The sequence below is a fragment of the Salvia miltiorrhiza genome, chromosome 7, assembly GCF_028751815.1.
Source record: "Salvia miltiorrhiza cultivar Shanhuang (shh) chromosome 7, IMPLAD_Smil_shh, whole genome shotgun sequence".
NCBI lineage: Eukaryota > Viridiplantae > Streptophyta > Magnoliopsida > Lamiales > Lamiaceae > Salvia > Salvia miltiorrhiza.
This window is the reverse complement of record NC_080393.1, coordinates 52111564-52172511: the sequence shown is the minus strand read 5'-3', so window position 1 is coordinate 52172511 and position 60948 is coordinate 52111564. Positions and strand designations below refer to the sequence as shown.

At 36.6% G+C, this 60948-nt stretch overlaps 3 long non-coding RNA genes and 1 pseudogene across 3 annotated transcripts; 3 read left to right on the top strand and 1 right to left on the bottom strand.

Annotated features, from left to right (window-relative positions):
• Positions 1-293: 293 nt before the first annotated feature.
• Positions 294-2709, bottom strand: LOC130994751 (heat shock cognate 70 kDa protein-like; annotated as a pseudogene).
• A 4430-nt stretch (positions 2710-7139) lies between these two features.
• LOC130994749 (uncharacterized) lies at positions 7140-7769 on the top strand. Its single transcript, XR_009091908.1, has 2 exons — positions 7140-7258; positions 7334-7769. It is a non-coding gene; the product is annotated as an uncharacterized LOC130994749 (long non-coding RNA).
• Positions 7770-16244: 8475 nt separating this feature from the next.
• LOC130994748 (uncharacterized) lies at positions 16245-19443 on the top strand. Its single transcript, XR_009091907.1, has 3 exons — positions 16245-16456; positions 18534-18598; positions 19185-19443. It is a non-coding gene; the product is annotated as an uncharacterized LOC130994748 (long non-coding RNA).
• A 12956-nt stretch (positions 19444-32399) lies between these two features.
• Positions 32400-36864, top strand: LOC130994747 (uncharacterized). Its single transcript, XR_009091906.1, has 2 exons — positions 32400-32512; positions 36590-36864. It is a non-coding gene; the product is annotated as an uncharacterized LOC130994747 (long non-coding RNA).
• The last annotated feature ends 24084 nt before the right edge of the window (positions 36865-60948 follow it).

The window sequence follows — 60948 nt, the reverse complement described above, 5'->3', positions numbered from 1 at the left end:
ACTAACATATAAATAGATGGATTTAGGTATGCTACCACTTATCACTCCATGTCTCAAACCATTCCCTAGTAGTTGGTTTTTGTGTGAAATGTAAGAAAAACAGAGTCAATTAGGTGCATGGAAACGATGGACCCACAAACTAGTCTAGTTTAGATTTAATAAATTCAATTACCCATTCTATCTGCATACGCATAACTCCAGTGAAGAATATAAAAATTCCTAATAGGACAAGATGTAAAGTTAATGCTTAGCTAATTGGGAGATGTATTGAAGAGCAACAGTAAGGGGTCCTTACTTTAAAAAGAAACAAAAACATACTAAAAAAAGTAAAACATTCAAGTTAAGTTAATCCATCTTGGCAATGATGGGATTGAAAATGGTGTGGAGCTCCTTCATCTTATTCTTGAAATCATCCGCTTGTGCAAGTTTGTTTGAGGCCAACCACTGCATAAAACACTGGAAAGCATCTTCCATCTTCTTCTTGTCGTCTTCCGTGAGCTTGGCTGCACTTCTGATTGTGTTCCTGGTGTTGTAGGCATAGTCCTCCACAGCATACATGGCCGCAACATTCTTCTTATGCTCCTCATCTTCCCTCTTGTACTTGTGAGCATCGTGAATCATCTTTTCTATTTGTTCCTTAGACATCCTACCCTTGTTATTGATGGTGATCTTGTTATTCCGTCCGCTCCTACACTCCTCCGCTGACACGTTCAGGATACCATCCGCATCAATATCGAAGCAGAGATTGAAACGAGTTGCACCTCTAGGAGCAGCTGGAATGCCTTTCGAGACATAATCGCCCTAGCCAATTGTTGTGTGTTGCCTTGCTTCTTTCGCCCTCACACACGTCAATTGGCACATCGGTCAGATTGTCCTTGGCTGTGGAGAAATCTTTTATTTCCTTCCTTGTTGGAATAGGTGTATTCCTCGGGATACACACATACATCACATCTCCATTACATTTAACACCAAGGGACAACGGAGTAACATCCAAAACAACCAATTCTCGCACCTTATCATTGCCTTCACCACTCAAACGGGCAGCAAGCGCGGCAGCACCATAAGCTACAGCTTCGTCCGGGTTAATGCTCTTGCACACGTTTTTTCCATCGAACAACTCCTGCAACATCTGCTCAACCTTGGGGATTCTACTCGACCCACCCACCAACACAACATCATGGATGCTGCTCTTCTCCATCTTTGCTTCCTGCAAACACACCTTAACCTGCTCTATACATGTGTTGAATAAATCCATGTTAAGTTCCTCAAATTTTGCACGAGTCATAGTCAAAATGGAATCAATCCCCTCAAGCAATGATTCAATCTCAATATTGGTTTCAAAAGTGGAGGAAAGGATTCTCTTGGCCCTTTCACAAGCACTCTTTAATCTCCTAATAGCTCTTGGATTTCCACTAATATCCTTATTCTTCTTGCGCTTCAACTCTTTTACGAAATGATTCACCATCCTGTTGTCCATATCCTCGCCTCCAAGATGAGTATCTCCAGAAACAGCCCTCACTCTTAAGATGCCCGCATTAATAGTCACCAGAGACACGTCGAACGTGCCACCACCAAAGTCGAAAATGAGTACATTTCTTTCCCCGTAGATAGTAGCTCGTTTATCCACAAGGTATGCAATGGCTGCAGCAGTAGGCTCATTGATGATCCTCATAACATTAAGGCCGGCAATGGCTCCCGCATCCTTGGTTGCACGACGCTGAGAGTCGTTGAAATAAGCAGGCACGGTGATGACAGCATTCTTCACCGTTTCTCCAAGATATGCCTCGGCGACATCCTTCATCTTGGTGAGCACCATTGAGGAGATCTCCTCAGCTGCAAATTGCTTCTCCTCTCCTTTGTAGGTTACTACTATCATAGGCTTGTCGGTGGGGTCAGCAATTACCTTGAATGGCCAATGTATTATGTCACTCTGAACCGTTGGGTCGTTAAAATTGCGACCGATCAGCCTCTTTGCATCTGTGCAACATATCCAACTTGGTTAACATAAAAATCTATATATAGTAACATATATCTGAATTTTTATGACTCCATCACTAATTAAGACAAATACCCCAATGGCCTAATTCGTAGTCATTCTTTACTAAAAAAAAGTCCTACCTCTTCCAATATCTATTATTTTTGCATATAACACAAATACAACATCGAACCATAAAAAGAAATCAAAACCATGAAAAGTAAAAGAAAAAAATAAGTCACCGAAAATAGTGTTGATGGGATTATTGGCGACTTGATTCCTGGCGGCGTCTCCGATGAGACGCTGGGAGTCGGTGAAGGCCACGGATGACGGCGTGGTGCGGTTGCCCTGATCGTTCGCTATAATCTCAATGCGTTGGTGCTGCCACGCTGCCACGCACGAATATGTCGTCCCCAAATCGATCCCAATCGCCCGTCCTTGGCCTTTTCCTGCCATTGATGCCAATAATAAACAGCCCTACAACTTAAACAAAACAAAAAATATCAAACGAATAAGCAGAGACACTTCAAAATGCTTACAAAATTTCAACTAAGATATTGAAAGAGGTACGAGATGTCTTCTGGAAAGAAGAAAATTAAACAACGTACGTTGAAGAAACCCCAATGAAGAGTTGAAACTATGAGTTTAAAAAAACCCTAATCCGATACGTTGAGCCAAACGAATTAAATAGAGCAATAAGTAGGAGTAGTAGCAGGCCTCGTCCCGGAGTCAGGATCGTTTTACATTGGGCTATAAAAAAAAGTAGAGTTATTGGCATATATAAATACACGGATTTTAAGCACAGCTTGATTCTTCTCATGAACTTTGAAAATTGTAAAAAAAAAAAATAATAATAAATAAATATTATCAAAAAAATTCCCACATTTCGACCTTTAAGTTAAATCTAACACGGTGTTGACGTGGCATCATTCTAATCGGAACAACATTATTTTTATTTTAAAATATATTTAAAAAATTAATTTTTGGTTCCTAAAGATACGATTTTTGGGATCGTTTATTTTTTCCTAGAAATTTTTAAAAATTTCAAAATAATACACAAACTTAATTATTATTGTAATTTTTTCATAATTCAAAATTCGATCAATTGACTTTGACATGAATATGACAACAAAAGAAAAAAAGTAGTTTGATTATGAAATATATTAAAAAAAAAAATTATTGATAACTAAATACACAAATACATGAAACTACCTCTGAAATGCTCTGCGGACTCTCCCGGGGATAGAATCAACATGAAACAAGCACATGCAGAGTTGCAGAAAATCAAACATCGATTTTCCCAATGAGATTCAAGTAGGCTATTTCAAAGTTCTAAGATAATATAATTGTTCTATTACCATTTTATTGATGCTCAAGGTTTTTGTATCCCTCTTTACTCCATATTTTATGTTCTTGAGTTTACTTATTTTATGCTCAAAAAAATTCGGCCCCCGTCAAAATTCAGCCCCCCGAACTAAATTCCTGCCCCCGCCACTGGTTATACCTCTCTGTGGGCAATAGTTAGTGATGCTTAGTTGTTTATATTCTGGCCAACAGAACAATATTTGCATTGACCAAAAGCTCACACTTTAATTGAGAAGGTATGCTATATCTGGAATAATTGTCTCTCTGTTTCTTCCTATGCTTTATCCACTAGTATTTTATCATTTCAAGAGCTTTTTTCTTGTGTTTTACTTTCTAGTTATTCCAGAGATGCCATGCAAGTCATATGCTCACATTGTCGCACTGAACAGGAGGTTGGTTTTAGTCATTTTACTCTATACTCCACACTACCTACAAATGAAGCATGGCTGCTAGAAGTCTAGAACTGTTCTGTCTCAGTTAAGCTGAATATAGTTATTAATGTCGAACATGTATATAGAAGTTCAAAACATATATAATACGAGAAAATGGGGAAGGGAAGTTCAAATATGTCTTGGCCTGCTGAACTTGCAAATGAGTTAGGCAAATATGTCTTTCAAATATGTTTTAGCTGTAGTATGATGTGTTTTGGGGATTTTCCTTCTTTTTCTCTATCAATCTCTTATTTTGGTGGTTTGGGTGTGTTACTCAACAAGTTTGCATAAATTGTGGGTGTGTGCATGGAAAGATATTGTGGAACTCGCAAGCTGTATGATGATGATGTGAGTATAAAGTATCTTTCTGTATGCATGCTGATCTTTTGTTGAGTAAGAAGAAAAAGATGGATAGTAGTTGATAATAGTGGGTATTGTTGTTAGTAAAGTTTGGGTCCCACTATAAATGTGTGGAAGAAAATAAAGTGTTATATGAACTCTATTGCTTTAAATGGAGGTGAAAATGATATTGTGAACAACCCAACCCCAAATGGCAAAAGTGGAAATGATATCGTGGAAGAAGGGAGTTTGTGGTTTGTTTTGCGTTCCTTAAACTAACTTCTACAGTAATTTGCGCAAATCCAATCTTAATATTATCTTCTTGTTTTTATGGCCTTAATTAGTTTGCTTAGATCATCTTGTTGCTGAAGCGCATAATGTTTCTGTACATTTCTTCATCACTGTTCTTGCCTAGCGGACTAAATGTGGTTTTTTAGTATCAATTTGGAGTTTTCGATTGTTCGTGAGTTTTTCTTGTTTTTGTTTTGCAAGCTCATTATATTATTGAATGATTTTTTTATTTTTATTTTTATTTCTTGCAATTATGATTTCTATGGTTAGGTGAGACGAAAGGTCTTAAGATAGATGAGACGGAGGGAGTACTATAGTTGATATGACAATAGAGAAGAAGGTGTTTTCTGAAATTGAGATAGAGGATAGAGAGGCAGCGCTGGCTCGATCGAGGGGCAATTTTTCTCATGTTTTGATGCATTTATATTAGAGAATCGTATTTCTGATGCTAATTTTATTAAGTGATACTGCTGTTCTTACTGCATAAAAGCTACTAGTCGAACCTCTGAAGCAGTGTGACTTGTCCATACACCTTGATGCCTACTCACTTCTGTAATTGTAGTGGTTAAGGAAATGGTTATTGCTTATACCACATTTTCTTCAAGACCACAATGTCAAAATTTTGATCGACTACTATATGAAATATTAATAGCAAGTCTAGACACAGAATTAGCAGTGTTGCATCATAAGTTGCATTTTGTGATTCTATTATGGAGGCATATTGCTATTGTGAAGTTTGATTAGGGAATTGTTGCTTCTTGTGTCACCTGTTTCGTTTCAGTAATTTTTTCTCACCTTTGATGAACTAATTTAATTATTTGGCCCTGCTTGCTGCAGTCTTCATCAGATTTGGTGAAAGAAATCACTACACTGGAGGTTGAAATAGTACGTTTGGAACGGCATCTTCTTTCTCGCCATCGTACATACATCTTTCCAGCAAACTATTGTAGTTTTAAGAATCTGGTCTTATTGTGTTTGTGCATAGCTGCATTTAACATCTGGAGCACTGCATATATGTATATATGTATTTTTGAGTTGGCACTGTATATTTAATGTCTGATTAAGAAAGATACATAGATTGGTAAAAGGGTTATTTATATATTAATGAACTAAAACTTATCTTCTGAACAAATTGTTGGTATTAGTCTTAATTTTTTAATGCTAATGTACAAAAATGAAAAATTTAATGTGGTATGTTTCATCAGGGAACAAGTGATATGGAGAAATCATCAAATGCTAGTTTCAAGAAGTTTTATTTTTTAGTTATATATATGGTGAAGTAATTATTGATATGAATAAAAGTAGTGATTATTTTTACTCATTAGAACTTATTTTTTTAGTTATTTAGTCAAGTACAAATTATTTTAAGAAAAAGTAACAATTGGTATGATGAAATGTAATGTTTCTAAATTATTATGTAAGAAAGGTAATGTTTCCAAGACATTACTTTTCTTCATGTTCATTATTACTTTTCGTCATAATAATATTTACTTTGGTTTGAAATAATGTAGAAATAAATAATTTTATTTATTTGGTGAAATAATTATTGTCATAGAAAAAGTAATTATTAATATGAAGAAAAATAATATTATTTTTATTTGCGAGAACTTGTAATTTTAGTTATTTGGTCAAGTAAGCATTGTCGTAAGAAAAAGTAATTATTGATATGTATAATACTTTATATATATATATATATATATATATATATATATATATATATATATATATATATATTGACTTGGGGAAGTTGGGGAGGGGGAGCAGTGAGGTTTGAACCCGAGACCTCACTGTTCACACACAGGAGATCGCACCGTTTGGTGTCCCTTTGGGGACTATAATACTTTAATATTGAATGAAGGTAAATACGTATATTAACATAAGTATATATTTGTGCGAGCAAATGTATATCTTATGGTTATTAAAAGTAAATATTCCTATTAGGATTTAATGCTCAGGGTTTAGGGTTTAGAAAATATAATGTTGAATGAAGGTAGATATCTATATTAGGGTTAAGTATCAATTCCACCCCTAACATAGATGCCCTTATCACGTCTAACACCCTATGGTCGAGGTCTCGCCAACTAAACCCCCGAAGTACTTAATTTCCTCCAATTAATCTCTCTGCCCTAACGTATACTTAATTAGTCCCTATTGCATTAGAATTAGATCTACAATTACTCACTTCCTAGTTTTTCTCCTTATTCCACGGTAGCCCTGTGTCGGTGGCGGAGCTAGGAATTTAGTTGATGGGGGCTGAATTTGGACGTTTTTTTTTGGGGGACATTTTGTATATTTTAGATATTTTTTTTATTAAAATACAAACATAATAGTAATAATATCACACAACATTTTCATAAATTATATAGTTTCAATACACTGCAATTTTTTTGGGGACCATTCCGTACATTTTAGGCATTTTTTATTAAAAGAAAAACATAATAGTAATAATAACGAATAACATTTTCATAGATTATATAATTTTAAATAACAAAATTAACATTAAATTAAATATATATGTGTGCATATAACAAGTAAATCAACTTTTATAAGACAAAATTCTTTTATAATAGGTATAAACATATATATACTAAAAAAAAATTCAAAATTTGGGTGTCTCCATGTGGCTCCGCCAGGCTGTGTGATATTGCCTTAAATCTAGTGGACGGATCCCATGTGTTAATATAGTGGTAATATGTAAGTGAATCAACTTCAAGTAAGTCTGCTACAACCATGAAGGCTAGGTCTTCTCTGCAAACCTTAGCACTAGGGAGTAACAAATTCACGGGGAACCTTTCAAGGGATGTCTGGAATATTACTACGCTCACATATTTACACCTTTCGGAAAACCATTTTACAGGTACGACAGAGTAATTTTCATGTAAATTGGTCTGTTTAGCTACAATATGTGTTATTGAAATCCTATGTTTTGCAGGGCTTATTCCCACTGAATTTGGCCAACTTTACCATTTGGAGACATTAGTACTACAGTTGAACAGCTTGAGTGGTTCGATTCCACATGAGCTCTTTAACATTTCAACTCTTTGGAGTCTTTCACTTGCCGGCAATGCTCTGTCAGGGATTCTTCCAAGCCATTTATGCCATGCCTCTCCCTTTCTTGAACAACTTTATCTTGCCATAAATTCTATCACCGGAGCAATACCCAGCGCTATCTCTAACTGTTCTCGACTCACAATTCTCTCACTTGCTGAAAACAAATTCAATGGTTATATACCTACTCATCTCGGCAACCTAAGACTTCTTCAAGATCTTCTACTGCATAGAAACAATCTTACCCAGCCACCATCTTCTTCCTTCATTACTTCATTGACAAATTGCAAGTCTCTAACTACTTTGTCAATTGCTGATAATCCTCTAAATGGTGTCATTCCAGCTTCTGTCGGGAACTTATCTTCCTGTCTTCGAACATTCGGTGTCGACAACTGCAAATTCAGTGGCAGCATTCCTGTTGAAATAGGCAATTTCAGCAATTTGATGATACTGGGTTTATCTGGGAATGAGTTATCTGGTAATATTCCACTAACTATAAGCCATTTGCATGAACTTCAAGGATTATATCTTCAAGATAACATGTTGGGAGGCTCAATACCACATTCTATATGTGATCTATTCAGCCTCGATACTTTAGTTATGAGCCATAATCAATTTTCAGGCCCAATTCGTAAATGTCTGGGAAATGTCTCTTCTTTAAGAAGTCTTTATCTAGACTCCAACATTTTGAATTCTAGCATACCATCAAGCTTATGGGACCTAAAAGATCTTAACTCTCTAGACTTGTCCTCGAATTCATTAAATGGGTTCTTACTACAAGAGATAAGTAACTTAGGAGCAACAATATATATAAACCTATCGATGTATCAGTTGTCAAAGCCTATTCCTAGCACTATTGGGAAGTTGCAGAATTTGATTAATTTGTCTTTGGCAAATAATAGACTAGAAGGTTCTATTCCTGTGTCTATGGGAAGCATGATCAATTTGGCGAATCTCGACTTGTCGTACAACCACCTCTCTGGTTCAATTCCAAAGTCTTTAGAAACACTTCAACACCTCGACTACTTTAATGTCTCTTTCAATAGTTTAAGTGGAGAAATTCCTAAAGAAGGTTCTTTTAGAAACTTCACTATGGATTGTTTTAAGGGTAATGAGGCATTGTGTGGAATCCCCAACTTCCATTTCCAAATTTGCCCTTCAATTTCTAATCACAAATCAAAGAGAAAGAAGGTGGAACGAGCTTCATTTATTGTTTTTGGGGTTGTGGCTTTCATCTCAGTTGTTTCGTTGGCCTTTATAATTGTCAGAAACAAATGGAAAGATAAGACGACTAGCAGAGAAGTTGATGAGCTGAAATTCATTGTGTCGGAAAGAATCTCTTATTATGAACTGTTGCAAGCAACAGAAAGATTCGACGAAAGCAATTTACTTGGCACCGGGAGTTCTTGCTCTGTTTATAAAGGAATTCTTAACAATGGGAAGGATATCGTTGTCAATGTGTTTAATATGCAGCTAGAAGGTTTTTCAAGAATCTTAATTTGGTGTTGAATGTGAGATACTACGTAGCATTCGACACAGGAATCTGACAAGCATCATAGGTAGTTGCTCCAATGAAGAGTTCAAGGCATTAGTACTTGAATATATGCCAAAGGGAAACCTTGAAAAATGGTTATATTCCCACTAACTATTGCTTGAATATGATGGAAAGAATGAATATAATGATTGATGTTGCATCTGCTTTGGAGTATCTTCACCACGGATATTCAATGCCCATTGTCCACAGCGACTTGAAGCCTAGTAATGTGTTGTTAGATGAAGACATGGTTGCCCATGTAAGCGACTTTGGAATAGCAAAGTTGTTATGCAATGGAGATAGCTTTGTGTTACCCAACACGCTAGCAACATTGGGTTACACCGCTCTAGGTGAAGTGTCTCTAAATATATTGATTGCACTTCACTTTCAATCAATTAATTGTGTCTTCCTTACTGCATACATCATGATTTTTGTTGTTCCAGAGTATGGCTTGGAAGGGCTAGTTTCAACAAGGTGTGATGTGTATAGCTAAGGAATGATGTTGATTGAAACTTTTACGAGAAAAAGGCCTAGTGATGATATGTTTTGCGGAGATATGAGCTTAAAGAGATGGGTAGAACTCTCACTTTCGGAGAACCCAGATGAAGATAGATGCCAACTTAGTCATGAATTTGGAGGAAGAAATGATTGACAAGAATATGCAATGTGTATCATCCATACTTGAATTGGCTCTAAAATGCTCTGCCGACTTTCCCGGGGATAGAATCAACATGAAACAAGCACATGCAAAGTTGCAGAAAATCAAACATCGATTTTTCCAATGAGATTCAAGTAAGCTATTTCAAAGTTCTATGTTGCTTTTGCTAAAAAAAGCAAAAGGGCCGGTGATACGCCGTCGCCCAATGCCCAACTAAACAAGAAAAAAATACATTTATCATGAATCAAAAGTAAAATTCTACATAAAACAATGATGTTAATAGAAAAAATACATTTATCATGCCCAACGCCCAAGGGTAAGGTGAATATTCTACATAAAATAATGATGTTAATAGTTGAATGACGTCATCAATGATATAGGATAGTATGCAAATACATTATTGTTTGTCATCATCATCATCATCATCATCATCATTATTATTATTATTATTATTACAATCTGAAGTTTTATGTAACTTTTATATTTTTCATATAAAAGATTGAAATTGCGAATTAAGTAGATGAATAGTTTTATATGAAATATCCTTTATATTGATGTGTGTGACTTTTATATATGAGTTGGCCTTCCGTGAGTCCGGTTCTCAGAAGGAGCGTATAGATAAAAAAATATTTGCAACTCTACAAATAACATGTGCTAACTTAGTGGTATGCTCATTCATTTATTGGTTCAATTCTCAGGAGCAACAATACTTTTTTGCTTTTTTTAGTATTATGATATCTATTGAAACATTATCTTATATTAATGGTTACTTTTATTATGACAATAATTACTTGACCAAATAAACGAAAAGTATAAGTTCTCGTGAGTAAAAATAAGGGTTAACAAGTGTTCCTTTCTTGCAGATGAGATGGGTCCCATTGTCTAATTAAAAAAAATAATGAAAAAATAAAAGAAAACAGATGCTAAATAGCCGTTAGATGCCTGATTTAATTGCTCCATTTTTTGGACTATGGGTGTATTTGATCCCAAGTCGAGTATGGAGGGGTATACGCTCTAGGGTCTACTTTAGGTGTACATCTGCACTTTAACCCTAAAAATAATAATTGTCACAAAAAAAGTAATATTTGACAAATGGTACATTTCTTCATATCGATTATTACTTTTCACCACAACAATAACTACTTTAAATTATTCGTGTTTTACAACCGGCCTGAAGCCAGGCCCAATTCGCCCCGACCCTCACCCAGTCACGCTCCAACCCTGCTCCGATCCGACCTGTCTAACCCATACACTCTCACCCAAGTTTTTGCCTTTATATATTTATCCAATAATTTTTTTTATGTAATTTAGCTTTACTAATTTTATTTTCATAGAAGGATAATCTCAATCACTTTTTTGCCTTTATATATTATTTATCTTACTAATATATATTTTCTCAATGTGTTTATGTATTTCTCGAATGTTTTTGTATATATTTACGTTCTAGTGAACTAAACAACATAGTTCGTTGAGTTTTTCTTTATATATTTATTGAATTTATATAATAAATTTGTATTAAAAAAAATTAATAAATCGTGAATTTAAATAAATTGATTTATATGTGATAAATAAATAAAATCGAACTTGTTTAGAATTGTGATTGGGGTTGAATTCTTTTATGTTCGTGATTATAATAATAATCAATTAAATAAAAAAGATTATTATAATAATAATAACATAATATTACACTATTGTCCTTAAAATAAATTAAAAAATACGGACATATTAGGCAAATCAAATTTTGTAAAACAAGGCTCTTTTATAATAGGTATAGATTATGCATGTGCTGCTCATTTTAATAAATTCATTTGAGTGTAGATTTTTCATGAAAAGAAAATGAGGTATTATATATATAGGGAAGAGTTCAATGGAGATCACTCCCCTATATAGATAATGAAGACCAAATCAGAGCCATTGATCTCACCAAAATCAATGAGTCAGATTCATCAGAATTATTCAAGTTTAGGAAATCCCGTAAATTCCTCATTTTCTAATTCTGGAAACCAACGAACATTATTATGAACTTACGAACATAAGTATGTTTATTTGTATGTTCATTTGTTTTTATACGAACATATCGACGAACATAAGTATGTTCATTTGTTTTTTATACGAACACATCGACAAACATTAGTATGTTCGTAAGTTTATAATAACGTTCGTTGGTTCCCAGAATTGAAAAATGAGGAATTTACGGGATTTCCTAAACTTGAAGAATTCAGATTAATCTGATTCATTGATTTTGGTGAGATCAATGGCTCTGATTTGATCTTTATTCTCTATATAAGGAAGTGGTCTCCATTGAAGCTGACTATATATATATATATATATATATATATATATATATATATATATATATATATATATATATATATATATATATATAGGGAGAGGTTCAAGAAAGAACCATAAATAAAAAAGAACGGAGAACCATTTTCAGCCATTCGATCATCAAGATCTACGGTGGATGCATCATCTTGTTGGATGAATATAGAACCTGGGTTCGAATCCTGAAGGGAGCATTTTTTTAAAAAAAATTTAGTGCATTAATTTTAACAACGAATGCATTAATTTTTATAGTGAATGCATTAGATTTGATGGTAATTTTAACAACGAATGCATTAATTTTTATAGTGAATGCATTAGATTTGATGGTTCTCCCGTTCTCACAAATAATGTAGTTCTCTCTAGAACCACATCCTATATATATATATATATATATATATATATATATATATATATATATAGATGAAGGCTAAAATAAGAACGCTTCTTAAAATATAAATTAGGAACCATTTTCAGCCCTTAGATCATCAAGATCTACGGTTGATTCATCACCTTGTTGGATAAATTCATGGTCCTGAGTTCGAATCCCAAAGGTAGCAAAAAATTATTTTTCGCAATTCATGCCTTTATACAGTTTATTCATGCGTGTTATACATAAAATTCATGCATTTTTGCTGGTCTGTAATTCTTAAAATAAGAGTGGTTTATTGAATAATCGCCCCCTATATATATATATATATATATATATATATATATATATATATATATATATGGTGAGCTTCCATTGAGAAAACCCCCTAGAGTTAGAAAATAGAATGTATCTCATCCATTGATTAATTGATAACTAACGGATGAGATCTAAGATGATTTTATGATTTTAAAATTAAGCAAAATAGCTTCAAATTCATTTTCCCGTTCATGAGGCCTAATTCTGTCCTATTTTTTTCTGCCAGATTTGGGGGATTAATGATATTGCGGATTATACTCAATTTCCATAATCAATTACTATTTGATTTGATTACAATGTTTTGTATTTACGTGTTTCTCGTTTAGAATCAAGGTCTTCACAGTACGCTTTCATAGACTCTAATTAGACATTGAATTAAATTTGTTTTGAACTTCACACCATCTTTTAATGAACTTGTTTTAATTTTTAACAAATTGTGCGTTATGTTTAACAAATTGTGCATTATGTTCAGTCAAAATTGTGGTGTGATGTTATGCATCTAAAAGATGTAAACATTCATATTATGAGAAATAATTTTTTTTTTGTTGTATATCATAATTATTTAGAGAAAATACTAAAATGTTCATAAAAAATATGTACCATGTTCGTTCATTATTTTATTTGTTATTGTTCCTCGAGAAAATTATAAGATTGTTCTTCAAAATAAACTTTTAGTTCATTATTTTTTTCATATACAATTACACAATTCCTCGATTGTTGGTCATTAATATTTTTCGATTCGTAAATAATACTTGTTCATTCATCGTCTCAAAAAAAATACTTGTTCATTCATTATTTTAGTGATATTTTATTGAGTTCAACATGTTGTACATCATGTTCAACAGAAATAAATAGACGCAAAGGCGATACGAATGTAATGAATTTGGGTGAATAATTAAGTTTTAGAAGATGACTACTAGTAACGTAAATTATGCCAGCCATAATAATTAATCATATAACAAATAAAATCTTTCTAAACCAAAAATGATATTGTTGCTTTTATAGTGGGAGTTACCATATACTGTTGATATTTAAATGACTATACTAACCTCAATTAGCAGATATGCGTGTGGTATTAGATGAAATAAGGACTGTTCGATTAGTATAATCCAAAGGTGGATATTCATTCTCAATTCTAACAACATATGTCATTCTCAATTGAACCTTGTTTTTATTCTAGCCCTCCCCTATATATATATATATATATATATATATATATATATATATATATATATATAGGGGAGGGCTAGAATAAAAACACTCTTAAGTGTATAAAATATAAATGATTTTCAGCCCTTAGATCATCAAGATCTACGGTTGATTCGTAACCCTGTTGGATGAATTCGTGGTCCTGGGTTCGAATCCTAAAGGTAGCAAAAAATTATTTTTCACAATTCGTAACCATGTTTGATGAATTCGTAACCCTGTTGGATAAAATTCGTACATTAAAAAACGTTTATATTTATATTGTAAGAAGTGTTTTTACCGTAGCCCTCCCCTATATATATATATATATATATATATATATATATATATATATATATATATGGGGGCAAGAAGAGAGACAGAAGCCATCGATCCAAAATTTGAAACCATAAAAAAAATATCCAAAATTTGGAGGTCTTCACATGGGGAATGATCACAGCAAAATTGCAGCAGATGGTGAATCCGAACTCCTATTAGAAATCATTTAGCACATACAATCTCTTTTGCTTGAAAGAGATGCTGCTCAGACCTCTCTCCTATCCAAGTCCTGGCACGACGCGTGGTCCACATGTCCCAACCTCAGTCTCGATCAAACCAAGGACTTAGTCATATTTACGAAGAAGACTATGCATATGAAGATCTGAACCGAAATATTAAGAGTTTCAAGCTGACAATGATGGAGGAATATCAAGATCATTATTCTCTGGCTAGTGTATGGATTTTGAAAAAGATATTCACGAAGAAGACTATGCAGAGGTATGCATATTTGATCCGAAGAATTAAGAGTTTCAAGCGTAACGACAATTCTGACGTAGCTAGAGAATTGATTTTGAAAGCGATCAAACCATTGAATTTACAATCTCGAAGGCTCGTAGGCGTTTTGTTATGCCAGATGAGGTGCTTGAATCCGAAAACCTAGCTAGATTATTTCTTGTATTGGGCAAGGTTGATCTCCAAAAGAGATCCTTCCCAATCTCAACTCCCTTCATTTATGTTACACGACTGTATATGGTAATTTAATTAGGGATTTGATTTCGAGATGCCCATCCATTGAGGAATTAAGACTGCTAGATCTCAGGAGTTTCTGTACCTTATCTTTTGATACGATGATCAAACTGTTAAATGAAATAATTTGTCTCTTGGCATTTTGCATTCTAGTGCATATTTAGTGCCTTGTTAGATTAAGAGTATTTCATAAGTGTAGTTTGTTAAAAGTCATGCATCTATTATCCTATTAATACCTAGTGTCTCTAGAGTTATCCATTGCACACTATAAATAGTGTTGCTTTTCATTTGTAAAAGTAAGGCCATCCACTATGGGAGGTTCCTTAATCTACGTGGCATCGAAGGGACCCGCTCCTACCATAGTGGACATCAAACTTGGGGTACCAATGAAGGAAATAGGTACCAGCAGAGGATCCCGGTGCTTGTGTATGCCGTGGGGCCCCAATCAATTTCCTCTCTCCTCCTTTTTTTCTTTTTGTCCTTTTTTTCATTTTCCTATATGTATTTATATATAGTATATAATTGTATATTATGGTAAAAGTAATAATAATAGTGGGTCCATGAATAGTAAAAGTGAGGTAGCTAGTGTTATAGTGGAGAAAATATTAGATACTTGAAAAATGAGATAATTGATGACGTGGCACCACGATGGAGTAGCACTACAGTGGATGCCCTAAGAAAAACACATCAAGTAAAACCAAGTAAAATATACGAGTGTGCTGTAACAACTCAAAGTAAAACTTCATTTCTCCCTAAATTATATTTGCCTATCATAGCTTCCGCTAACCAACACAAACTGCATAAGCTCAAGTATTTGCAATTGGAGGCTTTGGACTTTAATGATAGTGTAATGCCCCTACTTTTTATTAAGGATTATAGACTTTTAATTATTGATTTAAGGATTTCTTATGGTAATTAGGGTTCAGCATCCATTAATAAAATACGGACTTATGTGAATTTGATGATTACATACGTGATAATTTATTTTTATTTTTATTTCAACGGATGATGCACTCAAAATATATTTTGAGTCCATTAAGAGAATGATGGAGCTCAAAGATTTATTTTGAGTTTTCAAATCGAAAAAAAAAAAAATTTATGTATTTATTTATTTTTACCGAGAAATTTAGGAATGATGAGTTATAAAAATTTTCCATCAATATTTTTCTCAAATTATTTTCCTATGATGTATTTATAAATTGAGAGAGTGCACTAATGTTAGTGCTATTTATTCTAATTTTGATCACAAGAGTTTTATGCTCTAGCATTTTATTAATTGATGATTAGTCTTACATATTTTTTTTTTCTTACACATGGGTTATTACTACACCACATTTTTATATTTACTTAATGTAACACCCCATTACCATCACTAATATTTTCTTTTCCCTACCACTAATCTTTTTCCCTACCACTACTCCTACCTCTCCACCACACTACTCCTTTTCCCCCACCACTACATTCTTTCTCCCACTCTCACAACTTTTCTCCCACCATTATCACACTCCATAGAAGCCTTTGAAGCCCCAAGAGAAGTAGCAAAGCAAGGGAGAGTGTGGGAAAACTATAGAGTGAAGGTTGTGCTTCGAGGGTGAGTTTTTCTTTGTTTTTTCTCAACTGAAAATGCTTTATGGCCATGGATTTTTACACATTTGTGTGCTATATTATGTGAGGATATGTTTTATGATTTTGGATGATTATTTTGGTAGAGTTTATTGGGTGAAAAACCGTGCATGAGGTAAGGCAGCGAATCTGCCATAAGCACACTGCTCGGCAGTGTTTTGCAAGGCGATTCCAGCCATCCAAACGGTTCCCAAAAATTCCCAAATTAATTGTGTATCATCTTTCATATGTTTTCTATACTTTGGTAAAATTTCAGAAGGTTTGGAGCTCTTATGATTTATTTATGAATTTTTAAACATCACTGCCCATCTGGAATACATTTTTGGTAAACAATCTTTGGGAGGCCATAAGTAAAGTTTCAATCGGTGAAAACCTTTGAAACTTGAATATGTAACTCTAGACTCCCGTATCTTTCTTTTGACATCGGTCTCACCATTTTTGAGTAAGGGAAACAACCGGTATAAATTCTTGAAATCTAGTTCTTATTCCTTGTACCATCCAGTAGATTTTACAAACCTACGACTTTGAGGTGGCAAAGGCCGACTTAAATCTTTGATTCTCAAGCCTATCTTTCTACTGAATATTCACCGACATGTTTGGAACTTACTTGTTCAGTTTTAGAATTTTTGTTGAATCCTAAAGTGGTTTTTCCGATTTATGTTCTAAATCTGCCAAACTTGAACTCTTTTTGTGCACTGAACTTTAGACAGTCATATCTTCTAAACCATGAATGTTCTTGGAGTAAATCCAACTGTAGAGTGTTATGATCTCTCCCTAGTTTCCAGATTGACCCTTGGGGTTCCCAGTGGAGTTTTGTAAAGGGAGATATGAATTTTTAAAGAAAGCCCACTGACTTGGTTGTAATCTGGAAATCTGAAATTTTCAGATTTTTGCTTGTTAAATACCCATCTTTGAGAGGGCATATCTTGCTCGTTTGAATTTTTTTTCATTCGATTCAAATTGGAGAATGATCCTTGAAATGTCTAGTTTCCAGAATGTCTTTTGGAGCCTCATTTGGAGATCCGAGGCAGATTTGATGTCTGTTGCAAAACAACCTCTTAAGAGCTCAAGTTGTTGAATTATTTTCTATGTATCAAAGTTTATTTTAAAGGATGTTTCATGAAAGATTTAGTATATGTGCGTAACGAGTTTGGGACTATTTATTTTAAATGAGGTCCGTTCTTTTATTTAAATTATGATGGACTTTTAATGAATATTTTTGGGATTAAACTCTTATTTCTTGATTTATATAAATTATTTTTTTAAGGACTTATAAATATGAATTTCGTAGGCCTACTGACCTACTGTGATCGACGGTTTGTCGATGTCTAATAGCTTTGAAAATTTTATAGCAAGTCCCTACATGAGTCTTGAGTACCCTGGTAAAATTTCAAGTCATTCCAACTTCGTTTGATACTTCTTTAAAATGCAAAACCTAAACTGCACATTACTACCGAGAATTTCAGAGAACAGAGGAAAGAGTCATTCATTTCAGTAGCTTCCTGTGTGATCTAGATTTCCAAATTTTTATGGTATTAACCTTATTGTGTTAGCTAGATATCCACCAAAGTTGAGCCCAGTTTGACAACGTTTACTATTTTTCAAAAATCCAAGTTTTCGATTGTTCAAAACTGCCGAACATGGTAGATCGTGGTAAAAACGTCATATCTCTCAAACCACTTGGAGTTTTCGACTCTACTTTTTTTTTTTTTTTTGAAACTAGACTCGAAGATCTTTCTTTCGGTATGAGTCTCGAGTCCAGGAGATGTCGGAGTCAGAACAGATTAAATTTTGAAGTTGAGTCAGTGTAAAAACAGAGCATGTTTTGATGATGTTTGATTGTGATTCTTATGTGCCTTATGTGTTTGTGTTGCCTATGTGTTTGAATGAGATTAGACGAGGTATGATTGATTTTTGACTGTCTTTAATGTAATGAATTATGGATGCTAGAACCCTAAAACATTAAAAGATACCCTAGGCACGTAGAATTAGACTTTGTCTTATGACAATTTCTTCACGAACTTATCGACTCTTCATCAATGAAGGTCCGGGCGACAGAAAGTGAAGCCGAAGAAGAAACGACTCCACGCCAGCTTTAAGAACAATTGAGGTGGGCATTATTTTATTATTACGTATATAGAGATCCCCTGCGTGACGTAGGCCTCATATGCGAATATATATGCATGATATGTTTTGACTATTTATTCAGTTCTTATGAAATGCTTATATGTTTAATGCCCTTTATGAAAATGAAAATGTTATGAAAATGAAATGTTTATGAAATGATTGACTGCCAAAATGTTTATGTTTTTATATGTATCCTATCTGTGTTGGTTCGCCAACTTTAAAGGAAATCCAATTGGGATCCTATGCTAGACAAAGGTCGCTAGCTAGGGTTAACGTGTACACTCATGGAGATCGCGAGTCGCTTGCGACCGGTCTTGGCGTCCGTGGTAAGGAGGCCTCCTTCCCGGCGCGTGACAGAAAGGACAGATATGGATCATATAGACTGAAAATGGGATGCGCATCCACCTTTATGAAAATGAATGAAATGTTTTAGTAAGCGCAGGTCATTCAAGAAAACCCCTGTGTGTTACTGTTGGCAGTTCAATTTATATATGTATGCATGTTGTATTTTCGGCTTATGTCACTGAGTATTTTTATACTCAGCCCTGCATGTATTTCTAAATGTGCAGGTTGAGCAGGCGATGGAATGGATCGGTGTTGAGCGGATTTCCCTTTTGATGTTTATGTAATGAAACCTTGAGTATGCATCTCCATATGCATAACTCACACGTTTTTTTCGCTGCAAACACTCTGACTTATTTATCATTTCTACTTGAACTTATTACTACTTCATTTTAATTAACTTTCAGTTGGGGTCTAGTCGTTATGGCAGACTCATTTGTGAATTACCCAAGTGGTTATATATATATACCACTAGTTTGTTATTAATGTTGGTTACTTAGTAAATCCCCTTTAATTTCCGTTTCTTATTGTTCACCCCAAATCATAACCCCGGTTAACCCGTCAATGGGATAGTGGTCTGTGACAGATAGCTTATCTAAACATGACTTGTGGCCTCAACTTGCTTGCCTCAAAGAATTGGTGATTGAGGATTACAACTCTGACTATGAGTGGGATCTAAGAATTTGCAGCCCATCACTTGAGCGCATAACCATAATCATAGGTAGATTTATAGTCGATACTTTAAGTTCAAGGATCCTAATAAGTTCAAAACAACAACTATTAGGGAATGGGAGTCGGAGATAGACATACGTTTCTCGTCCTACACGGCCAGTGCTGCGTGGTTGTCTTCGTTGAAGCAGCTTGTGAAAATGTTGAGCTCATCCCGAGTTTCTCTCACTATATTCGAATGTGATTCGCATGATGATGGATTTGGATATGTGGGAGATGGTTTAGCTATACCCGTGCTTTACTTTGGAGTTGTCGCCCCAACTTCATAACCACCGAAGAATGTTATGCAGAGATAGTGGATTTGAAAGTATTCGAGTTGAAGAAGAAGACAGTGTTAGATCCTTTTAGTTTTAGGGATTTTATTTTTTACTTCCAACGGAGATGGGCAAATCACTTCATGTTTAATTAAGATGGACATAATGTCCATCATTCAATGATGAATTGTTATGTTAGCTGGTAACCTCATCTGTTTTTTATCTTGATTAATTAAAACATTGAATAATTTAAATACAGTAGCATTTTTTGGTTCATATTCGTCTTCTTCCTCGTTGCTGGACACATCATGAGCATATATGCTTGATGGCTCTCTTGGTCTGTGAATTTACTGACCACCTCGATCACCTCTTGTTTATATGAAGGTATGTTTCTTGATTAAATTAAATCAAGTGAAAAGAATATTTTTCTTAGTTCTATAGGGAATATTAAATTCTTGTTGCTATGCTATACCCTTCTCGTTTTAATTGTCCGATTATTGTACAAAAAATACATTGATTAAGGAAAATAATGTTAGCCTATTCCTAAAAAGTTGTGTGGAGTTTTACACTTAGCCATCAAGGAATTAAACTAAATGATGTTGTTTGGTAAGAAACCGTTTCTGCTAACTTTATTTCTAAAGAAACATATTTTTTTTTTATGAATAATACTTTATAAATAATACAAACCACACACACCCCACCTATGGTGGTTATAGTGGCGGAGAGTACTCGAACCTGTGACCTCTTGGACAACAGGCAACCACCTCATCCACTAGGCCATCCCAAGGGGACAGAAACATATTCTTTTCACTTGATAGGCATTGGTGTAAGTTCCGATGCCTATCATTAATTCGTGCAATTTAATTGAATTCAACCAACATTTAAGTTCTAGAATTTAAGTTTCAGAATTTAATTCCTATCATTAATTCGTGCAATTTAAATTAGTTAAATTAAATAGAAAATGTATAAATGAGATAAGGAAGCAAATATGATTAAGGAAAAATAAGGGAATACTTAAAATCTTAATTGTTGGTGGACCACACCATCTACCTACCATAAAGTGAGTTTCTTAATCTCCGTGCCGAAAAGAACTGGGCCTATTGGTCTGGGACTGAGGGAGTATTAACATAGAAAATAAAATATAATTAATATAAAAAGCTTAAAATAAAAATTGTTGTATATATTCGATATTAAGAAAATAAAAATTGTTGTATAAAAGAGAAATATATCATCTCAATCTTCTTTGAGTTTTACACGAAAATTTACATGAGGTGGTTCAAATAAAGATTCTTATGTATAATTGATTTTGTTTGATTGATCTATACGATTATACGTATATCCAAAGGAGATTCCTATAATATTAGGACTCTCCCTTTCAAAAAAAAGAATTTAAGTCCGAATTAAATTCGTATTAATTAAAATTGGTACTTTAAGTCTGGAAGAGTACTATATATGTGGGGGCAAGAAGAGAGGCAGAAGCCATCGATCCAACACTGATTTTCTTCCAAAATTTGGAGGTCTTCACATGGGGAATGATGACAGTAAAATCAATGGCCTTTTCAAGCTTAATGCTATCCCTGTATTTGTACGTGATAATGAAATAAAGAAAAAGGTTACTTACTTGGTTGAGTCTCCTAATTTATGGCATGATAGATTAGGACATGCAAATCTAAACACACTATGTCGTTTAGTAAATTTAGACTTATTACCAAAGATGTCCTTCAATCAACACCAAAAATGTGAAATTTGTGTTGAAGCAAAAATGGCAAAATCTCTTTTTCATTCAGTGGAAAGATCAACGAAACATCTTGAATTGATTCACATCGATCTATGTGATTTAAAACTTGTGCAAACAAGAGGTGGAAAGAATTACTTTATAACATTTATAGATGATTGCACAAGATTTTGCTATGTGTATCTTTTGAAAAGCAAAGACGAAGCATTCGAAGCTTTCAAAACTGTAACACCCGGGCTTTTGATGACGTGTTTAATTGCTTAAGTTTGAGTAATTAGGGTATAGATCCCTTGTTTGATTTACTTTGTAAAGAGATGAGGAGTTATATGAAGTTCCCTTGTTATTTTTAAGATGTTGAGATGTTCTTTTGATGATGTTTGGATGATGTGAGATTTTATATCCGAAATTGAGTTTGAGTATTCGAATAATTCGAGATAATTATTTGAATGAGAACGGTGAACTCGGAAGTGAGATCTGAGTCCGTTAAGACATTTTTGAAAATTTTGACTTTTTGACGATGAATAGTAAAATACTGCTATTTCGTCTTTTTGTCGACTTTCAAAATCTTACGTGCACGTCATCGAGAAATATTCTTAGTTTTTCGATACGAGTCCAATAATGAAAGTTTTTATTTTTGGATGACGAGTGAATAGTAAACTGTGATTTCTCGATAAACGAACTGAGCTCGTTTATCAGAATTTCGAGAACGAGCTTGCGTTTTCTATATTTATATAGAATTACGAGTATAATAAAAGTGAGTAGGAGTTGAGAGGGCGAGTAACGAAGAGTATGGGTAGTTAGTCGTTAAAACGAGACGAAACGAGATATTTAACGACTAAAGGATTAAATATCCTAAATATCTAACCTACCCTACCCCTAACCACCCCCCAACTGCCCACTATCCCTCTATCTCACCTAACTCACGCTGCACACACAACACACACACTAATTTGTGCTGCACACACACTAAAACACATTAGAAACACACACACACTTCACGTTAACACCATTTCTTTGGTGTTCAAGCTTTTGACTTCCGATTTGAGCACCGAGAGGAACGCCGATCATCTTTTCGATCACGTATCTAAGTAGGTAAGATCTCTACCTACGTTTTGATGGTTTTCTTTTCGATTTTCGTCGACGTCGAAAAACGTCGATTCTCGACTTTATTTTGAAACGACGTCGGATCGTCGTGAAATTTTAGTATGTTGTTCTTGGGTAGATGTTGAGCATGTTTAATGAAGGGAGTAAGAACGGAACGAACCGTAGCTATGAAACCCATGAGGGCAGCCCCGTTTTTCACATATTAGCTTGTCTTTCGATTTTTGTTTGATCGTTTTGACTTGATATTTGTGCTTAGGGGTATGCTAGGATCGATATATATTAAATTCGTATTTTTCCAAGCACGAAAATTGTATAAGTTTTTAGAGCATGATTATTTAAATTCGTGAAGTTTGAGACGTTGCATAATGAATATTATTGCGTATATGTGTTCTACGATATCACATGAGCATGCTAATTGATTTACAATTTATGGATGATAATTGTTGAACGAAATTAAAACTGGAATTCTGTCAAAATTTTACAGCAGTTTCAAGCTTATGTTTCGATGAGTTTTCATTGCTTGATGGCTCTGAAATTTTAGTATGTTTATCTATGATATGTGTATTTCGTTGCTGCAAAATTTCATGTCTTTTGGATGATGTTTGCTATTTTAAAGATATTTTGAAAAATCCTTGACAGAATCTGTCAACTATTGGTAGACTTCACAAAAACGTTTATATCTATTAATCCATGAAGGATTTTGCATCACCGTTTTTTTTAAACGAAACTAGACTTCAATACTTTTCTAAAAACATAAGATTTCGATTTTTATGACCTCTGAAACAGAGCAGTTTATTATTTCAAAAATGCCCTGTTCTGCTGTCATATTTGTCCAACAGTAAAAGTGTATGAGTTTCATTGTTTATTTGGCAGATCATATGAACGTTTTCTCTTGTGAAATTTTAACCAAATCGTCAAGGATACCTTTAGTTTTGGATGATTAAATTTGATGGAATTTTATTAAGGTTTGCCTTGGTTTCTAATGGCCTAAACAAAATTGGCAGAAACTGTCAATCTTTGACAGCCTGCACTAAAAGAGCAATATCTCCAAAAACCTTTAACCTTTTTGGTTAACTACCATTTTTAGAGTGAACTACACTTCATGAAGTTTTTGAGATCAATTGGTATGAGAGTTTATGATGATTGAGTTGGTTGTTATGAATTTTTAAAGATGACACAAAAACAGCAAAACTTTCTAGAAAACAACTTGATTATATTTGTTTTGATGGATGATACGATATGACTAAATGGTGTGAGTTGTGAGAGTTATGATTAACGCACATAAATGTTGGTATCTGACACTCGAACAATTGGTGTCGAGTATAAATGATAGTTTACTGATAAAGAGTTTTGATGATTTTGAATTGTTTGGTTTGCGTTGAAAAGATGTCAAGATGTTAAGTTTTGAGTCGAGAGACGAGTTCACGTAGTGAGATTCACGCGTTGAAATCTCGTGGCTGACATTATATATGAATAGGTCATGCCGAAATTTTTAGTGAAATTAGAATTTGAGCATAGTCAATTCTTGTTGACCCGTGACTCAAATACATGCCTAATGGAAAGTTTAACTTTCTAATCGGTTAATTAGACGAGATGAGAGCGAATAGATCTGCTAAGAAAGTGGACTTTTCGATGTGTTAAATATTTCTTTTAATTGAAGCGCTGCTAATTATAACATAAGGATGTTATAATTAATGAGTAATGACGAGAGATAATAATTGTTATATTGATTAACAATCAAGAGAGATGAACATTAGAGATACTAATGTTTCATAAAAGAGATTAGATTATTAATCGAGGTTTCTTTTATAACTTCTCACCAATTCTTCATAACGATGAAGGTCCTTTTGGGAAGTAACTACTTGAGGGAGAGAGTGACGTTACTCATTGATACAGAGACACAACGAGGTGGGCATTACTTTTACTATACGTATGTAGAGATCCCCTACGTGTCGTAGGCCTCTTATACGAATGAATGCATGAGATGATTTAACTGTTAATTTCAGTTTTATATATCTATCAAACGAGTTTAATGCTACCTTTGAACAAGTTATTTCGTTACAAATTTTTGAACTGGAAAATATTACAACTGTTGTCTTGCCATAAAATGTTTAAATTTTAGTATGATATCTATCTGCTTTGGCTTTGCCAATGATGCAATCGAATTCGAGTCCTGAGCAGTTGATAGCTATCCTGCCAGGGCTAGTGTACACCAGTGATCGTGAGTCATCTAGCGGGTTGGCCGGTCAAGTGACCGTGAGAGGTGGCCACCTCTCCGGCACAAAGTTCCAGATATGATAGATTACAAGAGAACTTAGTCTGCAGACGAACTTTAAGAATCACAAATGAATTTAGTAAGCTTGGGCCTTTTTAGCGAAAAACTCCCTTGCTGTACTGTTTATGATGGCATGACAATTTACAGTTTTGAAGCATGTATTTTTATACCTAGGCATACGTGCCCACTGAGTGCTTTTGTACTCAGCCCTGCATATGTTTTCTAAATGTGTAGGTTGAGCTGATGTGATGATGGTGCTGCAATGAGCGGAGTCTCCAGGGTTGTTAATAAATAGTTAACCTGTCTAGAATATGTCTTCATACATATGTCTAGCTACTTTCCGCTGCAAGATGTTGTTGATGTTATAGTATGTTATGTCATACTTTGAGTCTTAAGAGAATGGTTTCATATGATGTATAACTTAATTAATGATATTAATTAAGTTTTATGTTGTCTTTCATAGACTGTTCAAAAGAGTATTAATGAGTAAATACGATGATTTTTCTTAAGTTAAGTAAGATTTACGGTTTCAAATGATGCCCCTTTCTTTCCCTTATTCTTTAACCCCATCCCTAGTCGTAGATCACTCGGCTTAACTATCCTTAGTTAAGGCGGGCTGTGACAGAGTGGTATCAGAGCGAAGGAAAGCTCTGAATTAGAAGTCTTGAGTTTAGTCTAGAATGAGTCACTAGACTAATAGTTATTAACAACCGTGAGCTCAGCGCACCATCACACCAGGCTCAACGAGGTATGTAAAATTTCAAAGTTTATTTGACGTTAAATTTTGAAGAGCATGATGTTGAGGTTATATGATGAGTTATGATGTTACACTTTAAAGGTGCATAGTTTGAGTTTGAGGATGACAACATGATTAATAATGAGTTATTATGTTGTAAGAGCATATGTTGATGTTACATGATGAATCATGAGAGCGTTTATATCATATGATGTTATATGATTGAGGATGCATAATTATGAGTTATGATGTGATGTATTTGAGATGTTTTGTGATGGGAATTGTTTGAGCAGTTGTGATAAGTCACGATGATTTAGATGAAGGAATCTAATGTCATTGTTAAGAGAGATTTTTTTTACTAAGTAGAAGGATGAAATGAGAACTTAGAGCTAAAGCTTGAGAGAATTAGCAATTGCTTTAAGTACTTGTTGGTTTGAGTTATGAGTTTGAGTTATGAGCTTGAGTATAATAGCATGATTAATGATGAGTTATTAGCATGCTGCAATGAGATATTGTACGATATGTTGAGTTATTTTGTGACGCGAGTTTTGCTCACGCAACCTTAATGGTACTTGAGGAGGTATCATGAGCCATAGTCTTTGGAGATGGCTTTGAGAGAGAATTGTTGAGTTGTCTTACTGAGTCACGATGATTTAGATTAAGGGATCCAATATCATTGTTTAGAGAGATTCCCTACTAAGTAAAGACGGGACGAGATGAGAATTTAGATGTTTTGAACTTGAGTTTTAAGATAACAGTACTACTTAATAGGAGTTTTGCTAAGTTATGTTTTGTTTATTTCTGTTGTTGGAGCCAAGTAGAGTTAGTTCCTAGAGTCACCTTTAAGTTCTCCTTATAGGTTGGCCAGGACTGTTGGCACTGCACGAAAGTGGACTGTTGTGAGATCGAACTCAGGAAAGATCGGATACGAGGACGAGGCGTACAGTATGTGGTACAGAGATACCCTAGCAGATTTTCAAACACATTTTCATAGACTATGAAAGGATGAAAGCCTTATGGTTGTTACTAGACTGGATGGCATCGTGCACCTAGTCCCCGTGCTACCAATCGAGTGGTAGGATTGAGCAAGGGAGAAAGCCACTCAATATGATGGGACATGTCGTCTTGAGCATTGGACCCACAGGAGATGGGATTTGTTACAGATACCCAGATTTTCTATGCGGATCTACTGACCGGATGCTTGTTTTCTACCAGGGACTCTAGAAGAGTGTAGTAGATATCGAGTCGATCCTTGAGTATCAGTTACCAAAGATGATAAAATGATAAACGATAATGAGGATGAGAAGTAGCCGAGGAGGGCTAGAGTTGATGAGGATGAGAAGAGAAGTTGATGTAGGCTAGAGCTAAGGATGATCTTGAGAGTATGCGCGGTACACCCTCGTTTTTGATTAGTTGCAATTACATTGCGATGTATATAACTTACTTAGGAGATACTGGTACTTGAGATTTTGACATGATGATAGATAAGCATGCGAATTTAGTACCCTACTGATGTTAAATAGATGGATGTTCCTAGTGTGCTAAAGTAGCAACTAGATGAGTTAACTGGTAGCAATTACCGTAGGAGGTCCAGACCGAGACATAGTACTATTAATGGTGTCGATTTAGAAGGGACATTACGATAGATACTATGGTTTTTGTAGGGTTTAAATAACCCCTTTATGTAAGCCCTCTAAAAAGAGGCATTCTACTGATGGATATATTAGGTTGACCAGAGTGGTCTTTTTGTTAGCATTTCGTGAGTGCTTATTGCCTTACAGATGAATGTTAAGGTGACCGTGAAGGTTTCCTTAAAGTTGAGTTAGTAAATTGAACTTGAGTTTTGAGGATGCTTAGAGCGTTGGTCGAGTTGAGTTTTCCTTTTGTGATTTCAAAAATGCCTCAAAGATGTCATCAAGAGTGTGATGTGAAGGATAGGCGGGATAATACTCCGCCACCACCACCGCAACATGAGAGGAGAGTCGAAAAATATTGAACTTTCGAAACAAGAGTCTAGAACATAGGACCCTGAGTTTAAGCTTTTAGCTTGCTGGTGCGAACTTAAGTTTTGTTATGTATAGTATGTTGAGGGTTTAGAAGACACAGAATTTCCAAGTTCGGGATAGTATACCCCGTGTGACTGGGGAGTGATTGTGTTGGACCTGGCCAGTCCGCATGATCCAAATCTCAGTAGACGTGTTTTGGGTTTATAAACCCACGTGTTTCAACTTTTGGTTGAAAAGCCAGATGGGTTCTTACTCTAGGTCATTTTTGTTCGACCTGGTAGTTACTTCATTCTACCATCTGGTCATTCATTTGAGTCTCTTGAACAATTTGTTTTGATGTCATTCTAGGGTTGAACCCTTACAACTTTTGAGTTATCCTAGTAGATTCTTTTGATGTATAAGACTAGTGAGAGGCACGTCAGAGGACTTTAACACCTGAGCAACTGGTAAACTATACTTGAGAACAATTTAAGACTACTCTTGAGAAGTATGTACCGAGGAGTACAGTAAGCAGCGAGAGGCTGATTATCGAAGTTTGATGCAAGGAAAGAAATCGGTTGTAGAGTATAATTGAGAATTCTGTGAGCTATCACGTTCGCTCATCAGAAGATGGATATTGATGAAGAGATGTCTGAGTTTTAAATGCCGGTTTAAGACAGGACTTTAAGGTAGTATGGGCAAGTTATTGGATGCACCAGTTAGAATCCTGTTTAATACAGGAGCCTCGCATTCTTTAAGTGTTTGAAGCATGTTACCTTCAAACTCGAACCAAAACAAGCTAGTCCCGAGTTGAGAGTAATCACTCATGTAGGAAGAGCTACTACAGTTTCTCACATGATTTCTAACTTAGAGCTTGAGTTAGGATCACTAAAGATGAAAACAAGAACCTTGCACTTAATGCCTATGTGGAACATAGACATTATTCTAAGGATGGACTGGTTAGCAGAGAACTTTGCCCCGATTGATTGTAAGAAGAGACAGATAACTTTCCAACCACCTGGGAAGGAACAGACATGTTTTCATGACATTGATAGAAAGAAGAGAATTCCAATCATTTCGGCACTTCAGGCGTCGAAATTGGTAAAGAAGAAAGGAGCACAAGCTTACCTAGTTTACTTGAATGATGAAGGAGAATCAAGTAAAAAACTTTGAGGATGTAGCAGTGGTAAGGGAATATAGAGATGCATTTCCCGAGGTCTTACCAGGATTGCCACCAACAAGATAGTTGGAGTTCACTATCGACCTAGAACCTGGATCAGCACTAGTGTCGAAGGCACCCTATAGAATGGCGCCTAAGGAGCTACAAGAGCTGAAGATTCAGCTACAAGAATTGCTCGAGTTAGGTTTTATTAGACGTAGTGTATCCCCGTGGGGAGCACCAGTCTTTTTTGTCAAAAAGAAGGATGACACGTTGAGAATGTGCATAGATTATCGAGAGCTGAATAAATTGACACTCAAGAACAAATATCCTTTGCCGAGGATAGATGACTTGTTTGATCAATTACGAGGAGCGAGTTTTTCTTGAAAGTTGACTTGAGATCATAATACCACTAGTTCAAATTTTGACAGGAGGATACACCTAAGACAGCTTTTCAAATGAGGTATGAGCACTATGAGTTCATAGTTATGCCATTCGGTTTGACGAAGGCACCAGTAGTTTTCATGGATCACATGAATCGAGTGTTCCATCAATAACTGGATAAATTTATCCTAGTTTTCATAGATGATATTCTCATCTATTCGAAGAATGAGCAGGAGCGCCAAAACATTTGAGAACGATGTTGGAAACGCTAAGAGTTGAGAAGCTTTTTGCCAAATTCACCAAGTGCGAGTTTTGGTTGAACGAAGTAACTTTTGTAGGACATATTGTATCATCCGAAAGAATTAAAGTTGACCCCGTCAAGGTACAAGTTGTACATGAGTGGAGATCACCAACTACGCCTAACGAGATTCGCAACTTTTTAGGTTTAGCAGGATACTATCAGAGGTTTATTAAAGGATTTTCCATGATAGCAAGACCGAGAAAAAAAGTTAAGTACAATTGGAAAGAGGAGTGTAAAGAGAGTTTTTAAGAGCTTAAAGGAAATTGACTACAGCACCAGTGCTGCTAGTCCCGGAAATGGATAAAGAGTATACCATCTACACAGATGCGTCAAAGAATGGGCTAGGATGTGTTTTGATGCAAGAAGGAAGAGTTATAGTCTATGCATCACGACAACTTAGATCCCACGAGATAAATTATCCAATGCATGATTTAGAGCTTGCAGCCGTTGTGCATGCCCAAAAAAAAAAATTTGGAGACATCATCTCTACGGAGTTAGATGTGAGATTTTCACGGACCACAAAACTTTGAAATACTTTTTCAAGCATAAGGATATTAACATGAGGCAAATGAGATGGCTCGAATTAGTAAAGGATGTTAACTGCGACATTAACTATCACCCTGGCAAGGCCAATGTAGTAGCCGATGCATTGAGCCGAAAGGTCTCGTCAAAGTTAGGATGTCTTCTCATGAGAGAGGATGAGCTTATAAATGACTTTGACAAGATGAGGATAGAGATGATAAAACCACCAGGGACGATAGCGAGTATTGTTGCGACGATGCATAGTTTGAGGAAAATGGTGATTGAAGCACAAGGAAAGATGAGACAATGAACAAGTTACGAGAAAGGATAAGAGCAGGAGATCTCAAGAATTACAAAAAAAAAAAAAAAAAACATCAGACAATGCTATCTTTTTTAGGGGAGAATAGGCATTCCCGCGATGATGAACTTAAGAATAAGATCATGAGTGAGACTCACGACACGCCTTACACCGCCCACTCAGGAGGCACAAAGATGTATCGGGATTTGAAAAAGAGATTTTTGTGGGACGGAATGAAACAAGACATAGCTTCGTTTGTAGAGCGATGCTTAGCTTGTCAGCAAGTGAAAGCATTACACCAACGACCCTATGGGAAGTTAAAACCGTTGGAGATTCCCGAGTGAAAATGGGATCACATAGCGATGGATTTTGTGATAGCTTTACCCAAAAGTCAAAGAGGAAATACAGCAATTTGGGTGATTGTAGATCGACTAACAAAATCTGCACATTTCATACCGATCCTAATCGCGTATGGACCAGATAAGTTAGCACAATTGTACGTTCGTGAGATTATAAGATTGCATTGAGTACCGGTGTAGATCACACCTCAGAGAGAGATCCGAAAAAAAAATCATCACGTTTTTGGATGAGTTACAGAAAGAGTTGGGTACAAGGATGAATTTTAGCATAGCAGACGATGGAAGATATGATAAGAACTACTATCCTTGATAGAGGAGTACATCAGGAGAATGTGTTGCCACTAATTGAGTTTGCCTATAAGATGTGAGACAAAGTTTCGAGATTGGAGACAAAGTTTTCTTGAAGGTTTCACCCTCAAAAGGGGATGAATAGATTTGGAGTTAAAGGACAGTTTAGACCCAGAGTTATAAGTCCTTACGAGATATTGCAAAAGATAGGTCCAATAGCGTACAGGTTGGCTTTGCCACCTAGCTTTGGAAATGTGCATAACGTGTTTCACGTGTCACAATTGAGAGGATATATATTTTCGACCCAAACCATGTGGTTTACTAAGAAGAAATGATCTTAGAACCAGACTTGAGTTATGAAGAGAGACCTCAGATGATGCTAAATCATAAAATTTGGCAATTGAGTAATAAGTCGATTGCATTGGATAAGGTTCAATGGAGATATGATAGTTAGAAAGAAGTGGAAAGAGAGCTTGAGGATAAGATGTGAGAGAAGTACCCGAAACATTTACAGGAGGTACAAATTTCGGGACGAAATTTATTTTAAGGGGGAGGGTATGTAACACCCGGGCTTTTGATGACGTGTTTAATTGCTTAAGTTTGAGTAATTAGGGTATAGATCCCTTGTTTGATTTACTTTGTAAAGAGATGAGGAGTTATATGAAGTTCCCTTGTTATTTTTAAGATGTTGAGATGTTCTTTTGATGATGTTTGGATGATGTGAGATTTTATATCCGAAATTGAGTTTGAGTATTCGAATAATTCGAGATAATTATTTGAATGAGAACGGTGAACTCGGAAGTGAGATCTGAGTCCGTTAAGACATTTTTGAAAATTTTGACTTTTTGACGATGAATAGTAAAATACTGCTATTTCGTCTTTTTGTCGACTTTCAAAATCTTACGTGCACGTCATCGAGAAATATTCTTAGTTTTTCGATACGAGTCCAATAATGAAAGTTTTTATTTTTGGATGACGAGTGAATAGTAAACTGTGATTTCTCGATAAACGAACTGAGCTCGTTTATCAGAATTTCGAGAACGAGCTTGCGTTTTCTATATTTATATAGAATTACGAGTATAATAAAAGTGAGTAGGAGTTGAGAGGGCGAGTAACGAAGAGTATGGGTAGTTAGTCGTTAAAACGAGACGAAACGAGATATTTAACGACTAAAGGATTAAATATCCTAAATATCTAACCTACCCTACCCCTAACCACCCCCCAACTGCCCACTATCCCTCTATCTCACCTAACTCACGCTGCACACACAACACACACACTAATTTGTGCTGCACACACACTAAAACACATTAGAAACACACACACACTTCACGTTAACACCATTTCTTTGGTGTTCAAGCTTTTGACTTCCGATTTGAGCACCGAGAGGAACGCCGATCATCTTTTCGATCACGTATCTAAGTAGGTAAGATCTCTACCTACGTTTTGATGGTTTTCTTTTCGATTTTCGTCGACGTCGAAAAACGTCGATTCTCGACTTTATTTTGAAACGACGTCGGATCGTCGTGAAATTTTAGTATGTTGTTCTTGGGTAGATGTTGAGCATGTTTAATGAAGGGAGTAAGAACGGAACGAACCGTAGCTATGAAACCCATGAGGGCAGCCCCGTTTTTCACATATTAGCTTGTCTTTCGATTTTTGTTTGATCGTTTTGACTTGATATTTGTGCTTAGGGGTATGCTAGGATCGATATATATTAAATTCGTATTTTTCCAAGCACGAAAATTGTATAAGTTTTTAGAGCATGATTATTTAAATTCGTGAAGTTTGAGACGTTGCATAATGAATATTATTGCGTATATGTGTTCTACGATATCACATGAGCATGCTAATTGATTTACAATTTATGGATGATAATTGTTGAACGAAATTAAAACTGGAATTCTGTCAAAATTTTACAGCAGTTTCAAGCTTATGTTTCGATGAGTTTTCATTGCTTGATGGCTCTGAAATTTTAGTATGTTTATCTATGATATGTGTATTTCGTTGCTGCAAAATTTCATGTCTTTTGGATGATGTTTGCTATTTTAAAGATATTTTGAAAAATCCTTGACAGAATCTGTCAACTATTGGTAGACTTCACAAAAACGTTTATATCTATTAATCCATGAAGGATTTTGCATCACCGTTTTTTTTAAACGAAACTAGACTTCAATACTTTTCTAAAAACATAAGATTTCGATTTTTATGACCTCTGAAACAGAGCAGTTTATTATTTCAAAAATGCCCTGTTCTGCTGTCATATTTGTCCAACAGTAAAAGTGTATGAGTTTCATTGTTTATTTGGCAGATCATATGAACGTTTTCTCTTGTGAAATTTTAACCAAATCGTCAAGGATACCTTTAGTTTTGGATGATTAAATTTGATGGAATTTTATTAAGGTTTGCCTTGGTTTCTAATGGCCTAAACAAAATTGGCAGAAACTGTCAATCTTTGACAGCCTGCACTAAAAGAGCAATATCTCCAAAAACCTTTAACCTTTTTGGTTAACTACCATTTTTAGAGTGAACTACACTTCATGAAGTTTTTGAGATCAATTGGTATGAGAGTTTATGATGATTGAGTTGGTTGTTATGAATTTTTAAAGATGACACAAAAACAGCAAAACTTTCTAGAAAACAACTTGATTATATTTGTTTTGATGGATGATACGATATGACTAAATGGTGTGAGTTGTGAGAGTTATGATTAACGCACATAAATGTTGGTATCTGACACTCGAACAATTGGTGTCGAGTATAAATGATAGTTTACTGATAAAGAGTTTTGATGATTTTGAATTGTTTGGTTTGCGTTGAAAAGATGTCAAGATGTTAAGTTTTGAGTCGAGAGACGAGTTCACGTAGTGAGATTCACGCGTTGAAATCTCGTGGCTGACATTATATATGAATAGGTCATGCCGAAATTTTTAGTGAAATTAGAATTTGAGCATAGTCAATTCTTGTTGACCCGTGACTCAAATACATGCCTAATGGAAAGTTTAACTTTCTAATCGGTTAATTAGACGAGATGAGAGCGAATAGATCTGCTAAGAAAGTGGACTTTTCGATGTGTTAAATATTTCTTTTAATTGAAGCGCTGCTAATTATAACATAAGGATGTTATAATTAATGAGTAATGACGAGAGATAATAATTGTTATATTGATTAACAATCAAGAGAGATGAACATTAGAGATACTAATGTTTCATAAAAGAGATTAGATTATTAATCGAGGTTTCTTTTATAACTTCTCACCAATTCTTCATAACGATGAAGGTCCTTTTGGGAAGTAACGACTTGAGGGAGAGAGTGACGTTACTCATTGATACAGAGACACAACGAGGTGGGCATTACTTTTACTATACGTATGTAGAGATCCCCTACGTGTCGTAGGCCTCTTATACGAATGAATGCATGAGATGATTTAACTGTTAATTTCAGTTTTATATATCTATCAAACGAGTTTAATGCTACCTTTGAACAAGTTATTTCGTTACAAATTTTTGAACTGGAAAATATTACAACTGTTGTCTTGCCACAAAATGTTTAAATTTTAGTATGATATCTATCTGCTTTGGCTTTGTCAATGATGCAATCGAATTTGAGTCCTGAGCAGTTGATAGTTATCCTGCTGACAAACATGGTTTTTGTACCTCAATATCGCATGAATTGTTGTCATTTTCCCCCATGAATTGATTGCTAATATGTGTTTGTATCCCAATTTTGAGTTTTGATTCCTTGGTGTAGTTTTGGAGTGATTTCTGGGAAAATCAAGGACTAATTGGAGGATTTTGAAGACATGAGATCGAAGTACGTCTCGATAGGAATTCGTGAGCGCAAACGGTGACCAAATCCGAGTCCGGACGAGGGAGAACGGAGCCGTACAAGCTGACTGCGCATAAAGCCCAAGCACCCGCGGTCCGGGCCGCGGCCACGGGCCCGACCGCGGGCCTCTGCTCCAAAATTGCCCAGTAACCCGCGGTCCGGGCCGCGGCCACGGGCCCGACCGCGGGCCTCTGCTCCAGAGCAGTCCAGAACGTTTTTTACAGTCACCCGCGGTCCAAGCCGCGGCCGCGGCCCATGACCGCGGCCTCCCCTGCTTCCAGCCGCGTTTTCAACCGCGGTTCATGCCGTGACCGCGGGGAAGAGGCGGGGATCCGCCTTTTGGTGGGCCCAGACGTGATTTTTAGCCCAAAACTCCATTTTTCCCCTCTTTTCTCATATCATTCACCACACACACCCACTTCATCTTCCCCAACACTCCAATTCCAAACCCTAGCCTTCATCTCTACCATTTTTCTCTCTTTCACACACAAAAACAACACCAAAATCAAATAAAGAAGGGGAAGACTTGGAAAGGAGCTCATCAAGACTACATGATTGAAGATCAAGATTATAGGATTTGTCTATGAATCTCTATCTCTCTATATCTTTATTTATGTTTTCTTATGACTTGAGATTTGCTTTTATTATGAATATGCTTGGCTAAAATCTCTTATCTTAGGGATTAGATTAGATGGATTTGTAATGGATTGATTTCTTTGTTCAATATATATCTTGATTGTGCTTATTGTTGTCTTTTCAAGTCCTAGATTTATCTCTTGTATGATTGGTTGGCCACCTTTTGTGCATTTCTAATTTGTGATTTGAATCGGGAGAGGATAATTACAATAGATTAGGAGTTTGATACATATCATCTCAATAAACCGGGAGGTTGAGAGTTGGGTGAGGGCTTGTTGATCCTTTGTGCTCTTGGGAGTTATAGGTTAGAAATTGACCGGGGACGGCAATTATGACCCGTAATCTACTGTTTTAGTCGTCCGGGAGGGGGCTAAAACTAGTGGGGAGATCGCCCTAGATAAGTAGGCCATATCAAGATTTAAATTGATTTAGATTGAAGTTCATTACGATCTATCGAAATCTAGTCCCTAGGATAACTTTCATTCAAGTCATTCCCCAATTTATTCACTAAGTTTATGTTATTGTTATTTACTTTTCTTGCTTTATTTAGTTTTGTTTTAGTTCTCAACACCTCTTCATCTTTGGTTGTCTAAATAGATTGAAAACAACTCATTAATAATATTTAGAAGTTTAAATTCACCAATCCTTGTGGAATACGACCTTGCTTCCCTATATTGCAACTACACCGTATACTTGCGGCGTGGTGAAAATAATAGCGAACACCTGCCAGGGCTAGTGTACACCAGTGATCGTGAGTCATCTAGCGGGTTGGGCGGTCAAGTGACCGTGAGAGGTGGCCACCTCTCCGGCACAAAGTTTCAGATATGATAGATTACAAGAGAACTTAGTCTGCAGACGAACTTTAAGAATCACAAATGAATTTAGTAAGCTTGGGCCTTTTTAGCGAAAAACTCCCTTGCTGTACTGTTTATGATGGCATGACAATTTACAGTTTTGAAGCATGTATTTTTATACCTAGGCATACGTGCCCACTGAGTGCTTTTGTACTCAGCCCTGCATATGTTTTCTAAATGTGTAGGTTGAGCTGATGTGATGATGGTGTTGCAATGAGCGGAGTCTCCAGGGTTGTTAATAAATAGTTAACCTGTCTAGAATATGTCTTCATACATATGTCTAGCTACTTTCCGCTGCAAGATGTTGTTGATGTTATAGTATGTTATGTCATACTTTGAGTCTTAAGAGAATGGTTTCATATGATGTATAACTTAATTAATGATATTAATTAAGTTTTATGTTGTCTTTCATAGACTGTTCAAAAGAGTATTAATGAGTAAATACGATGATTTTTCTTAAGTTAAGTAAGATTTACGGTTTCAAATGATGCCCCTTTCTTTCCCTTATTCTTTAACCCCATCCCTAGTCGTAGATCACTCGGCTTAACTATCCTTAGTTAAGGCGGGCTGTGACAAAAACATACAAGAATGAAGTTGAAAATCAACTAAACACCAAGATTAAAATGATTCAAAGTGATCGAGGAGGTGAGTATGTTGCACCGTTTGAAGAATTTTGTCGTGAAAATGGCATTATTCATCAAACGACTGCACCTTATTCTCCACAATCAAATGGTGTTGCAGAACGTAAGAACAGAACATTGAAAGAAATGATGAATGCTATGTTGATAAGCTCAGGCCTATCACATAACATGTGGGGGGAAGCTATTCTTTCGGCTAATAAAATTTTGAATAAATTACCCCAAAAGAAACAAGAAAAAACTCCATATGAATTATGGAAAGGAAGGAAACCGTCCTATAAATATACAAAAGTGTGGGGGTGCTTAGCAAAAGTTGAAGTACCTAAACCCAAACAAATAAAAATAGGACCAAAAACTATTGATTGCATCTTCATTGGATATGCAAACAATAGTAGTGCGTACCGATTCTTGGTACACAAATCGGAAGTATCAGATATGAATAAGGGAATGATTATAGAATCAAGAAATGCCATATTTTTTGAATCTATATTCCCTAAGAAAGAGAAGAATGATAAAAGTTCAAAAAAGAGAACTTATGATGAAATTTCGCTTAAGGATAACGGACCAACACGTGAACTAACACCGCAACCAAGACGCGGAAAGCGAACAAAAACTGCGAAAACCTTTGGTCCGGATTTTGTAGTTTATACTTTAGAAGGCGAACCAAAGACAATCAAGGAAGCATTGTCTGGTCCTGATGCCGATCTATGGCGTGAAGCTATCAATAGTGAAATCGAGTCAATCTTATCCAATCACACTTGGCATATTGTTGATCTTCCTCCGGGAAATAAACCATTGGGTTGCAAGTGGATTCTTAAGAAGAAATATAAAGCCGATGGATCTATTGATAAGTATAAAGCACGTTTGGTAGTTAAAGGCTACAAACAAAAGGAAGGGTATGATTACTTTGATACATACTCTCCAGTCACTAGAATTACATCTATTATAATGCTACTTGCTATAGCCGCATTATATAATCTTGAGATACACCAAATGGATGTAAAAACAGCATTTCTAAATGGAGATTTAGAAGATGAGATATATATGGAACAACCCGAAGGGTTTGTGATTCCCGGTCAAGAAAAGAAAGTTTGTAAACTTGTAAAGTCTTTGTATGGACTCAAACAAGCTCCCAAACAGTGGCATGAGAAATTTGACCAAGCAATGATGGCAAACGGATTCAAAATCAATGAATGTGATAAATGTGTATACATTAAAGGAACATCCTACAATTTTGTCATTGTTTGTCTCTACGTTGATGATATGCTAATTATGAGCAGCAACAATAAAATAATCATAGAAACCAAGGAGATGTTAAAGAGAAACTTTGACATGAAAGATATGGGATTAGCTGACGTGATTCTAGGAATTAAAATCCTTAGAACACCCGAGGGAATAGTCTTATCACAATCTCACTATGTTGAGAATGTACTTAAGAAATTCAAAGTTTTTGATCTGCCTCCGGCTAAAACACCTGTTGACTTAAGTATACACTTAGCCAAAAATCGAGGAGAACCCGTATCACAATCGGACTATGCTAGAATTATTGGAAGCCTAATGTACTTATCAAATTGTACAAGGCCGGACATAGCATATTCTATTAGCAAATTGAGTCGGTTTACAAGTAATCCTGGAAAGGATCATTGGACCGCATTAATAAGAGTGTTGAGATACTTAAAACACACAATATCTCATAGTATACACTATTCGAGATATCCCGCTGTTTTGGAAGGGTATTGTGATGCCAATTGGATATCTGACACTAAAGACTCTAAATCCACAAGTGGGTTTGTATTTACCATTGGTGGAGGAGCAATATCATGGAAATCTTCTAAGCAAACATGTATAGCCCGATCTACAATGGAATCGGAATTTATTGCTTTAGACAAAGCCGGCGAAGAAGCCGAATGGTTAAGAAACTTCTTAGAAGATATTCCATGTTGGGAAAAACCTTTGCCTCCTGTTATGATACATTGCGATAGCATGGCTGCCATAGGGAGAGCAAAGAATAGTTTGTATAACGGTAAATCTCGACACATTCGTCGAAGACATAATACCGTTAGACAATTGATCACTACAGGAATAATGTGCATTGACTATGTAAAGTCAAAAGACAATATTGCGGATCCGTTTACTAAAGGTATTAATCGTGATCAATTGTATAACGCAGTAAGGGGAATGGGATTAAAATCCACATGTTAAGAACTTTCATAGTGGTAACTCAACCATGATGACTGGAGATCCCAAGAACATGGTTCAATGAGACAACTAAATTATGGAAGTTCAAGTTGAGCACTTGAAACTTTCAAAATCCATTCTCATAGCTGCTCAAGTGCAAAGCCTGCAGCTTGTGGTAAAGGGTAAGCCATCAAAAGCTTTTAATGACTCCTATAGCCTTATTAGGTGGAGTATGGCAGGATACTCTTTATAGGAGATCACCTATACAAGTGAAGAAGTGGGGCCGCTTCAAATTATCAATAACACTTGTGAATCCAAGAAATGGTCCAAGGCCGAAATGGACACAACGTGAGAACGAAATATATTAGATCTATTATTGTGTGTATGTTGTTGACTAGGTTTACACAAAAATTGACCGGTTCAAGACATCATGTTCACCGAGCAACGAGTAAATCCGATGGCATTACACTAAGGAAGGTTCAAAGCTAACAACTACCTATCCTAATGCAATAATGGATCGTCGGGACTTAGTTTTTTGCATTTGCATTAATCATCATTCATGTGGGGGATTATTGGAATAAATGGCTTAATTAGTCCATAATTACTTTGTAATTAATGGAATTAAAGGGCATATTTGGAATCTACATTTTGAGTAGATTAATTTGGTATATTTACTTGTTCAAATCTATTAAGAATTGAATGAGTAATTAAATGCCAAAAGATAGCCATTGAAAATGGAAATGTGGAGTGTCATCCCACATTGGAAAAATAAGGAAGTTGAAAGCTATTTATAAAGTGCTCTCCACCATAAAGGAACAATCAAGTGTGCCTCTCTATGGTGGACCTTATGGTGCACCCAAGTGGGTTTTGACTTAGCCTTTTAAGGTTAAAACTCAAATTCCTACGAGGAAGGTGCTTCCGAGTCCAAGTCCGAGGCCGAGGCCGAGCACGTGCACATCGCACTTGTCGCAATGGTCGCTTTGTAGGCGCACTTTGCACTTCGCGTCGTCGCGAGGAGCTTTGAGGAGCCTTTAGTTTTGACAAACGAAACGGTGGCTCGTGTGAGGTGGCAGTGACGTGGAACATGTGGCTCGGTGACGTGGCACCGCGTGGCGGATAAAGAATCTGGGTGGATGAGGTTGCTGACGTGGCAGCAGTTGGACCAGACTGGTAAGGTGGGGGTGGTTGGCTCGCACCCTTTGACCGAACCAGTGCGATGGTTCGGACCATTGGTTGGTTCGAACAACCACCTCCTGGCAGACACCTCTTCATCGCACCCTTCCTTCTCCTATAAATACAGCCCTGCAGAATGAGATTAAACACACCAAAAATTAATTCAGATAATTAATTCACTCATTCTCTCTTCTAGTTCATACTCAAGTCCCGAGTATTCAGTAGTTCGCTGGAGGTTCGAGTTCCTAGTACAAGGTCTCGTACTCATTAAAACCGTTGTATCTTGGGGACATTTGCCATCGAACCGTGTGTACTGTGCGGGGCAATTTTGTCTTACGGAGAAAGAGTCCAACTCTTGCCTCGGTTCCTACATTCTCGTCGTTATTCTGTCCACATTTCTACACCCGTCAATAATATTTATGCCAATCAACTCATCATCCAACACTTTGATATTCGTGCTTGGGCAACTGTATCTCAGCAATACAATGCTAAACAAATTCTTCAACTTCTTTCCGGTCAAGGAAAATACTCCGATAAAAATGTAGATGAATTAGGAGAACAATTGCATAAAACTTTGTTTGGTAGAAGATACTTGATCATATTAGATGACATATGGAGTGTTGAAGATTGGGATGGAGTGAGGCGTTTCTTTCCGGATAACGGAAATGGAAGCCGGATTCTTCTAACTACTAGGATGCCAGATGTGGCTAACAGTTGTGGCTCTTCTTGTTTTCGAAAGAATCTTCTGGATGAGGGATTTTTGAAAGATCTTGCATATCATCCAACTTTGGGTTGTTGAGGGATTTTTGAAATCAAATGGAGGCCGAATATTGGAAGAGATTGCAGAGGATTGCTTGAAGGAACTTGTTGATAGAAATCTGATATTGGTTGGCAGACAAAGTAAAAATGGGAAGATGAAAAGTTGTGATATTCATGATCTTTTAAGAGACCTATGAATTGTGAATTTGAGAAAGAGGAGTCTTATAAACATAGATTGCTAAGAATTTTGGATGTAAACAATTACACGTCAGTTGAAGAATTATTCGGGTGTGTTAACTTGCGCTACTTTGCTTTGAGTGAATTTGGTTCGGTAGGATATTTGGAGATTCCTAGTTCAGTATCCTTGGTATGGAATCTGCATGCTTTAATCTTTCGTGCTTATTTTTCATTCAGAGTTGTTGCACCAATTGAAATTTGGAAGATGCGACAACTTAGGCATATGCAGTGTCCTGAAATTTATCTTTCCCATCCCGACAGACAAGATGAGTCGTTAATCTTAACAAAATTTCATACGCTTGGGAAAGCAGTGAATTTGAGGATGAGTGAGGATGTGTGCAATCTCATTCCCAACATCAAGAAATTGCATCTTGAATATGATTGTTACTTGCAAGGATGGGATGATAGTTTGATTGAGTGTTTGTGTAATCTTGACCACTTACACCGACGGAATTACCGACGAAAAATAATCCGTCGTTAAATACTACTCCCTCCGTCTGCGATATCATTTCCACATTGTGGACGGCGCGAGTTTTAAGAAAAGTGGTGAATAGTAGTGGATATGTAGTGAGTGGAGTTTGAGTCCCACTATTATTGTGAGTGGAAGCTTGTGGACCCTACTTTCAGTTTCTCACTCTATCAATTGAAAAGAAAATTGCACCTGTAGCTGGAGATGGATTCTGGTTCAATTTCATGCAAGAATCAATTGGAGAGACAAATCGGGCAATTGAAGAGAAAAATGCACCAAGCAAACCTCAGGTGCTTGGAGTATCTGCGGCAGATAATTGAAGACATGGATGCTATCATCCAAAAGGCCAATGAGTTGAAAGAGAAACAGAGATTGAGAGAGGACCAACCACCCATGCATCCAACACCTCCTCTTATTCTTACTCAGACCGCAGAAGAAACTGCTATGGTGGGATTTGGTGATGATCAGTTGATTCAACTTCTCGACCAGCTCACCGGTTATCCATCCAATCTGCATATCATCTCAGTCGTTGGTATAGGCGGCATGGGTACTATTTATGCCAATCAACTCATCATCCAACACTTTATATTTGTGCTTGGGCTACTGTATCTCAACAATACAATGCTAAACAAATTCTTCAACAACTTCTTTCTGGTCAAGGAAAATACTCCGATAAAAATGTAGATGAATTAGGAGAACAATTGCATAAAACTTTGTTTGGTAAAAGATACTTGATCATATTAGATGACATATGGAGTGTTGAAGCTTGGGATGGAGTGAGGCGTTTCTTTCTCGATAATGGAAATGGAAGCCGGATTCTTCTAACTACTAGGATGTCAGATGTGGCTAACAGCTGTGGCTCTTCTTGCTTTCGAAAGAATCTTCTGGATGAGGGATTTTTGAAAGATCTTGCGTATCATCCAACTTTGGGTTGCTGAGGGATTTTTGAAATCAAATGGAGGCCGAATATTGGAAGAGATTGCAGAGGATTGCTTGAAGGAACTTGTTGATAGAAGAAATCTGATATTGGTTGGCAGACAAAGTAAAAATGGGAAGATGAAAAGTTGTGATATTCATGATCTTTTAAGAGACCTATGAATTGTGAATTTGAGAAAGAGAAGTTTTATAAACATAGATTGCTAAGAATTTTGGATGTAAACAATTACAGGTCAGTTGAAGAATTATTCGGGTGTGTTAACTTGCGCTACTTTGCTTTGAGTGAATTTGGTTCGGTGGGATATTTGGAGATTCCTAGTTCAGTATCCTTGGTATGGAATCTGCATGCTTTAATCTTTCGTGCTTATTTTTCATTCAGAGTTGTTGCACCAATTCAAATTTGGAAGATGCGACAACTTGGGCATATATCTAGTGTCCTGAAATTTATCTTTCTCATCCCGACAGACAAGATGAGTCTTAACAAAATTTCAGACGCTTGGGAAAGCAGTGAATTTGAGGTTGAGTGAGGATGTGTGCAATCTCATTCCCAACATCAAGAAATTGCATCTAGAATATGATTGTTACTTGCAAGGATGGGATGATAGTTTGATTGAGTGTTTGTGTAATCTTGATCGCTTACACCGACGGAATTACCAACGAAAAATAATCCGTCGTTAAATATTATTTTTTTATTTTTTATTTTTTAATTAATCCATCAGTAAATATTATTATTTTTTTTGTTATTTTTATTTTATTTTTAAAAAAATATTTTTTATAATTTTTTAATTAATATTCCATTTTTTTCTTATTTTTAAATTATTGAGAATATTTTAAAATTTATTGTTATTTTCAACAATAATATATTTTTTTAATTAACAATAATATTAATTTTTTCATTATTTTATATTCGATCGTATATTTTCCGTGATTCTTTCGTCGGCACCACAAGTCTTAGATATCATCTCGACATATTCTAAGTTTATGAATAAATGATATTGTATATTGAAATAGAGTTTAAATGAATTAATAGGTGTTAGTTATATCAATAATACGCGTGTTCTGTACTGGTGACCACTCGAAAGAAACTTCAAGGTTAAGCTTGCTTGACTTAGAGCACAACTAAGATAGGTGACTCACTGGGAAGTTCGTCTTAACGTATGCAATTAAGTTCAAAATACATTATAAATACCAAAATACAAAATCGTTCTGTACTCGGGCGCAGGAGGCCGCGGTCGGACCCGCGGTCGCGGGAGGGACCGCGGTTCAGTCTTCTTCAGCCACGGCCGGCTGCCGCGGCCGTGGGGTCCTGCGCAGCTGGCTTCGTCGGCTCCGCTCTCCCTCGTTCGAGCTCTGATTCCGGCGCCGTTCGCGCTCACGGATTCCTCTCGAGACGTACTTCACTCTTATGCTCCCACAATTCTCCAATCAACTCTTGATTTGCCCTAAAAATATTCAAAAACTATACCAAGCAATGTTGAGGTATAAAACTCAAAATTGGGATACAAACACATATTATCAATCAATTTATGGGGAAAATGACAATAATTCATGCGATATTGAGGTATGAAATCCATGTTTGTCATATACCCTTCTCGTTTTTATTGTCCGATTATTGTACAAAAAATACATTGATTAAGGAAAATAATGTTAGCCTATTCCTAAAAAAATGTATGGAGTTTTACACTTAGCCATCAAGGAATTAAACTAAATGATGTTGTTTGGTAAGAAACCGTTTCTGCTAACTTTATTTTTAAAGAAACATATTCTTTTTTTTTATGAATAATACTTTATAAATAATACAAATCACACACACACACCCCACCTATGGTGGTTATAGTGGCCGAGAGTACTCGAACCTGTGACCTCTTGGACAACAGGCAACCACCCCATCCACTAGGTCATCCCAAGGGGACAGAAACATATTCTTTTCACTTGATAGGCATTGGTGTAAGTTCCAATGCCTATCATTAATTCGTGCAATTTAATTGAATTCAACCAACATTTAAGTTCTAGAATTTAAGTTTAAGAATTTAATTCCTATCATTAATTCGTGCAATTTAAATTAGTTAAATTAAATAGAAAATGTATAAATGAGATAAGGAAGCAAATATGATTAAGGAAAAATAAGGGAATACTTAAAATCTTAATTGTTGGTGGACCACACCATCTACCTACCAAAACGTGAGTTTCTTAATCTCCGTGCCGAAAAGAACTGGGCCTATTGGCCTGGGACGGAGGGAGCATTAACATAGAAAATAAAATATAATTAATATAAAAAGCTTAAAATAAAAATTGTTGTATATATTCGATATTAAGAAAATAAAAATTGTTGTATAAAAGAGAAATATATCATCTCAATCTTCTTTGAGTTTTACACGTAAATTTACATGAGGTGGTTCAAATAAAGATTCTTATGTATAATTGATTTTGTTTGATTGATCTACGATTATAAGTATATCCAAAGGAGATTCCTATAATATTAGGACTCTCCCTTTCAAAAAAAAAGAATTTAAGTCCGAATTAAATTCGTATTAATTAAAATTGGTACTGTAAGTCTGGAAGAGTACTATATATGTGGGGGCAAGAAGAGAGGCAGAAGCCATCGATCCAACACTGATTTTCTTCCAAAATTTGGAGGTCTTCACATGGGGAATGATGACAGCAAAATCGCAGCAGATGGCGAATCCAACAAACTTGGAGAAGAGATCATGGGGAATGATGACAGCAAAATTGCAGCATCCGAGCTTCCAGAAGAAATCATTCAGCACATACAATCTTTTCTGTCTGAAACGCATGCTGCTCGAACCACTCTCCTGTCCAAGTCGTGGTACGGCGCGTGGTTCACGCGCCCGACCCTCAATTTCTGTGAACACCAGTTTCCATATGATAAGTTTGAGGAAATCACGAAGAAGACGATGCAGAGGTACGAAGATCACAACCTAAGCATCCAAACTTTCTGGCTATGGATGAATAAAAGTTGCTATTCTCTGGCTAGAGAATTGATTTTGAGAGCGATCAAATTGGGGGCTACTGATCTCACCATTGATGTTCCGTCTTTTGTTTTACCAGATGAGGTGCTCGAATCTGAAACCCTAACTAGCTTATCCCTCACTGAGCTCACAGTTAATATTAGGAATAGAAAAATAACTTATTCCAAACTCAAATTCCTCAGTTTAGAGAGAGTGACAGTAAAAGGTGATTTGCTTGGGGATTTGATTTCGAGATGCCCATCCATTCAGGAATTAGCAATGTATGATATGAGGAGCTTATTTGGATGCCAGACAAGACTGGTGTGGCCTAAACTTGCTTGTCTTAAAGAATTAGTTATTGAGATTAGGCATTATGATCGCTATGAGTGGAAAAGCATCAAAATTTGCAGCCCATCACTTGAGCACATACACATGTCCGTAGATACTTATAAAGTCTTGAATCTGGAGTTCGATGTTCCAAATATTCGACAATTTTTGTTCAGAGGCTATCCATTGCCGCACGTGGAGATCAAAACAAGTAGTAGTAGGGAGTGGAAGTCGGATATAACCACATATGCGAGTCAACTTGAGCATCCTCTTAAACACCCTAGTGCTTCGTGGTTCTCTTCGTTGCACCAACTTCTGAAAGCTCTGAGCCAATCCCGAGTTTCACTGCTCCTAGGTTTGTACGTCACCAACTCTGATTATGGGGCTTTATATGTTGGAGATGGTTTAGATATACCTCAAGTGGAGATTCTGCAGCTAGGTGGTTGTGAAGTCACCTCTTCTTTCATGGATGCCTTGTTTTGGTGTTGCCGCCCCAACTTTGTTTATGTTGGCACACGTGCACGACGCCCTGTGGTTAGTATGAACGCGCATTCGATTCCACCATCGCAGCCTCTGCCATGGAAGAAATTGTTAGATCTTCATATTAATACACAAGACTCTACCTTCCATCTCAATGGTATTCCGATGAGGTGGTTGAAAGGCGGAGCCGAGCTTGCCCAGCCAAGAGTCAAGTCACAGCCAAGAGTCAAGTCAATTCTGTACCAAATATCAGAGGTGACCATAATAATAATAACAATAATAATTATGTGCACAGCGCTGATGTATATTTTATGTTAGCTAGACTCTATTTCTTTGGTAACCTCATCTGTTTTTTATCTTGATTAATTAAAACATTGAATAATTTAAATACAGTAGTATTTTTTGGTTGAACTACTTCTTCATATTCGTCTTCTTCCTCGTTGCTGGACACATCATGAGCATACATGCTTGATGGCTCTCTTGGTTTGTGAATTTACTAACCGCGCGCCTCGATCACCTCTTGTTGTATATGAAGGTTTTTTTCTTGATTAAATTAAATCAAGTGGAAAGAATATTTTTCTTAGTTCTATAGGGAATATTAAATTCTTGTTGCTATGCTATACCTTCGTTTTTATTGTCCGATTATTGTACAAAACAATACATTGATAAAGGAAAATAATGTTAGCCTATTCCTAAAAAGTTGTGTGGAGTTTTACACTTAGCCATCAAGGAATTAAACAAGAAAGATGCTAGCAGCCTTAGGAGCTTGTGGATCTGCTCGGTTTGGTGCATCTGGAATTTGAGAAACGAGTGCAAATTCAGCAACTCTTCTTGGAGCAAGGAAAATTTGGTAAGAGAAATCAAAACAAGAACTTGGACATGGAGATCGGCTTTTGGCTCGGAACCTGCAACGAGAGATTTTAAAACTTGGATGCTCTCCTTTCGCTAGTTTCTTGTTTGTGTGTTCCTTGTTTTGTTGTTGGATCGCTCCCGGAGACTGCTTCTCCTCTCTTCCTCTTTCTCTTTTTCTTCTTCTTTTTTCCCTGAACCTGGCTTTGGTACTTCTGGTACCATTTTATATTAATCTGTTTTTTTCCTGATAAAAAAAAATCAAGGAATTAAACGATCTAAATGATGTTGTTTTGTAAGAAACCGTTTCTGCTAACTTTATTTCTAAAGAAAAATGAAAAAACAAATAAATAATGCCTGAAAAAGAAATTTAAATAAAATACTGAAAAACATAATTCTTGAAAAAAATAAAAATATATGGAGAAATAAATGAATTATTAAAAAATTAAAATAAAAATACTGAAAAAAAAATACTCCCTCCATCCCACGAATCTCGATGCATTTGTTTTTGGCAGGCACGAGAATTAAGGAGTTATAGATTAGTATTTTAAGTGTGTAGGTAATAAAGTAGAAAAGTGATAAAGTAGAAGTGTGTAGGTAATAAAGTAGAAAAATGGTAAAGTAGAAAAGTGTATAGATAATAAAGTGACAAAGTATGTAATTAAAAACCTTATTTTTTAGCTAATTGTTACTATATTTAGAAATGCATCTAGATTCGTGAGACGACCCAAAAAGAAATATGTATCAAGATTCGTGGGACGGAGGGAGTAGAAAAATATATAAAAAAACACCTTATCCAATGAAGCACAAAGGCTTTATTATTTATTTATGTTCGGTTGGTGTAGCAGATTATTCATGCTTGCTGCAGCTCGATTGATTGTGAGGTTATCGGTTGAGTGAATCGATTCCAATTATCAATTCCTAATAAATTAGATATATATTAGTAATTGTGTCAAACATAATTAAATAAAGAAACCGATTAATTGTTCTACTCCCCTTCGTCCCGCGAAGCTTGAGCAATATTTATTTTTGAGTTGATCCCCCGAAACTTGAGTACGTTTTTTATATGGTTAAAGTTTTTTCCTTTAGTCACATTTTCATATTTTTATCTATCACACTTAACACACAAAATACTAACTCTTAAAATTCGTGCCGGAAAAAAATTGCTTAAGCTTTGCGGGACGGAGAGACTAGAGAGTATTACCTATCAGATTAGATGAAATAAGTATTTGAAATAAATGGATTTCATGTGTTTTGTTAAATAACCGATATAAGTTAAATTATAGTAATTGAGTTATTGGGAATTAAACTTTGAAACAGAATTTAAGATGGATTTAAATTATTTTATTTAGTAGGTTGATCTCTATATATTGGATTGAAATTTATAATTACATAAACTCAAATACTTGATAATGCATCTAATTAATGAAGATGGGCCAAGATTTTATTTTTATTTAGAAAGCACAACGACATTTTAATTTTGGGCCAAAGGTAATAGTCATTATATTTTTTAGGGTGATTTTAAACACAGCCCCCAATTTTTTTTACTATAGCCCCTTATTTAAAAAAATATTAAAATTAATTATAATTGTACTATTATACCCTTGTAACTTCACAGAAATGATATAGCCCTCATCCTGATCTAATATATATAAATCATATAGCCCCCATTGTTCGTGGAGGTGTTGAAGATGGAGGAGGAGGTTGGTGATTTCTTCCATCTCGGCCTTGATTGCGCCTGCTTCTTCCAAGAATTTAGAAAGGTTCATTTCGTGTGAAGGCTCGAGTTGCCCCATCTCCACATCTCTTTCTACATCCTTCATCGCTTGTTTCTTCAAATCCACATAACTTACAAACGACTTCGTCATTAGGTCATTCGTCTTCCCGCTTCTGCAAAACCTCTCACTAAATAAATTCTTCAGAAACGGAAATTAAGAAATTCTTACTTGTTGAAACAGGACAAGAAATTCTTATTTGTTGGATGCAATTTCTTCAAGATTAGCCTGTGACGATTATATCCAAATCAAGGAAGAGAGAGTGGATGATTATGATACCAACCAAGAACAGAGTGCGAGAAAAAGAAGAATGCTTTGCAGTTTGTATCAAGAATGAGGGATTAGATGAAGAACCTTTTCGAAGACAACTGGAATCGCAATATGAGAGAAGAGAGTTCAAATGTATTAGATTAGGACGGGGCTATATGATTTATGTGAAAAAATTATACGTGATGTACTTTCAAATTATTTTTTATAACTTATAATTTATTACAAATTTAAAATGCTATAAGGATATAATAGTACTATCATAATTAATTTTATTATTTTTTTAAATAAGGGGCTATAGTGAGAAAATTGGAGGCTGTATTTAAAATCACCCTATTTTTATTTTTCCGTCATCAAGTAGTCGTTGTATATTTATTATTTATTGTTCATAATCTGTTGTAAAGTACTCGTTAATTAGTATTATTGTTGTTTTTTTAAGGGATAATTGCGTCAAAATGCACAAACTTTGCCAAAAATCCATATTTGACGTGAAGTTAGGATTTTACATTTTAATACACCAATTTTCGTTGTTGTCCAAATTTGACACGACTTAATTCTTAAAAATTCAAAAAACAACCCCTTTTGTAAATAATTATACAAAGACCCACTTATGTTATAATTTGGGACATTTAAACCAAAACAAGATATTTCCTTATGATGTTTTCTTTTAATCTTTGATCCGCGTCTAAAATGGTTTAAAAGAAAACATCATAAGGAAATATCTTGTTTTGGTTTAAATGTCCCAAATTACAACATAAGTGGGTCTTTGTATAATTATTTACAAAAAGGGGTTGTTTTTTGAATTTTTAAGAATTAAGTCGTGTCAAATTTGGACAACAACGAAAGTTGGTGTATTAAAATGTTAAATCCTAACTTCGCGTCAAATATGGATTTTTGGCAAAGTTTGTGTATTTAGGTGCAATTTTCCCTTTTTTTAATAATGATATTATTGTCGATAGGTAGTCGTTAATATTAATATTAAGGGATAATTGCATAGAATATCACCAACTTTGAAGAAAATCCATATTCCTCACCATCTTTAAAAAATCCACAAAATATCAAATACTTTCAAGGTTGTCCAATCTCCCCACATTCTTCTTCATGATAATTACAAAATCTACCCAACATTTAGACATTATAAAAAAGACCCCACCTCAAACTAAGCATCAACAAGGAACCCCAACATGCTATCATTTAAGACAAAAATCACCCATAATCATAATGCAATTAAAAAAGGGTCCAACATGCTTCCGTAACACTTCAAAATTAATTTTAACATAAACCAACATTATACCTTTAGTCGACTGGTCTTCTTCAGAAGTCAGTGCTTGTTGCGTTTTACGGACCGTCTGCCCCCAAGGCTCCGTCCAACCACGCGCTCGCAAGGGATGGTTGCAACCTTCCTCCTTCACTAAGTGCCGACGTATAATACTTTGTTGGAAAATGAAAAAAAAAATTACTAACCCGGAAAATTTGGACAAAAAAGAGCTCAAGAAGAATTATAAAATATTTAATTTATTTCATAATATCTCCCTAAGGGAGGAGACAAACTTGTTTAGCTACTCATTGGTAGCTGGTACTTGTATACATAAAATAAAAGAAACAAAACTAGAATTGAAAAACTATTTGAAAACAAAATTAAAATTACAAAGATAAATTCTAGAGAGAGAGTGTGTTGTGTGAAAGTGTTGAGAAATTTCGATGATCTCTTCTCCCCAGAGCTTGGGTTTATATAGAGATTTGATCCCCTCTATAATTGCTTGGTAGTTAGCCTTGGATTCTTTCTTCGTGGCCAGCTAACTTGGATGGTGACGGCCACCTTCTTTTGTCGGCCATGATTGCCGACACTAGTTAGTGCCTTCACATGGAGTTGAACCTTCCTTTATCCTCTTGTTATAATGGTTGGTGAGGTCCAGCTACTTTATCTTCCACTCAGCCTTGTCTCCTGCTTTCGGTGAGTGGTGCTTTTCGGGTCCCATACTCCATTATTTCATTAATAATGCTGTGAGGGGCCAGTCTGCAACTTTTCCACCATCCTTTGTCTTCTTTTGATGAGTGGAATTCCTGTAGAATTACCCACTTCAGTCAGTGGGTTGTTGGCCTGTCTGATCATCCACCCACTTTCGTCGTTTTTCTTTTAGTGGGTGGTCCTCCTGTCTTGAGTCACATGACTCTCTTTTCTTTGTCGGGCCTCTTACTTTTTTGGTGCCCGAGGTGCTCGTCCATGTGGAGTCTTGTGCTCCTCATACTCGTCCGACCAGAACTTCTTTTTGTTAGGCTTTGGGAAGAAGCCTTTGCCGAACTCTGGTTCTTTCTGCGTGGGACACTCCGCACAGATATGATCTACCCAATGGCCTAGATGAGCCATGTTGCAAAACTTGTGACGGGTTTCTTTGCTTCCTGCTACCTTGTTTCGCCAGAGTGTCTGCCTCTTTTCTTCGAAGGCCTTCTCTGCGAAGCTCGTAGTTTTTCCTGTCATTGAATTTAACAAGAAAGATCCAAGTCCTGCGTTATGAGAGAACTTGAATTGATACTTTACTTTGTTCATCTCTGTGAGACAGACCCATAATCCCCATGCACGTCTTATGGAGATTTGTTCCTCCGTGAAAGTTGTGACAATGAAGATCTCATGATCTGGTGCCTTAATTTTGTTTAAGGCCTCCGTATCGGGTCTCCGAAGCTTAATAAAATGAAAAGCTTCATGATTCCCTTTACCTGCTGGTTCTAGAGCTGCACTGAGAAAATATAACTCCAGGACGTCTCCCCTGTTTAGAGACGGATTGTTCGACCAAGCATCATAAACCGTTTCTTGGATCCACCTTGGTAGACCCTTGATTTCGTTGAATGCTGGCGAAATAGTATAAACTGAGGCTAACGCCCCAAATTCATACCATTCCTTTACCTCATGTGGATTGGCTCCGGTGGTCATCCAAACACGAGGATATTTTCCTTTGATATCAACCCGGCAATAATTCGGATTGAGTCCTTTTCTGGTATTGAGTTTCTCCCACCTGGATTGATACATCTGCCAAATAGGAGAAATTTCAATAATGTTAGTATCAACCTTAGATTTGCCTGTCAGCGGCCTAAGACTGATCTCTCCCTCTTTTACCCCAGAGGTGGAGGGTTGACATGTTGGTTCGGGCGGTGAAGCCTTAGCAACATCTTTTTCTCGAGGATCCGGTTTTGACACCTTAGCCTCAGAACTTGTGCTAAGGGTATTTGAATCCCCTGCTACAGGTAATCCGGCCTGTACGGTAAGACCTGCTTCGATCATGGGAGCCATGATCCCGCGCAAGAGCGGCTTATGGGTTGCCTCATTAAGATTTAACATCTTCTTGAGACATTCTCGTATACGGTTGGTTACTTTGGATTCATCATCCATTTGTACCCTTCCCGCTTGTTTGGCATGGAGTAAACACTCTTGCCATTCTTGTTGTAGCATCTCCAGGTTGTCCAGGAGCTGCCTCTGGTTCTCCATGATAGAGTCAACCTCAGTTGGCTCCATCCCTTGTTAAGAAATCTGCAAGAAAATTATCATCGGATTTCAAAATGACAATATCAAATTCATAATATTGGCATTCAGCTTGCCATCTTAGTAATCTAGCCTTTTCAGGTTTAGATTCTATCTATTTTGTTAAGAAAGCTTTAACATTAGTGTTATCAACTTTCAAAACGAATTTCTTAGCAAGTAAGAATAGCGGCCATTTTTTGAACGCCTTTCTGACTGCGTAAAATTCTTTCTCGTTAATGTGCCAGCGCACAGCCTCGTTGTCGGAAAAGAGACCGCTACAATATCTGCAAGGTTCTTCTCCATATGGGGTGATTTTTGTGAGCACCGCTGCCCACCAAGAATCACTCGCGTCGGTGTAGAGGACTAAGTCATCCTCGTTTTGGGGTATTGAAAGTTTTGGGAGATTTTTACAAATCTCTTTCAGTCGTTTCATACCCTCACGATGCTCCTCTTTCCATATAAATGGAACATCCTTCTTCAGCAATGAACTGAAGATTTTCCTCTGCTCTGCAAGATTCTTAATGAACATTCCTGCAAAGTTGACAACTCCGAGAAAACTTTGGAGCTGCTTCTTCTCTTTGAGATCCTCCGGGAAATTCTGGACTTTTTCCACAATATGGTCCTGTAGAATTATTCCAGATTCATCAATCCCCAGAAACTCCATCTTCTGGGTGGCAACGACTGCCTTCTTTTCAGACAGCACTAGTCCTTCTTGTTGACAAACATCCGCAAAGATCTCCAGATGCCTGACATGTTCATGAATGTTCTTTGATACAATAAGTATGTCATCAATATAAACAAACATGAATGAAGAATAATCCTTGAAGAGATTATCCATCTTTCTTTGGAATATCTGAGGCGCGTTGGCTAACCCCATTGGCATGACATTCCAGACATAATGTCCTTTTGGAGTTGAGAAGGCTGTGAACTTCTTACTTCCTTCCTCCACGCGAATCTGGTAGAATCCTGATTTGCAATCGAACTTTGAGAATACCCTTGCATTTCTGATGCAGTTAATAAGGTGTTCTCTGCTTGGGATGAAATATCCGTCAAACTCAAGAATATCATTAATCCCTTATAATTAATGACCAATCTTGGTTTTCCTCGCTTGATCTCCCCATGATTTCTCACCAGAAATCCAGGACTGCTGTAAGGAGAATTCCCTGGTTCGATCAGCTTCAGATCAAGGTGTTCCTTGATAATACTCCTCATATCCTGTTGATCTTGAGTGTTCATCAGGATAGGTCTGAACCTAACGAATTCATGCTCCTTTCCAGTTTTAACTTTCAAGGTTGCTTTGAGCTGGTTCTTGTCTCATCATGCCAAAGGATTCTCATGGTAACACTTCTGAATCCTCCTTTTGACGTCGGCTATGGACACTTGTTCTTCTTCCTTAATATCTTTGTGTGATATCAAGGAGACTTTGAGGATTTGAGTTTCCTCCTTGGAGAGATCTGGGAATCCCTCGGTTCTGCATTTGAGCAAAACATCTCTGAATCTCCGTTGATCCTTCATTTGTGGTCGTTGGAGTCTGCCATCATCACCGCGCTTGCTGCGGAATTTTAATGGCATTGAGCGATTAAAAGCTCCTTCGAGCCTTTCCACAATGATCTTGTGGTCACAATTGGTTGTGAACACCAGCCTTCTGGCCTCATTGTCCTGTGTGTACCGCTTGAAAGTTTGCAGAAAATTATTACCGAATAATATATCTGCTCCGGTATCATGGAAATATATTGGTGGAGTCTTGACCTTGTACCAAGGTGTCTGCCCTGCACCGCCGATCAATATTTCCGTCTGTTTTACTCCATTTGATAGGAGCAAAATTTTCTTGGAGAAATCCCTTCCTACAATTCGAGGCAGTTCTTCTTCAACTTCTGCTGGAAAGACTCCTCGTTTTGTTGTACAGATTCCTGCTCCTGAATCCACATAAGCAGCAAAATATTCTGCTTTGAATTTCTCGTATAACATCCCTACAGAGATGTTTATCGAGAATGGACTTGTCATTGGATCATCAATCTTTTGCGTCCGATTGTGATCTCCATTCCTCCTGCTTTCCATGACCATGGCTGATGTTTGTCAAGGAAATCTCGTCCTAAGGTCAGGACGTCAGCTTCTTGCCCGGCTTGGCCTTCGACTTGGATTTCAAAGCCTCCGACCTCCAGAATTCCGATATATCGGTTGCTTTCTGGATTCGCCAAATAATACAACGTGCTACAAGGAAACTGGTTTTCCCTGTTAGTTGTATTAAATCTTGTGGAAACCTTTCTCCATCTTTCGGGACATTTGAGCTTGATTCTCATGTCCGGAACTGGTGTTTCCTGAATTGCCCTTCTTTCATACGAATGAGAGAAGCTCCTTGTTATAGGCCCTGAAGTTAGCCTATTTCCCTGGAATGATAGCCTTGGTGCTCCCAGTCTGAGACTCTGGTCATGGCTCAGCACCTGCTTGTCTCCTACGTCGATGTCGATTTCCCTAATTTGGGGAATCTCTACTCGGTTTGGATTGACTGCCTTGGCTACCTCTTTGAATATTTCTGGTATTTCAATAAATTCCTTTCCCAGAAATAATTCTGTGTGGTGGGAATTCGATAAGGCATACGATACTTGATAAGTAAGCGAGTATGGCCCATTTCCTCCCGTCATGAGATCCTTCCTCTTGTAGTCCTGATATAATGTCAGGGCTAGGCTGAAGGATAAATCCTGTAGATTATAAGCGATTTGTGGGTACATCTCGGTTATAATCTTTTTGGCATAGAGATTGCCTGAAAAAGCTCCAGGAACTGCTTCTTTGGCATCCCTAATTCTCGTGTCGCAGAGTGCAACACCAATCGGTTGATCTGTCCCTGGGAAGAGGGCAGATTTGATTACCAACTGAATTGCTCCAATATGAATCAATTTCATCGTACTAGCGACTTCTGGCTTCATTCTTTTGAGATCCCGCCGTATATCTTCGGCTGGAACAAGTTGGATATCCACCTGGTTACTTGTTATCTCTATTGGAAGCGCCAATTCTCGACTGGTAACGCCGAAATAAACATGATGCCTCCTTTTGAATGGACTCAAGCTATGTAAAACTTGATTCATTCTTCCACTAGAAAACCCTTGGTATGTTTGTACCTCCTCGGTTTCCTTCTTGAGTTTTTTCACGAGCTTCTTCACCACCTCTTCTTGTGGAATCAGAAAATGGCTGGTAAATCCCTTCTGATCCTCCGTCTGAGTGTGGAAAACCTCGTTCTCTTCTTTAGTCTGACTCGTCTCCGATTGATCCATCGGTCAAATCTGATTCTTCAGAGCTAAAGACTTCTTCTTATTCGTATATACTTTCGTCAGAGAATATATCTTCGAACTGATACACGGGTATCAATTCTTGGTGGTAGATAGCGTCTTCGATATCTGGTGTGGATTCGAATCTTCTTATTTTTTCTTTTCTCGTTGTCTGGGCAATTGGTAGAAATATGCCCCTTTGCACCGCATGTCCAGCAGTTGCAATCTCTGAAACTTTCATTTGTCTTGGCTTGGGTACGCCTGAAAGTTTTCCTTGTCGGGATTCTCTTTTGGGATGAAAACCGGCTCCTTGATGGTCCGCTCCGTTGGCCTGATTTGTAGGAGCGTGCCTTCTGTCTGGTCCACATAGTTCTTGGCTTCCAAGAACTTCTCCTTGATCTTTTTTCATAGGGTTGGTACCTATGTTTCTTTCTACTCCTCCGTTGATACAGCAACTCAGCTCCAATCTCTGTTGGAAGATCAATGTTGTCGCACATCAATGGAGATCTCTTGTTGAGTCTTCTCAATCTCTTGAGATTTCTCTGGTCCGCCGCCTTCTGGCACCATTCAGACAGCTTCCTGTGTACATATGACATCCTCCTTGACGCGCTGTCAAGTGGATATTCCCCTGGTGATACGTACTCGTTGATGAGCATCTCCCTCCATGGACTCGGAAACTTTGTGAAAAAGAGGTCCTTGGCGGTCTGATCATTAACTACCCCCATATGGACATATAGGGTATACCAGCGCAGAAATTCATCAAGAGCTTTTGGCTCCAGCACCACCAATCTTAGATTGTAAAGTGCCTGTTGATATTTTTTGCGCTTCTCCTCTGCTGATCCTTTGAAAAAACCCATTCCAAGAAAATGGATTTTAATCTGCTGGATGGCCAACTCAAGGATTTCGGAAACGGATGTTTTTGTGAACAACTCATTTTTCCCCTCAGTTGACGCTTTATCCCAGTATTGTTTTGCCATGCCTGCAAAACTTGCCTCGAAGATTTTGACAAATTCCTCTTTGTCATATTCTATCGTGGCAATCACGATCTTCATTGCTGAAGCCCATTCATCGATGAGACCTTTCCAATCTTTAAAATTGGCTTCATCGAGGTTGAGAATCAATCCGTATGGATGGATTGGTTCTAGTGTAGCCTTGCCTACAGGAGTATCCTGCATCTGAGGCCTGCGTCGTCTGGTTCGTTGATAATGGCTCGAATCTTCTTGAGCCCCATCCCTTTTTGACGATTCTGCTTGATGATGCTCAGCTTTGGGCACCTCTCCTCCTTGGTTCATCTTTAGATCAACCGTATTGAGGTTAGCAAATGACTCTGCTAACTCTTGTAGATCTTCTAATCCGATTCGATCAAGGCTTTCCATGGGATTTGCCTTTCATGATTCGAATTATATCTTCCGGCTGCAACTCCTTGGGCGCTGCATCAAGTGGTAGTGGATACGTCGGGTTTTTGGACCATTTATTCCGGATTTTTTCGGAACATGGTTTCCGCCTTTCGATGTGCTCCACTTTCTTATGGATATCACGCAAGAGGTTTAGAATGAAGGAATAATTAATTTATAAATATCAGTTCATTCCACTAGAGAACCGATACTGACTTACCCCTTTATTGCCGGTGATGAGTCGGAGCTTGTATTTAGACTTATTAAATCTCCGTATTTAAAATATCCGACATCCATTAATTAATTAGAGCTCTGACAGCTTAAATTAATTAATCTCTTTATAATCCTTAAGCAGTACCACTCAAACCTTATTATTACGCCTGAACTTAATCAACCTGCAGGGTTTAGCGCAATAAACCTTATTGAGCTCCTTAAGGGGATGTCATTATCCTATACCGGATACGGGTACTAATACAGATAATCAAATATCATATATTAACCGCTATCACCCAAGATACAGAGTACTCGAGTTAGTATATAACTTTCACCCATAGTAAGTCAAAGTGATATACGAATTAACATATATCTGAATACTTATTAGTATTAAGATCTTATAAGTCACCGAAATCTTGATTCTTCACTTAAGTCAGATAGAAGAATACATCTCAATTGTGGTCCTATCAATACGTAATGACGTACCAGTATAGACAAGTAGCCAAGACAAACTACTTCCATCTATACTGCAGCCTAAACCAATAACTTGTTCTAGAGTTATTTCGGCTGTGATCATATTATATCTCTTAAGGTTATTCCAATTATATGGTCTTCTGTGATCTACAACACACCATATAATCTACTTATATAGAGATAAAGAACATACATATGCAATCATGAACACAATCAGATAGGAGATTAGATAGTGAACTTAGGAAACATTGTATACAAGCATAAAACGTTCTTGCTTTCAGTATACAAATCCAACAATCTCCCACTTATACTAAAGCAAACTTTTAGTATACAATGCGTCTATTTACCAATCACCTAACACTTCTCCCACTTATACTTAAAGTTTCCTAAGTGGGTGGCATCAATCGCATTCCCATCTTTCAATGACCATTTACGATAAGCCTTTTGTGAAAAGATCAGTAGGTTTCTCCAATATGTGAGAATTTATTCTTTGAGCACATAACCTCGATTTACGAATAATCGTATAACTTGGTACTTACTCTCCATGTGTTTGACCCCTTGTGGTTCTAGGATTCCTTAGAGTTTGCAATTGCACTTGAGGTACCACGAAGGTGATGCTCTCACGCAAACTAAGAATCACTCTTAGACCCTGGAGGTAGTGGTCAAACCAAAAGGTTTTACCTCCCAAGGAAAACACATAGCTCGAGGTAATTATTCTTTGTTCCGGTCAGCCTGGAAATCCGAAACCGTATAATCCAAAAAGGGAACTAAATTGTCTAACTGGTAAACTACCCTTATTCTCTAGTCAAGGACTTGAGAATATAATTTTACCACAGCTCAGTCTTAACTAGAACTATACTGATATCTTACAATCATGCTAACTGCATAGCAAATATAAGATCTCGTATATAGCAATCCATACATGAAGCTATCTACTGCGGAAATGTAGAAAACTGCCTTCATTTCCTCAACCTCAATAGGCATCTTAAGACATAGTCTTTAGATCAAGGAACGCCATATCTAAAAGGTAGCAATCCTTTCTTGGCGGTATTCATACTAAAACGAGTATTCTCAGTATCAGTGTAAGACACTCGAGATAAGCCCAACATCTTTTTCTAGTGATCCCTTATAACCTTGATCACAAAGATGTATACTATACCTCCTTAGTCTTTCATCTGAAACTGTTCGGATAACCATTACTTTATGTCTTGACAATAGCTCCATATTGTCGCCAATTAGGAGGATATTATCTACATAAAATGCAAGATAAACCACATCACTGATGACACGAGAGCGATTGACACGAGATGCTTCTCTCCCTCCCTCACGTAACCTTCAGGTTGTTGCACATGGATGTCCTTACCTTTTCCAAGGTAATGTATATGACATCCATTTGCCAGGCCTCGATGGTTTAAGTGAGCTGCTATGGGTAAAATGCTCCGAATGTTCTGAGCATGGCACTGGCGAAAATATCATCATAACCTATACCCTTACACTGGGCATAACCTTTCGCCACCAGTCTAGCTTCGGAAGCTACGACCTTGCTCATTCGGGCCTGTCATTATCTTGTATACTCACTTTCAACCTAAGGCTTTACTGCCTCCTGGTAGCAAGATTTTCTAGTATACAACCATATTCTTAATGGATTGCTCCATTGAGGGGTGCCAGGAATCTACATTCTTGTCTTCCACTAATTCCAAGTAGATATCTGGGTCGATTCTCTTATATTCACTACCAGGGACTGAATCCAAAGATCTTCCCAAGAACATAAATCGATCGGGTTGTCCCACAATCCTCCCACTACAATGGATCTGTGGTGGCACATGTGTGTCAACAGTGCGTGCAGTGTCTTGTGGTACAAAACTCTTGCACACTTGGCTTGGGTGATGGAATCGCCTGTCTAATGTCTTCAATTTCTTGAAGCACACTATCTGACTTGGATTAGTGATTATTACCATAGTCCACTACTAAGAATCGTGTGTCATTGCTAATAACCACCTTCTGATTCTTTAGGACTAATTGCAAAGATGCATAACTCATCATCGGACATATTTTTCCAAGAGTGACCTATTTCTTCTCTCCACCACACCATCTTATATAGGGATTACACGGTGTAGTAAACTGGGTTGGAATCCCAAACACTGACAATGAATCAGAAAAGATCATTCCTAACACATTATTGGCCCTTTATCCCCTTTGCCATGAATGACCCGGTCTCCATCTTTTCCTCTATACAGGATTCGCAGGTTCCAAATGGTACAACCTGGATTGAATCCAATGTACTATTTAGACACGAGCCTTTGGATCCTGTTAAGATAGATGTGACCTAAACTAGGGTATCAATATATGTGTATGATCCTCAAGAGAGATTAGCCTTAATTTTTCTCTTTCTTTTGTTCGATGATGTAAATGCAATATAAAGGTACTTTGTAGACAAGTTATAGTATGAAGAGAGATGTTCAAAAAATACCAGAATAGACAACTTTGTCATTTCTTATGATAGAAACACCACTATCAAAAATGACGTGTAATCCATCTATTCAAAATTTTGAAACATGATAAGGAACTCTCAAAAACTTAAACTATGTCTTTAGAACTTAAAGACAAGTCTCCAATTGCAACAACTGCG